This window comes from Mus musculus, chromosome 1, assembly GCF_000001635.26.
Source record: "Mus musculus strain C57BL/6J chromosome 1, GRCm38.p6 C57BL/6J".
Taxonomy (NCBI): Eukaryota; Metazoa; Chordata; class Mammalia; order Rodentia; family Muridae; genus Mus; species Mus musculus.
The window spans coordinates 4786522-4847469 of record NC_000067.6 but is presented as its reverse complement, the minus strand read 5'-3'; the positions used below and the strand labels follow the sequence as shown (position 1 = coordinate 4847469).

The window sequence follows — 60948 nt, the reverse complement described above, 5'->3', positions numbered from 1 at the left end:
GGATTGAGGCTTTCAAGGCAAGATTGGGCTAGCTATAAGGAAGACTTTGCCTCAAAAAAAAACAAAACAAAACAAAAAAAAAACAAAACTTGGAAAAACATCAGGCCATGGAAACACCCATCTATAATATCAGCACTTGGGAGACAAAGGCAGGCAAGCCTGTGAGTTGTGGGCCAGCATGATTAGTTACTTCTCTGTTGCTGTGATACATCACCATGCCCAAGGCAACTTAGAAGAGGTAACTTAGGCAAGTTCCAGGCCAGCAGGGGCATGCAGTAAGATCCTGTCTTAATCAGGGTTTCTATTCCTGCACAAGCATCATGACCAGGAAGCAAGTTGGGGAGGAAAGGGTTTATTAAGCTTACACTTCCACACTGCTGTTTATCACCAAGGAAGTCAGGACTGGAACTCAAGCAGGTCAGGGAGCAGGAGCTAATGCAGAGGCCATGGAGGGATGTTCTTTACTGGCTTGCTTCCCCTGGCTTGCTCAGCCTGCTCTCTTATAGAACCAAGATTACCAGCCCAGATATGGTCCCACCCACAAGGGGCCTTTCCCCCTTGATCACTAATTGAGAAAATGCCTTACAGCTGGATCTCATGGAGGCATTTCCTCAACTGAAGCTCCTTTCTCTGTGATAACCCCAGGTGTATCAAGTTGACACAAAACTAGCCAGTACAGATCCTATCTATAAAAAAGAAAAGAAAAAAGAAACAGTACTATATAAAGCAATCGATAAAGCCAAAATTAAATTTTATTTCACATTGATAGAAACTGTGAAAAACATGACATTTTCCCACATTACAGCACACAGTCAATGGAATATTTCTTATACCAAATAAATCTTTACAGATAGAATAACTGAAGTAAATTTATGTTCTTTAAAGTAAAGCAAAATAGTAAATGATTGTTTGAAATTGTTTTAAATCCAGACATTTGGCTTCATTCTATCTAGGACATACCAAAATGATCTTCATATCAATTAGCACCTGTTTATAAAGGTGCTTCTTGGTTGGTTGGAAAACAGCAAGAAAAGCAACCGTTCAGAAATAACCATAATTTTTGCAACATATTCAACTGTGTGGTAACAGTTATAAATATGGGATATATATATAATGTTCTAACCAGTCCTTATATTAAATAATTTTCACCAGTATTTTGAACATGCTGATGATTTAAAATCAAATTATTATTTTAATATTTGTACAGGAGACTGATTATCAAAAGCTCCTTTACTTAAGATGAAAATTTCAAAATAATATGTTACCCAGATAAAAATAAAACATAAGTCTGATTGCTCATCTTGAACAGTATTTGGTTTTAAGCATAACATGTACAGAAAATGTAAACTTAAAATCGGCTATAAGATATTTAAGAAATTATATTTTGAAGCCAGTCACAAGTATTTCTAAATATGCCAAGATATTACTTCCCCTTTAAGTGTTTTACAGAAAAATAAAACCACAGATTTATTACCAGGACTGGAGAGTCTATAACTCTACAGTCTAAAGTTGGACTAAGGTGCAGTTATTTGAAATATATAAACTTAAGTAATGTTTGATTTCTTTTCATATTACCTAGGTTGGAAATACTGTATGTCTGTGTTTCGGTTTGTTTGTTTGTTTGTTTCCGAGACAGGGTTTCTCTGTGTAGCCCTGGCTGTCCTGGAACTCACTCTGTGGACCAGGCTATTGACAGAGATCCGCCTGCCTCTGCCTCCCGAGTGCTGGGATTAAAGGCATGCACCACCACGCCCGGCTATGTCTGTATCTCAAAATGTCAAAATAAAATATATGACAGAGAGGCAATATTAGTTTTCTACGGAAAATCAAAAAAGAACCTTGTTTTTTCTTGAGAAAAATTACATAGAAGGGAAAAAAAGCCTGGTCTCCCAATAGAAGGGCCATTAATTGAAGAATGCAGTATTACTTTTTGACACTCAAAAGCATTATCCCCATTATTAGGGATAATGTAATACCATCTGATTCTTAGCTATTATAGTATCATCTATGTGAATACAAACAGAAAAATACAGACACTGCATGGAGACTGAACAATTGTGGAGTAAAACTATAGTCTAACTCACAGAACTAAGAAGTCACTTACATCTTACCTGAACACATCTTCACAGAACATACTAGTAATTTTCAAATGATGTAATAAAACTGTTTGTTATCTTATTTTGCTGAATTTGAGACAAAGAATCTAGTTGCTTCACTTACCTACTGTAATACTTAGTATATTCTGAATTGTATAATACAAATATATGCATAGACACTTAAAAGGATCATATATTTCCCATGAGGGTAACATCATTTAGTCTGTATCATTGGTATGTATTTGCAAAACATTTTAACACTGCACACATTAGAAGTTCTATGGTCAGTCATGGGAAGAGGTTTATACTCTACTACTGTGATGCTGGTGAACTTCTACTCAAGGCCTCTTAGTGATGTCAATCAATTGGAGGTAGGAGCTTATCAATGAAGTGCTTGACATCCATCATTTCCTGTTTGGAAAAAATGATTTAATAAACAGCTACAGAAGTCAGAAAGTACATTTCCGAGAATGCCACTAATAAAATCCATGCAGGTGAGGATGTTTTACTACTACATAAAGGTAATGTAAGAAGGATGAGGCGCCAACAGAAAGTTCATAACATTTCTTTTCTTTTCTTTATTTTATTTTATTTTTTTGGTTTTTAGAGACAGGGTTTCTCTGTGTAGCTCTGGCTGTCCTGGAACTCACTCTGTAGACCAGACTGGCCTCGAACTCAAAAATCCACCTGCCTCTACCTCCCAAGTGCTGGGATTAAAGGCGTGCGCTACCACTGTCCGGTGTAACATTTCTTAGGATTATTATTGTACACCAAAACAAAAGCTCCCATATGATCTAGTTCCATGCACGTGCAAAGTCTGTGTTTTCAAATGCATAAATAAAACACTGGGGAATCAGGAAGTTCAGAATGATACTAACCTATACAGAGAACTTTTCAGTAATATCTACTTACTGACAACTGAATATCAGCAAAAAAGCTTTGCTTTCCCACTTCCTTATTAAAATGAAATGATAGATGCAGAGCTAATCTTTTTTGTATGTGTACCTTTCATCAAGAATTACATACAGCTATATATTTGAAAGAAAGTATGTGAGGCAGATCTTGAAAAAGATGACAGTAGCTTTCTCCTGGAAGCCTCCCACGTCTTAATCCATTTTCCTCCTTTCCTAGGTCTCTGAAACTTACAACCTTGTATTTGCATCACTGCGACGAGCCACTATATGAAAGTGATCTACTTGACAACACTCTAAAGCCCTACCTAACAGTTTTGTGTAATCCTCCAACCTCATCCTACCACTCTGGCTCATTCAGCTAAAGTCCTCAAAAGCCAGCATAAGCCTCATTTACAAGCATGGTACTCGAGATGCTCAGGACCTTCAGTCGCTCCTCAGACTCCCTACTCTTCTGTATTCAACAGTTCCTTTCACGGTGGGGGTGGGGTGGGAAGGGAATGGAGGGCTCTGTAGGAACCAAGGCACACTGAGCTTTTGGGGTATATCATATTACTATCCACTTCCTTTGTGCCTGAAGCAAGTGATTTAACCTCACTTAGTGGTTGTACAACAGTGGACTATACCCCAGAGATTAGCCATCAATCAAATTTTATTCTAGGCCATTACAAGTACCCTAAATCCATCCAGGTGTTTCTCATCTAAGTAACGATTAAGCTCCCAAGAACTCTGCTCCCGCTCTTGACATTTGATAATACTTCTATCTTGACTCAAAATGTTTTCCTCTTTTAAGGTAACAGCCCAGCTGTGGTCCCAGATGACACAGGAGCTAAGATATCCCTTGATCAAATATCCTTATCACTTCTTACTCACAGATGTCTTTTTCCCCATTTCGTTAAAAACAACAAAACAAACAAACAAAACTTTCAACTGCTCTCCCTATTTAAAAGTTGTTATCTTCTCTGAGACAGGGGCTTTGCTAAGGTGGTCCAGAATTAAGATCAGTCTAAGTTGGTCTTAAAAATCAAGGTCTTAGCCGGGCGTGGGGGCTCACGCCTTTAATCCCAGCACTTGGGAGGCAGAGGCAGGCGGATTTCTGAGTTCTACATATTGATTTCCAGGACATCCAGGACTACACAGAGAAACCCTGTCTCGAAAAAAACAAAACAAACAAACAAACAAAAAAATCAAGGTCTTTCTGTCCCAGCCTCCTAAGCGCTGGGATTGCAGCAGTGTGTAACCTTATCTCAACAAACTTTTTAAGTTAAGTGCTTTGAAATTCTTTTTTTTTTTTAAATTTTATCTTACTTATTACTTATTCACTTTACATCCTGCTCATTGCTCCCTTCCTGGTCACTCCTTCCCACAATTCTTCCCCCTCAATAAAACTTTTAAAAAGAGGTCTGGGACTGGTGAGATGGCTCGGTGGGTGAGAGCACCTGACTGCTCTTCCGAAGGTCCGGAGTTCAAATCCCAGCAACCACATGGTGGCTCTCAACCATCCCTAATGAGGTCTGACTCCCTCTTCTGGGGAGGGCGGGTACAGAGTATTTAATATAATCAATAAATAAATCTTTAAAAAAAAAGAGGTCTGTATATACCGTGTCTATGTCCTCATTTCCTTTCATTCCCTTTACCCTTCAACCTCACCTTTTCGTTACAGTTAACTCTTCTTTATACCTACTTTATAGCAGCATATTTCCTGGTCAACTGAGCTATAAATACTTAGCCCCCTTGATGCTTCCTGTCCTATCCATAAAATTTACCTGAATATACTACTAGATTCTGCCTCACCTGGTTCCTAACCTAGACCACATCTCACTTCAACAGAAGACAGCTTCCTGCTACCTGGAGAACACGTCCCTCCTCAGCACACCGGGCACGTTTCTAAAAGCGAGCCCTTACTCCCTTTATCCTGAAATCTCTCCTACTCCTGCCCCCTGAGGCTGGCCAGGATCATTTTGAACTTCTGACCTGCTTCCACCTTTCAAGTGTTGAAATTACAGCTGTGCCATCATGTTGTGCATACATCTGAAATGGTTTGAATATGGCCCAGGGAGTGGCACAGGAGGTGTGGCCTTGTTGGAGTATGTGTGGGCTTGTTAGACGAAGTATATCCTTGTGGGTGTGTGCTTTACAACCCTCATCCTAGCTGCCTGGAAGCTAATCTTCCATTTGCCTTCTGAACATGATGTAGAACTCTTGGCTTCTCCTGCACCATGCCTTCCTGGACATCGCCATGTTCCTGCCTTGATGATACCGGAACGAACCTCTGAACCTGTAAGCCAGCCCCAATTCAATGTTGTCCTTATAAGAGTTGCCTTGGTCCTGGTGTCTGTTCACAGCAGTAAAACCATAACTAAGACAACATAACAGGAAGTGCAAAGGACGAAACCCTTTGTCCCTATCAGGCAACCACGCTACCAAGTGAGCTACACCCTAGCTTAATATACAGATTTGTCTAAGATTCCAGCCAAACTGGACATTTTGTTTTTTCTGACAGCCATTCAGTCCCTTTACCTGTATACGTATTATCTACAACCTACCTACATAGTCTAGCTATCTCACATCATGATCTCAGTGCCTTCTAAGATAAATTTTATTTCTTTCTTTCTTTTCATGTTTGTTTAGGATAGTCTAAGAAAAAAAATCCTACAAGTACAATAATATACACCCTGATCTGTTCTGTCAGCAGTTATTTGGTTATTTACATTTTCTTTTATTAAACTTTAATCATTATAACTTAAATTTTACTGAACAAGAAGGTATATTCATAAATTGTCTTCTGGAGGGCTAGGTGTGGTGGCTCACACCTCTTTTTTTTTTAAAGATTTGTTTATTTATTATATGTAAGTACACTACAGCTGTCTTCAGACACTCCAGAAGAGGGAGTCAGATTTTGTTACGGATGGTTGTGATCTACCATGTGGTTGCTGGGATTTGAACTCAGGACCTTTGGAAGAGCAGTCAGTGCTCTTAACCGCTGGGTGGCTCACACCTTTAATCCCAGCACTTTGGAAGTAGAGGCAGGTGGGCCTAGGCTGTCTAAAAAGTGAATTCCAGGACAGCAGAGGCTATATCGAAAAACTTCTCTCAAAAACACCAAAAAAATAAAATAAATAACCACTGGATTATGTACAATGCTCATTTGTAAAAGGCGATCAGATTTTTAAAATTTAATTGAATAAAATATTAAAATTTTGGTTAATTTTATTCTATTGTGAATTCATTACTTCTTTAAATCATCAACATCCAAATTTTTTATCTTGGAAATATAACATGGAAGAAATTAAAACAGTGACTCTACTCACTGCTTCCAGAGACACCTACCTGCTGACATGAGCTGTGCATCATGCCTTCATAGATTTTGAAGGTTACATTGGCTGGATTTATCAATGCTTTTAGTCTTTCAACAGTAAGAGAACCAAACATTAGGGGAACTAAAGGGTCACAATCTCCATGGCACTGGAGAACGGAAATATCTCGATTAGCACTGTTGATCGGCCCCTGCAAGACAAACACAAAGGCAATGTTATGTATCAGATACATAAAGCACTGTGCCAGACTCTATGTGTGCATATGCTATTACTCATAATTCAGTCAAATGTCTTGGCAAAGTACAGTCCCACCTCAATCATTTTGTTCCCTCAATGTCTTTAAACTTCTATGGCATACATGATTATGTTGCATGTATTATATTACATGTTTCCAATGAATCAGTTTCTTTTTTTTTTTAAAGATTTATTTATTTATTATATGTAAGTACGCTGTAGCTGTCCTCAGATACTCCAGAAGAGGGCATCAGATTTCATTACAGATGGTTGTGATCCACCATGTGGTTGCTGGGATTTGAACTCAGGACCTTCGGAAGAGCAGTCAGCGCTCTTGACCACTGAGCCATCTCGCCAGCCCCCATGAATTAGTTTCTTTAAGCCAATAACATTTTTATTCATCTTTTATGTTCAGTATTTTGGCATGAGTGGTAATCAATAACTATTAGCACACAGGTAAGGCTCTCCTGGACTTTATTTAATTGAGTTAACAATCTATTATGTATAGCACACTGAAAAGTTACTACATAGCAAAAAGACTAAACTAGCTTAGAAATGAATGTAGGGTGTGGCGCTTACTTACTGGTACACCTGTAATCCCAGCACTTGGGAGGCGGGGCTAGGGATCATAGATGGAAGGTCAGCCTGGTCTACACTCTGTCTCAAGAGCAAACTATGACAACTTGAAAACAGTAGTGATGTACCTGACTAACAATGTTCAAGGCTCTGGGGCTAATCCCCAGCAGTGACAAATAAAAGTAAAACACTGCTGTCAAATGACTACATTAAATATTTAAAATATAAATTAAAATGTGTGTGTGAATATGCATCTTAAAATGTATCAAATAATTAAATATAAGACAGGATAATAAGCATATTGTACTCTAAATCACAGAAAAGACATACAGATCAAGTGTAGTAATATATCACAAAGGTCAAAGAAATATCTTAAAAATAAGATGCCTGATGTAACCATGAATTCTTGGTAGGCTTACCAACTACAGAAAGTTACCAATGTAGTGTGGGATGTCTACCCGAGGGGAGGCTGTGTGTGGAGTACAAACAAGGAATATGAGAAGTCTTTATTTCTCACTCAATTTTCTATAATCCTAAAACTTCTAAAAAGTAAAAACCGGGCTGGAGAGATGGCTCAGTTGTTAAGAGCACTGACGGCTCTTCTGAAGGTCCTGAGTTCAAATCCCAGCAACCACATGGTGGCTCACAACCACCCGTAATGAGATCTGACCCCCTCTTCTGGTATGTCTGAAGACAGCTACAGTGTACTTACATATAATAATAAATAAATCAAAAAATAATAAAAACCAAAAAGCTCACTAATTACAATAAAAAAGATGACATGCTCCTAAACATCTGCTAACTCCTAGCTCTATAATCTTGGTAAGATTCACACCATGCAGGCTACCTGTGAAAACGAAGCCCGAAGTGGAAGCCAGCAACTGAGTGCAGTGACACCAGCCAGTTTCTGCTGTGTGGTGAGAGCAGTGTATAAAGACAAGGCGCCTCCCTGGAACAAAAGCAGAGAGTTAACCGGAGCACTTCTGCCAAGAGCATGGTAGAATGCTTTTTTTTTTTTTTCTTGTTTTGTTTTTTTCGAGACAGGGTTTCTCTGTGTAGCCCTGGCTGTCCTGGAGCTCAGAAATTCACCTGCCTCTGCTTCCTAAGTGCTGGGATTAAAGGCGTGCGCCACCACGCCCGGCTATGTTAGAGAATTCTTATTAGCAATGTCCATAAGAAAAGATACTGAATCAAACCAGGTAAAGGATGAAAATATATATTCAGAATGTATGGGCCTCTACCTTCAAGAAAACATATCAATACAGATTTTCACATACAGAATGGCTAAAGAATAGTCTGAAATTATAGTTTTCATTTTCCTTTCTTCATAAAAAGTCTTAGACATAAACTCAAAATTAGATTTTAAATTATTTTTCCAAAACAGGATTTAAAATGAATACAGATGGTATGTACTAGACACCTTAGAAATTCGCAACACACTGTGTTGGGAACTATAATTCTGTCATCTGTCTAGGTGCCATCACCCTGACCAGGCCCCCACTTGCTGTACCACATGGGGATATGGGAGACTTGGTGATCTCAGCATGATGTTCTTTCTCTCGGGACGGTGGGAATGGGACTCAGTTACCTTTGGGCCACTTCTATATGGCTGGAAATGCAACATGTAAACTCCAAAGCTGTAAAAGCTTACATGCTAATGGTTGGCAAGAAGGCAAATAAACACATAAACAGAGAAAAAGGAAGACGGGAAGTCCTGACTGCTTTCCAAACAGTACCTCCTTCCTGATTTGTAGTTTTATTGTCTGTTTCCTTGATAGAAGGATGCCACAGACTTATAACCGACTTCTTGCTGAAGGTTTTCAGAACTGATTTCCTTAGGTGTATAGTGTTGAAGTCAGTTGTTTTCGACCTTACTTTCTGAGGCATGGTCTCTTCTCTCTGACTGAACTACTCAAGGCTTGGGGCCAGGTAACTCGGAGGAACTGGCTGCCTCCACTTCCCTGTGCTAGGGCTATGGGGGTTTGCCTTCACACTCAGATTTTTACACAGGTTCCGAGGATACAAACGCTGCCCTTCGTAGTTGTACAGAAAGCACTTTACTGTCTGAGCCATCTCCCCATCCCTAGGAATTAATTACTGTAAGCTGTAATCAGTATCAAATAACATAATAATTATGAGTACATTATACTTTAAATAAAGCATTAATTTTGGGCCTTATTCATGTGTGGGGATGTATATTGTATTAGCTAGACAAAGACCATACATATATCGATAACACCTTTTTATTTTTTAAAACAATTTATTTTCATGTTCTGTGCATTGGTTTTTTGCCTACGTGTGTTTGTGAGAGGGTGTCAGCTTCCCTGGAGCTGGAGTTACAGTCAATTGTGAGCTGCCATGTAGGTACTGGGAATCGAACTTGGATTCTCTGGAAGAGCAAGTGCTCTTAACTGCTGGCTATCTCCTCAGCCCCATCAATAACACCTTTCTAATACATTAACCATATTACTATATATTATTACATTCTATTGAGTTTTATTGTTACAACTGATTCCAGAATTTGGACATTTCTCATAGCAATTCACTGAGGAGATTAGAAACTAGAGCATTCTGAGAGCAGGCTACATGAAAATGGTGAGTAAAAATCTAAGTTCAAGGTGTGGATACAGAACTTCTTGTTCAGCTTGGGCTAGGACCTAGAGCAAGCACTAGAAACACACCAGAAAGGATATAAGGTCAATAGAGAGAAGCTGGCCACGGAGAAACGATGAAGCTGGAGAGAGAAAGCAGGCTGTTATAGCTCAGCTCTACCTTAGAAACCTCGGCACTTACACCTGTCCTCTTACAGTCCTCTTTCACTAACAGAAGCCTAACTGCAGTGTACTGTGCTTGCTTTAAGAAAGTACATTATAGCCAGGACGACAGAGTAAAACCCAGTCTCAAAACCAAAACACAAAACAAAACAACAATAACAACAAAAACCCTCAAAATACATTCTAGGTTCCAATCAATTATTTAATGAATCAATTTTGAAGGCACTCTAAAAGATAAAGGTAACTGTGATAAGAAACTAAGAAAGGCAATAATAAAGGAATGAATGAATGAATGAATGAAGAAATAAGTGTATGGGGCAGAAATTATTTCCAGTCCAATCCAACTTAGTTCAGTTAATGAGCATAATTCCAATTAGCCAAGATTCTGTAACAGTTCCAAAGAAGGGACTCTTCCAAAGAAATGGAACTGAAGTTACATACCTGTTGATAAATATGCTGATGGTGTGGACATGCCAATCTGACTTACCTGAGAAAATCCTCCCAAAATAATCCTGTTAGAAGGAATGCCATTCTTCACTTCTTGATCTATCAAGGCTTTTACTGAAAGCAAGAAAAGTATCATACATACTTTCTAAGTAGACTGAGATAACTATAAGGTGGAAATAAATAACAGAAGCAAAGTATATTAAAGATGGAAATGAATGAAACATTTTTATTTTAAAATACAAAGTGACAGGCTGGAGAGATAGCTCAGCAGTTAAAAGCACTGGCTGCTCTTCCAGATCCAGAGGTCCTGAGTTCAATTCCCAGCAACCACATGGTGGGTTTACAACCATCTTTAATGGGGTCTGATGCCCTCTTCTGGTGTGTCTGAAGGCAGCAACAGTGACAGTGTACTCACATATATTAAATAAATAAACCTTTAAAAGAAAAATACAAAGTGGCATATAGTTTCATGGTTTGCCTGACTCCTCAGACTCTACAGGAGCTACATATCTTAAAACTTTAATAACTTCTTGTCATATACTTTTTCCTCCCAGAGAGAGATATGTCTTGTTATTTATGGTTAATTCTCGTGCACATTTATATTACTTCCTTCAGTAAACTAAATGGAAATTAGGTAAAACTTGTTATTTTAAAATAGTATACATTTAAGGGTTATGTAACATGACTTTATAGTATCTAAAACCATTAGTCATGTTTATAAAAACCACATTACTTTTTCCTATAAGTCAAATTATTAGAATTCTGTTGAAATAGAAATAGTAAATATTTAATGAATATTTGAAATTCTATGTGTACCCTGTATGTGTCTGGTGCCCATGCAGTCCAGTAGAGGGTTTCAGATTTTTTAGAATAGCAGTTGTAGAGAGCTATCCCCAAAGTTAAAGTTATTTTTAGGCTATAAAGAAATTTAAGCTGGGTGTGGTGGCACACGCCTTTAATCCCAGCACTTGGGAGGTAGAGGCAGGTGGATTTCTGAGTTTGAGGCTAGCCTGGTCTACAGAGTGAGTTCCAGGACAGCCAGGGCTACACAGAGAAACCCTGTCTCTAAAAACCAAAAACAAAAGAAAGAAAAGAAAAGAAATGTAAGCTTAATGTAATGGCTCATGTCTTTAATCCCAGCCCTGGGAGGCAGGGGTAGGCGGATCTCCGTGAGCTTGAGGCCAGTCTGGTCTACAGAGTAAGTTCCAGAGGAGCCATGTTACAGAGAGACCCAGTCTCAAAACAAAACAAAAGCAAAAAGTTACTTCTTAAAGTTTATATGAAAAAGAAAAGGCAGTTCAGCAGTATGAGCAGCATGAGACAACGGGTTTCCATCAGGAAGTGAGAGAACAGAGACAGATGGGGGGGCAGAGACAGCCCAGCTGTCAGGTGAACTAGAGACAGATGGGGGGGCAGAGACAGCCCAGCTGTCAGGTGAACTAGAGACAGATGGGGGGGCAGAGACAGCCCAGCTGTCAGGTGAACTAGAGACAGATGGGGGGGCAGAGACAGCCCAGCTGTCAGGTGAACTAGAGACAGATGGGGGGGGGGGGGCAGAGACAGCCCAGCTGTCAGGTGAACTAGAGACAGATGGGGGGGGGCAGAGACAGCCCAGCTGTCAGGTGAACTAGAGACAGATGGGGGGGCAGAGACAGCCCAGCTGTCAGGTGAACTAGAGACAGATGGGGGGGCAGAGACAGCCCAGCTGTCAGGTGAACTAGAGACAGATGGGGGGGCAGAGACAGCCCAGCTGTCAGGTGAACGAGAGACAGATGGGGGGCAGAGACAGCCCAGCTGTCAGGTGAACTAGAGACAGATGGGGGGGGCAGAGACAGCCCAGCTGTCAGGTGAACTAGAGACAGATGGGGGGGCAGAGACAGCCCAGCTGTCAGGTGAACTAGAGACAGATGGGGGGGGGCAGAGACAGCCCAGCTGTCAGGTGAACTAGAGACAGATGGGGGGGCAGAGACAGCCCAGCTGTCAGGTGAACCAGAGACAGATGGGGGGCAGAGACAGCCCAGCTGTCAGGTGAACTAGAGACAGATGGGGGGGGCAGAGACAGCCCAGCTGTCAGGTGAACTAGAGACAGATGGGGGGGCAGAGACAGCCCAGCTGTCAGGTGAACTAGAGACAGATGGGGGGGGCAGAGACAGCCCAGCTGTCAGGTGAACTAGAGACAGATGGGGGGCAGAGACAGCCCAGCTGTCAGGTGAACTAGAGACAGATGGGGGGGGGGGGGCAGAGACAGCCCAGCTGTCAGGTGAACTAGAGACAGATGGGGGGGCAGAGACAGCCCAGCTGTCAGGTGAACTAGAGACAGATGGGGGGGCAGAGACAGCCCAGCTGTCAGGTGCAGGAGGCAGCAGTGGGCTTGAGCAGTGGTAACTCCGGCTAGCCAGGAACCTGAGACTACTTATCTGACGGTATAGTCTCGATGAGATAAGATTTGGTTTTTTTTTGGTTTTTTGAGACAGGGTTTTTCTGTGTAGCTCTGGCTGTCCTGGAACTCACTCTGTAGACCAGGCTGGCCTCAAACTCAGAAATCCACCTGCCTCTGCCTCCCAAGTGGTGGGATCATAGGCGTGCGCCACCATGCCTGGTGAAATAAGATTTTTTTTTTAAACAAACTACACAATAAAAGCACCCACTTGAAGAGCAGTGGCTTCCAAATTCAGTCACCATCTACTTAAGAGCATAGCATGATGTCCTTTCAGAAGGCAACTTGTGACTGTTCCTTACTCAATAGTGAAGTCTCTCTGCCCTCCTCTTCCTAGCTGAGGCTTTAACCTTCATTCTCCTTTAATATTTGACAGGAAAAGCATAACCAACTCTATTGTTCTAAGACTCAGTTAAGCAGGGCTTACCTAACCAGGACAGCCTCTGTTGTTATAAGAGAATCACTTACCTAACCAGGACACTTCTTTCATCTTCCACAGGCTCCACCACTAAACCTCTAGCACAAAAGCTTGGCTCGCTCTAGGACTCTAGCTTTAAGATTCATTCTGACAATCTAACACTTCAGTGGCCATGCTTTCACAGCCGCATTAAGAGGTTTTGAATCTAGCACTTCAGTGGCCATGCTTTCACAGCCGCATTAAGGGGTTTTGAATCTAACACTTCAGTGGCCATGCTTTCACAGCCGCATTAAGGGGTTTTGAATGTTATGTTCTCTATTTCATATTTTAAAGATTTTTTTTAAAAAGGAATAAAAGGATTTTTCTGGGTTTTGATTTAATCTAGTTTGGAAAACTTCAAATAAATATAAAAGTAGAAAAAGCAGCTCATATACATAGCTCCAAGATTCTGTGGTTACCAATTCTCAGCTAGGTTGGTTTCTAATGTGGCCCACAAACAGAAGCCAGCATATATTCTAAGTCATTTCAGGTCACGGCACTGTATGAAAAACCAAGGATGCTCTAACTCCCACATGCATCTAAATAAAAGAAAAGGCTGCTGCTGGGCAGTTCTTTCTTTTTTTTTTTTTTTTTTTTTTGGTTTTTCGAGACAGCTTTTCTCTTTATAGCTCTGGCTGTCCTGGAACTCACTTTGTAGACCAGGCTGGCCTCGAACTCAGAAATCCACCTGCCTCTGCCTCCCAAGTGCTGGGATTAAAGGCGTGCGCCACCACGCCCAGCTGCTGGGCAGTTCTTAAGAACTACATCTCTCACCCACAAAACAATGCTTATAAAGGAGACGAGTACAAACGTCACAGAGTGTTAAATGAGCCAGGTTATAGGAAATGGCTAGCTACGTGACTAATCAGCGCTATCACTCCTTCACTAATAACCATTAGTGTCACTTTATTGTTATCTTTATATTATTACATTCTTTCATTTTGTTTTGTTTTTCGAGACAGGGTTTCTCTTTCTGTTTCTCCTGGCTGTCCTGGAACTCACTCTGTAGACCAGGCTGGCCTCGAACTCAGAAATCCACTCCCTCTGCCTCCCAAGTGCTGGGATTAAAGGCGTGCGCCACCACTGCCCAGCATATTATTACATTCTTATGTCATCATTACTTCAAGTCTCTTTAATGACTACATACAACTATTAAACAAAGTACTATTTTCTCCATGTTTTTGAGACAGAGTTTGCTGTGCAATCTAGGCTATCTCTTATAATCCTCTTGTCTCAGTGTCCCACTAATTGGGATTATAGATGGGCACCAACATGCTCAGCTTTGTTTAAGTTGATCAAAACAAAGTCTCTACACAACAGAGCTCAAACAAAAGAATATGAAGACTTAGTGGTGGTGGCACATAAAGAAAGTATATGAAGCCTGTGATGGTGGTGCATGCCTTTAATCCCGGTACTCAGGAGGCAGAGTCAGGTGGACTTCTGAGTGCCAAGGGCAGCAAAATGAGTTTCATGACAGCCAGGGCTACATAGAAAAACCAGAGAGGGAGAAGGAGAGGGAGAGGGAGGGGCAGGGAGAGGGGAGGGAGGGAGAGAGACAGTAGATGTGGTGGCAAAGGAGAGAGTAATGAGAACAGAGACCGTGGGCGGGGATAGGACTCAATGGTAGAATGCTTGTATAGTATTTGTGAGCTCCTAGGTTAGTCCCCAGTATGGCGAAGGGAAGAAGGGAAAGGCAGGAAGTAAAGGAAAGAGACAGAGGGATTAGCTTCTGAAAACACTTAACTAGGTCACACTTAAGCATTTAATCAAAATTTAATTACTGAACCTACTAAAATAGTTATGAATATTTTTGCCTTTATAAATGCTTTTGGTACTCACCGGTTTCTGCTGCCTGTTTAATTCCAGATTCATCTTCCTGGGAATCTGGTGAAAGTCCAACGATATCAAACCTAGAATACAAGCACAGTGTGAAATTCCCAAATAATCATTACAATTATTATTTTAGAAAACACATGCACACAAAAAAGAAGGCCAAAGAAAAGAACGATTTGATTCTAAAAGGCCAAACCTGGCACATATGTTTACTGACATCAAGGTAGTTTATAGAGAAATCACAAACAGTAGAACTTTCTGGAGAAATGAGGCTCAGTTTAAAATGTACTGGCTACAATTAACTGAAACATGTGTAGCTGACATCCTCTATGTTCCTTTTACACTAAGACACTGGCTCTCATGTTAAAAAGTCAGTGTTCCACACTTGCAACATCATAACAACCTAGAAAGTGCTTAATCCAATCTTACACTCAAGTAAGGACTTCAGCTAACAAGGCTAAGAAGTCTGTAGTAAATGTTAGCCATTTCCTTCTATGTAGGTCAATGCAACAGGACACTTATGTGAATCACATCACTCTTGCATGTACTATTAAGAGCTACTTGTAATGACCTCTATCCATATTCTCCCAAACTTTTCATTATAGCACCACCTCAAATCAGAAGTCAGGGAAGCCATCCTTTGGCCCTTTGTGCTTTTCTGCTGACATGACAGTCTCCAGCAACCATGATACAACCTTTAGTTCACAGATGGAAATCTTTTCAGATAGAGTAGCTGAAAGAATCCAAAGTCAAGGGGAGTAGGGACTCATAAGGCTGTCAAGGAATTAAAGAAACAAACCAGCCTAGCTGAAGAGTGCAGAGTGAGTAGGAAAAGCAGAGTGGAGAAGAAGACATGGGCTGGTGAAGTCTCACAATTCACAGTGCCAAACCAGCCCAACTACTACGCTTACTTGTCAGAGCTGAATTAAATATGTCAGAATTGGAACAGTCCCACTTGACAACACTAAAGAAATGACTGCATAATGAAATCTGAGAGAAGGAAAAGTACTCCTGGGGAAGCAGCAAAGGGCAAACAACCCAGTCAAGGCTGTAAACGTGCGCAAAGGACAGAACAGCAGGAGCTGGACCGAATATCAAAGTGCCAAGATCAAAACAGTAGTGTTTGACAAATCCAGAGTCTCGGCAGTGGAAAGAAACCCACAAGTAGCACAGAGGGACCCTCACTAACTGTACTTTCTGGCTGTGAAGGGCATGAGAGGCACCTTGAGAGAATGACAAGGCAATGAATGGCCTTAACATCCAACCAGCCAGCCAGGAAGACAAGAGTTGGCAGAATAAAGAGGCTGCGGCGTAATCAGTGTGCATCTCATGAATCAAATGTTCGATAAATGAACCCAACAAACACCAAATAGTGGGGTAGATTTCTCTTCATTACTCCCAGAAAATGGCTTTTCTACCGTTCTCTTAACTCACAAATATAAAGTATGAATATTGGAATAAAGGTTACGCTTAAATGCTCTCTTGTAGTTTAAGCATATCTTAAAAAAGGATGCACAGGGGCCAGAGAGATAGCTCAGCAGTTAAGAGCACAGATTACTTTTCTAGAGGTCTTGAGTTCAATTCCCAGCCACCACATGGTGGCTCACAACCATCTGTAATGGGATCTAGTGTCCTCTTCTAGTGTGTCTGAAGACAGCTACAGTGTACTCATATACATAAAATAAACAGGCAAATCTTTAAAAAAAAAAGGCACTGTTGGCTATATAGTGCATAGAAGAATTTTTTTTTTTAAAAAAAGCTTCTTTAGACCAGTGATTCCATTGTAACTGTTACATGCTATGCCTGTGTGTATCTTCTTTGCCTCTATTTGGTCCTGTCCCTGAATGACTGAGTCCATGAGGGGAGAGGCCAGACTGTGTCAAGTTCTAACTCATGTACATCATGCTACCCAGAGAAGGACACAAAGGCCTAGTCTAGCCTCTTAAGGGATACAGCAGCCCCTGAAGAGCAGCACAGGATCATGACCTGCAACTTATGGAGAAAAAATAAAAAATAAAAAGCCTCCTGCAAAGGCTACAAGGTCATTAATGAGGAAGTAAACTCTTACTTACCAAGAAGGCATAGCCATATTCATATTTAATGTGACTGGCATCACAGGGCTAGGTGGAAAAGAAACAAAGAGCACATGAGAGTAACAGCCACGTTTCACACTACGACTTTAACATGGACTGCAGTTCACACATCCACCTTCCCAGCTCTGTTCTCTTTGTCCAGCCACTGCTTTCTGAAAGCAGAGCAGCTGTGGCCAAGGACTAAACTTGGCTCATAACAAATACTTTCTGTCTCAACGGCCTTACTTTATACCTGTAATTTCTAAGAACTGAGACCATTAGAAATACACAAACAATTGAGACTCTGCTAAGAACATTTTATTGCCTAGCTACTGTTCCATTAACTCCCATATGCCTGAATCACATTTTGCTTATTCCTTAGTTATATGCCTGCTTGATTAAGAGACCTATAGATAAATATAAGTTCTACCCAAGTGTCCATTATGTTCAACTCAAGTCTGTAATGAAAAACAGGCTGAGTAATCAAAAAAGCCTGGTACAAGAGGAAAGGAGAAAGGAATGTGAATATACTCTTAATTACCAGAGCCACTATCATCCTGATTCATACAACAAACCCATTCAACATTCTATGAAAACATAAACTTCCCCAGGTTAGGAAACAGTCTTAGAGTAATTCAATTTAGGGGCAAATATAGTGAAGAATTCTGTCTCTTGTTTGGGCTGGCCACGCCACGCTAGCCAAAGCACTCAGCTGCAGCCTACAGAGGTAATTAGACCCTCTGCTGCAGGACAAGGAACCCTCAGGTTCACTCCTCTTTGATACTCTTCTCAGTCGTCCTGCTGCCATTTCTGAGGCGTAAGCACTAGCCCGCTGGCACTGCTCCAGCGCCTCTAACGTCCCCCATGGCTTCACTTAGTAACCTTTCACCTCAAGTTAGCAAAGCCAATTGATTTTCTGAGTTTGCTTAAAACTTGCTAGCTTCTTACTGAACCAGCAAACATTTTTCTGAACCAGGTTCTACAACCGTATCTACAACAGCATATCACACTGCCTCTAATAAAAGCTGAGTGTCTTCAATTTAATAAAGATTGGAGCTTCATAGGCACTTACATATCTAAAAGAATTGTTCTGGCTTTAAGTTCTCTTGAGCTCTAGAAGAATTTTTTTTTTGGTTTTTCAAGACAGTGTTTCTTTGTGTAGCTCTGGCTGTCCTGGAACTCACTCTGTAGACCAGGCTGGCCTCGAACTCAGAAATCCACCTGCCTCTGCCTCCCGAGTGCTGGGATTAAAGGTGTGTGCCACCACGCCCAGGGAATTTTTTTTTAAAGATTTATTTATTATTATACATAAGTATACTAACTTTCTTCAGATTCGCCAGAAGAGGGCATCAGATCTCATTATGGGTGGTTATGAGCCACCATGTGGTTGCTGGGATTTGAACTCAGGACCTTTGGAAGAGCAGTCAGTGATCTTACCCACTGAGCCATCTCACAAGCCCTAGAAGAATATCTTAAATTTCAAAATAGCAATCTTCCCTCCACCCCAGTTTAACCAAGAGAAGATTTTAGTTTTAAGGAATGCTATTAGTCTTCTTTTATTTAAAAGGGAAACAATTATATTCAAGTATTTTTCTGGAAAAGCAAAGCTATCACAATTTTGTTATAGGTTCTGAAGAAAAAAAAGCTAAATATTAGAAATACTCACGCATGTGGACAGATGTATTTGATGTGGGGACTTTTGATACCTGCAAAGGCTTCTGCCCATCCATGCCTGGTAGAAAAGTATGAAAAGCATGCTATTAACTACTGTTTTACACTCTAGTAAACTGGTATAGAACAGTACTTAAAACTTCTATAAGAACAGATGTTAGCTCCACCTAGTACCCGAGCATAAGGAGAGTGTGCTAGTGAGCGCATTGCAGACCTGGAAGCAAGGGTCATTTTCTAATGTCTGCCTAAAGAGAGAAAGATGCTCTCGCCTGAGTTCTGTCAACAGTCACTGCTGTTAGATCATACGGCTTGATACATAAAAGACCTTTAAAATCATCAGGAAAATTCTAGAGCTGGTAAACTTTTAGCAATGTAACAGAATACAAAATTAACACTAAAATCTATAGCCTGCCTATATACAAATGACATTGAGGAAAAAGAGAAACAATACTTTTCACAACAGTCTCAGATTATATACATACAGACTTACATACATAGTACATACATACACATATATACACATATAAATGTTCTAATATATATTTTTAAAAGTATATATTCAAAATATAGTTATTCTAAAACAAATACAGATATAAATGTCTTAGAGCCAAACAAATGGAAGATCTGTATAATAAAAACTTTAAGGTAATAAAGAAATGGAAGACAATAGAAGATAAAATAATCCCCCAAGCTCATGAGTCGGTAGGATTAAAACAATGAAATAGACATCCTATCAAAAGCAACCTCCAAATTAAATGCAATTCCCATCAAAATCCCAACACAATTATTCACAGGAGTTGAAAATAACTCAAAACTTATATGGAAATAAACATGACCTGTGATAGCTAAAACACTGCTGGAAGTATCATCATCCCTGCCTTCTCTAGAGCTTTAGTAATAACCACATGGCATTGACATAAAAACAGACACACTGATAAATAGAAGATAATGGAAAAATCAGATAAAAGCCCGAACTCCTTCAGCAACCTGATTCTGACAGGCCAACAATACACATCTCTACAAATGACTGGATAGCTACATACAGAAGAATGAAACTCAAGCCTCATGTCTCACTCTACACAAAATTTAACTCCAGGTGGATCAAGGATATTAACCTAAGACTTGATATCTTGAATTAATGAAAGAGAAAATATGAAACTCATTAGCTCACAGTCATCTATTGGATGGAACACAGGGCCTCCAGTGGAGGAGCTAGAAAAAGTACCCAAGGAGCTGAAGTGGCTTGCAACCCTATAAGAGGATCAACAATATGAACTAAACAGTACCCCAGAGCTGTGTCTCTAGCTGCATATGTAGCAGAAGATGGCCTAATCAGTCATCAGTGGGAGGAGAGGCCCTTGGTCCAGTACAGGGGAATGCCAGGGCCAGGAAGCAGGAGTGAGTAGGTTGGGGAGCAGGGCGGAGGGGAGGGTATAGGAGACTTTTGGGATAGCATTTGAAATGTAAATGAAGAAAATATCTAATAATAAAAAGAAGTTTCAAAGAAAAAAAGAGAAACTCATTAGCACAGGATAGGACTTTCAAACTAACAATAAATGAGACCTCATGAAAATAAAAAGTACAACAAAGGACACCATCATTTAAACAAAGAGACAACCAACAGAATAGGGGAAAAAAAACTTTATCAATCATACATCTGAAAGAGGGGGTAGTAATGAGAATATAAAAGAAGCGAAAACGAAATTCCACAATACTGGAACATCAAGGAAATAATAACCTCATTTAAATGGGATATAAGACTGTATAACAAAAGATAAAATATTAATGATTGAGAATCATTTAAAGAAATGTTTGACATTCTTAGCAATCAGGAAAAGATAGATTTTCAGATTTCATCTTAGCCTAACTCAGAATGTCCAAGATTAATAAGAAAGCAAAGGACAGTATATGTTGGTGAGGATGTAGGGAAGGAAACACTTTCTGTGAGTGGGAGTGCCTCAAGAAGCTGAATCTATGTCGGGCGTGGTGGCGCACGCCTTTAATCCCAGCACTCGGGAGGCAGAGGCAGGTGGATTTCTGAGTTCCAGGCCAGCCTGGTCTACAGAGTGAGTACCAGGACAGCCAGGGCTACACAGAGAAACCCTGCCTCGGAAAACCAAAAAAAAAAAAAAAGAAGCTGAATCTATGTCAAGATCCAGCTATACCATTCTTGGCACATACCCAAAGGACTTTACATCCTTCTCCAAAGACATCTGCTTGTCCATATTCACTCTATTCTAATAGCCAGAAACAGGAAGCAACCTGGATGGCCATCAACAAATGAATTTAAAGGAAAACGTGGTACATTTATACAATGGTACACTACACAATTCAGCTGATAAAAACATGTTATCGTAGGACTTTCCGGTAAATGGATAGATCTGGAAACAATCAACCTGCAGGAGGTAACTGAGACCCAGAAAGGCACATATCGCCAGTTTTCTTTTACATGGGGATGTTTGCTTTTATGTTTCAGATATGTGTACGTCATTTAGAATACCAAGCGGTCGGGGTGGAGGTCTTCCAAGGAAGGGGATATAAAATACAGAGTTATAAAGGGGTAAAAGGAAATTAGAGCAGGAGTATTAAGTGAGGCAGGGTAGAGGGACTATGTAGTGGGACAACTAACACGAACAGCTTTTGAAAGCCAGATGAAGACCTGCTGCTATTGGAATGCTTCCTAAAACAGTACATATATAAAAGGAATTTAAAGTGATTCACCATATAATGGAGGGGAACGAATACCACAACTAGTCATTATATGCTACCAAAGGAAACCTCCAGTAACAGAAATGGGTCACATCTTCTTAATTTGAGTTGTTGGCCAAAGGGGTCAGTCCGATAGGCTGCCCCGCCCCACTCTCAAACATTAAAGGTCATTGGCAGTGCTATTGGATAGTCTCTACAACCGGGTAAGACCCTATTGTTGAAGACACAGCATACTTATAGCATCAAACATGGCGAAATCGAGCTGGTGCCCAGTTGGAAGTTTCCCTCCTAGTGGTTAATGGTCATAGTGATAGAAGGCTCTATACACCATACTAGAGAAAAAAGGTAAATCATCAATCTCACCCAGCTATGAACTCTCCTATCAATAATAGCAACCTGACTACTCACTGGTATAATAATGTCATGAATGTTAGGGGTAACCAACCACTTTTTTAAAATTTGGATTTAAGGTCTACTCCAAAAAATAGAACCCATAACTGATACTGTAAATGAGGCTTTGGGTAAAAACTCGTTAGTCTAGTAAATTAATACCTTAATAAAACAACTCCTGGAACAACAATATGAACTAACCAGTTACCCCCAGAGCTCGTGTCTCTAGCTGCATATGTAGCAGAAGATGGCCTAGTTGGCCATCATTGGGAAGAGAGGCCCCTTGGTCTCGCAAACTTTATATGCCCCAGTACAGGGGAACGCCAGGGAGTGGGTGGGTAGGGGAGCAGGGCAGGGGGAGGGTATAGGAGAATTTCAGAATAGTATTTGAAATGTAAATGAAGATAATATCTAATAAAAAATTGAGGAAAAAAAAGAAATTAGGAATCTTATTTTTACCTTATATTAATATGCTACTAACTTTAGAGAAGAATTATATGTTTTGTTTACAATAAATTCAAATATCACTACAACACATTTGTCTCCGGATTAGGTCAATTTTAGTTCTTTTAATTGTCTATTGACTGTATATCTTTATGGAGTACTGTGTAGTATTTGATGTTTATTTACAATGTGGAATGATTAAGTGGGACCAATTAATAAATCCATACCGCCATATGGTTTAAAAAAATACTCCTAATGGCATACTGTTTGCTTTGTTATAGTTCTGTTGCTGTGAAGATACCATGAACAAGGTAACACATTAAAAGGCATTTAACTGGGGGGTTTGCTTGTATTTTCAGAGACATGTCGGGGAGTGTGGCAGCAGGCATGGCACTGAGAGCTGAGAGACATGGTAGCTGAGAGGTTACATCTGACCACAAGCAGGAGGCACACAGACTGGAACTAGACCTGGCATAGGCTTTTGAAACCTCAAAGCCCACCCTCAGTGATATACTTCATAATCCTTCCTAAACAGTTGAAACCAAAACATTCCAATATATGGGGGGGAGGGGGGAGTGACAATCTCATTCAAAGGACTACATTCTACTCTCTGATCCACATAGGCTTGAAAACATATCATAATGCAAAATGCATTCAGTCCAACTTCACATCTCCATAATCCTTTAGTTTCTACAGTGTTTAAAAATCCAAAGTCCCAATTCCAATTTCTTTTGAAACTCAAGATACTTTCTTAATTCTAACAGCCTGTAACATAAAAAAGCAAATTATATACTTTTTTTAAAAATTTATTATTCAGACACACCAAAAGAGGGCATCTGATCTCATTACAGATGGTTGTGAGCCACCATGAGGCTGCTGAGAATTGAACGCAGGACCTCTGGAAGAGCAGTCAGTGCTCTTAAACGCTGAGCCATCTCTCCAGCCCCCAATTATATACTTCTTAATTGGGGACTCGAGGTTCCAGAGAGTTAAAGTCTATGACAATTATGGCAGGGAATCAGGCAGCAGGCAGGTAGGCATGGCACTAGGGCAGAAACTGAGAGCTTACATCTAATCCACACATACACAGACAGACAGACAGACAGACAGACACGGAGGAGAGACAGACAAGACCAGACAAATGGACAAACGGGACCTAACATGGGCATTTAAAAAGTCAAAACCTCCTAATCTTTCCTAAATATTCCAAATGGAACAAACATTAAAATATATGACTCTGTGAGAGGCATTCTCATTCAAACCTCCACATTGCTATGTTCCTAATTCAGTGTATTGCTCAATCACCATCAGAAAACCACCTTCAAGCCGGGCATGGTGGCGCACACCTTTAATCCCAGCACTCAGGAGGCAGAGGCAGGCGGATTTCTGAGTTCGAGGCCAGCCTGGTCTACAAAGTGAGTTCCAGGACAGCCAGGGCTATACAGAGAAACCCTGTCTCGAAAAACCAAAAAAAAAAAAGAAAAAGAAAACCACCTTCTTCCTCTAGAAGGTAATTACTACAAATAACCACAACTTGACACTATGCAAAGTGAAATACTTTTGAGTGCTTAGCCTGGATTGGAATATCTTTTATCAAACCCCTCCCACCTCAAAGCTCAGGGATTTATAGAGAAGAGGAGATGGACGACTGTAAGAGCCAGAGGTAATGAATGACTTTAAGGAAACAGCATTTCAAGACACAACAGGACAGATGCACATAGAGCCCAGAGACTGATAGTTCAAGTCAGACACAATTCTAGCACAGAGGAGAGCAAGGAGGCACCAAGTCCCACTCCTAGCCAAGAAGCTATTCACAACTGATAGCTGCTGGGGGAAAAACCAGTTCTCCTTAACCAATGACACTGAGTATGTGAACCACACTCTAGCAGATCCCGTGTTCAGGAATAGTTGGCCAACACAAATTGGACCCTGTATTTTTTTTATTTTACTTAAGACCATGAAGTTGGATGGGTTAGAGAAGAGGACATCTGGGAGGAGTTGGGGGAAAGGGAAGAGACATATGATAAAAATAAACTGTATGAAGGTGTCAAAGAATAAACATTTTAAACATATAAGCAGATGTTTAAAATAGAAGACAAAAATCCCCCCCCCCCCAAATCTCACAGTCCTTCTACCCAGAAACAACCCATTTCTGTTGTTAATCTTACTAGGTTTCTAAGGCTGGCCTCATTCTTACTATAACTGTCTGCTTTAGCTTTCCAAGTGTTGGAATTATAGGCATGTACAATATACCCACACACCTATAACATGGAGTTGTTCTAGTAATGCGCTTCCACGATCCTCCCAGGTGGAGAGGACAGGAATCAGTTTTCTTCCGATTACTCACTACAACTGGTTATTGTTATTTGTTTATATGCCTCTAAGGAAGAACATAGTCTGCCATGTTTGGTTTGTCTGCCACGTGTTGCTTGTCTTTGTGATTGCATATTTTACTCATGTGACTCTTCTTAGCCTTCAGAGTATAACTTATCTGATGCTCTGAATAAAGTTGACTGTTGCATGAGATTCTAGTTCATTCCACTTATTGGCTCCATTCTCCCAGGTCCCACTGCCTGATGAATGATTAAAAAGTAAATGTGTGTGTGTGCATGTGTTAAGATTTACTTGGAAAACTATTGAACATGTTTAAACAAAGAGCTAGAGAAATGGAATCAAATGCCCATGCTTATAGACTCGACCTTGTGTTTAAGTGGCAGGACTCCCTAACTCAATCCACAGGAAACAGCACCTTAACCAGAGTCCCAGATGATCGTGCAGAAATTGATCCCAATTCTTAAATTCACAGGGGAACAAGAGAACCAGAAAAAAACAAACAAACACGCAAAAGGACAAAGTAGGAGGACTAACATAAAGTTACAACAAATATAATAGTAAGAACGAATGTAAGACCAGGGAAAGGATAGACCTATAAATCAACTAGGAATCCAGAAATAAACAACCACCCTGCTATCAATTAATAATTACCATAAGCCTCTTCAAAAAAGTCTTTTAAACAACTGTAGTTGGGTCAAATTAAACTATTAAATTATTAAATATAGCAAACAAATCTAGAACTTAGCAAATGGCTATAAAAAATAAACTAAAAATCAACAAAATTTAAAACTTGTGCTTCAAGGAGACTATGAAGAAAGTATAACAATCTAAAGAAGAATAAAGTGTGTGCAAGTCATATATTTAATAGTACCTGTGGTGGTTTGAATATGTTTGGCCCCCATCGATTCACTTGGTCTACAGGGAATAGCACTACTAGAGATATGGCCTTGTTGGAGGAAGTGTATCACTGTAGGCAGGCTGTGAGATTGCCTGTCCTTAAGCTCCACTGAGTGTGGAATCAAATTTCCTCCTGGTTGCCTTTAGATCAAGATGAAGATTCTCAGCTTCTCTAGCACCATGTCTGCCTGCAAACTGCCATGCTTCCAGCCAGGATGATAATGGACTACACTTCTGAAACTAAGCCAGCCCCAATTAAATGTTTTCCTTTCTAAAAATTGTGTTGGTTTTGGTGTTTCTTCACAGCAATGCAACCCTTAGAAGACAGTAGCCACTCATAATATATGCATAACACCTATAACAAACAAATTGACCACCCAATTTACAAATGGGCAGAGGACATTCTACAAAGAAAAACATCCAAATTGTCACTAAACATAAGAACTCATCATCATTAGTCATTAAAAAAAAATACAAATCAAAATCAACTTCAGGCCTGATAGTACACACAGTTATCATTCCAGGAGACTGAGGCAGTTGGAGATTGAGTTCAAGGGTAGCCTGTGCTGCCTGCCCAGTTAGACGCTGTCTCAAAACCCCCACATATGCAAACACACAGTGAGATTCCACTAGGATGGCTATAAAACTGTGGTTGCTATTTGTATGCTGAGGCAGGGTCTCACTTCGTAACTGGATAGCTTAGTATTCTGTAAGTAGCTCAACTTGGCCTCAAACTCATGGCCATCTGCCTTCCTCAGCTTTCTGAGTACTGTTTTACACAGGCATGTGTCACAATGCACACAGTAAGACACTTTCTACAGTGTTGATATATGCCTGCACTTCTAGATCACCAGACCAAACCAGAAATTATCAAGCAATCAAGGCAATCCTTGCCTCTGAGCAGTACACAGAGAGGCCTTTTAAGCCATGTGACCAAAAAAGCATTTAAAATACATAATGTAGGGATGGAGAGACAGTACTTGCTTGCTTTTACAGAAGTCTTGGTTTTGTTCCTAGTACTGACATGGTGGCTCAAAACTGTCCTTAACTTTAGTTCAAAAGAACTGGACACGCTCTTCTGTTCTCTACAGGCACTAGGTATGCACATATACTTTGATAAAACACTCATACACATAAAATAAATCTAAAACAAAATAAAATACAAAACCTTCTGGGTACTCTCAAGCACTCAGCTTAAGTCAGAGGTTACTGAGTTACAGCCAACCAGGGCTACAGGTTGTTTTAAAAACAAAAATCAAAAAAATAAACATTGTAATTAAATACATAAAACTTAAACCACACACACACACACACACCTGTAAAAGCCAACATCCCAGCCACATTAGAAATAGTTCATTCCTTGCTCACTGCCAATGCTGTTTCCATTTCTTTCTAAACTCATTAATGTATTCTGTTTTGGGATTTGTGCTAATGACCTCGGGGATAACTAAATAAGCCATAAAACCATGAGAAGATTTCAGCTAATTAGAGCTCTGGGAACGGACAGTCACCAAAAACCACATTTGTAAAACAATTGTCCACCAATTATTAAGAGTCCAAGTGGAACACAGGTTCAATTATCTTGCTCAGAGTATTACTGCAAGCCTGGCTGGTCACACACACGTGATGAGAAGGCCAGCAATCGGATGGCTAGGACAAGAGGATTGCTGACCTTAAGGTCTACCTCCACAGTGAATTAAAGTCATTTTAGAGAGCTAGCAGACAGTCTCGTAAGGGGAAAATCATCATATATAATAAAGCTTGTTAATGTGATTAACTAAAATGCTAGCCAGCCTCACCTCCCTGTAATCATATTTGATTGAGAAGTAGTGACTTAAATGTATGGCAACTAGAAAAATAAGATTCAGACCAAAAACATGTTAGGTTTACAATGCTTTTTAATATATAAAATCTTTTTTTCATATCAAATGGTCTATGGTGAAGGCTTTTATACTTCTTAAGGCTTTCTGTGGCTTGTATATTTATTTATATTCAATGATGAATAAAAAAAATGGAGTACTGAGACCAGGACTATAGCATGATTAGCAGGTTGCTTTTGTAGTCTGCATGACACCCTGTGAACTCCAGCACCACACAAAGCAGGCGGAATGGAGACGGAGGAAGAGTGGGAGGAAAGAATAACAAGTGTCAATGAGAACGAAGAGAAATCAGAACCATCTCACTGCTGAATGCAAACCTGGGTGTGTGGAGACAGTTCTGGTAATTAAAATGCTTGCCTTCAAGCCAGGTGTGGTGGCACACGCCTTTAATCCCAGCATTCAGGAGGCGGAGGCGGATTTGTGAATTCAAGGCCAGCTTGTGCTACAGAGTGAGTTCCAGGACAGCCAGGGCTACACAGAGAAACCCTGTCTGGAAAAACCAAAATTAAAAAACAAAACAAACAAACAAACAAACAAACAAAAAAAAAACACCTTGCCTTCTAAGCATGAAAACCCGAGTTAAATCCCCAGAATACACATTAAAAATAAAAAGAGTTGAGTATTCCAGTACACTCAAGGTAAAGAAAGGTAGGATCCGGGGTCTCACTATCTAGCCAATTTTAGCCTACTTGGTAAGCTCCAGGCAGGCCAATGAGAAACCCTGATTCAGAAAAACAAAGTTCGGTGGGTTCCAAGGAATGATGCAAGAGGTTGTACTCTGGTCTCCATGCACATATGTGTAATCCCTTCCCCCTAAAAAATGTAAAATGGCACAATCCCTGTGACAATACCTTGGGAGTTCTTCAAAGGGTAGAATACTGACTCATCACTTCTATCCCAGCCAACAACACAGAGAACTAAACACCTATGTCCATGCAAAAGCCTGTACATGCGTGTTCAGAGTAACACCATTCATAGAGGCCCAAAGGTAGAAATAACCCAAATAGTCATTAGTTCTAGAATTGCATAGCCATGCAATGGACTATTTGGTAATAAAAGAGTACAGTACTCAGGATTGCAAGGATGGTTCAGGGCATAACACACTTGTTCTGCAGTATGAAGACCTGAATTTGAATCCCAGCACCCATGTAGAAAGCACACAATGGCTGCACACGACTATAGTCCTAACCTTGGAAGATGGAGACAGATTCCAAGAGCTTACCACTCCGCCTAGGGAAGACTGTGAGCTTCTAGTACAGTGAGAGAACCTTTCTTAAGTCAGTAGGATGGAGTGCAATAGAGGAGGACACAGTGTCCTGTTCTGGTCCCACATGGGCATGAGTATCTTAACACTGGAGTGTATGCATGCCACCCACAAAGGCAAATGCAATATTTTTCTATGTCAAACACAAATGATCCTGAAAAACATGCCAAATGAAAGAAGCCCGACGCCAAAGACCATACGAGTGGGTTCTATTTATATGAAACATTCAGAATAATCAAATCCAAAGAAAATGAACGACTAAGAAATGCTTGAGAGAGGAGTGAAGAGACTGTCTTTTGTGGGATGCTGAAAATACTCTGCAACTAAGGAGATGATGATTTTTGCAACCTACTTTGCAAACAAACTAAAAATCACCTGTCTTAGTCGGGGTTTCTATTCCTGCACACACATCATGACCAAGAAGCAAGTTGGGGAGGAAAGGGTTTATTCAGCTTATACTTCCACACTGCTCTTCATCACCAAGGAAGTCAGGACTGGAACTCAAGCAGGTCAGGAAGCAGGAGCTGATGCAGAAGCCATGGAGGGATGCTCTTTACTGGCTTGCCTCCCCTGGCTTGCTCAGCCTGCTCTCTTATAGAACCAAGATTACCAGCCCAGAGATGGCACCACCCACAAGGGGCCTTTCCCCCTTGATCACTAATTGAGAAAATGCCTTACAGTTGGATCTCTTGGAGGCATTTACTCAACTGAAGCTCCTTTCTCTGTAATAACTCCAGCTGTGTCAAGTTGACACAAAACTAGCCAGTACAATTGACCCCTTGTCAACTAGTATGCCTCAACCCTTACATTCTTATTCATCCCCAAGATCTAAATAACTTTAAAAGTCCCACAGTCTTTACATATTCTTAAAATTTCAATCTCTTTAAAATATCTATCTCTTTTAAAACCCAAAGTCTTTTTACAATTAAAAGTCTCTGAACTGTGGGTTCCACTAAAATAGTTTCTACCTTCAAGAGGGAAAAATATCAGGGCACAGTCACAATCAAAAGCAAAAATTAAACTCCAACTGTCCAATGTCTGGGATCCAACTCACGATCTTCTGGGCTCCTCCAAAGACTTGGGTCACTTCTCCAGCCCTGTCCTTTGTAGCACACAGCTTGTCTTCTAGGCTCTAGCTGCCTGTACTCCACTGCTGCTGCTGTTCTTGGTGGTCATCTCATGGTACTGGCATCTCCAAAATGCTGCCGTCTTCCACTGTAACTTGGCTTTAACAATAGCCTCCCATAGGCTCTCTTCATGGTGCTAAGCTTCAAATCCTTTGCATGACCCCTTCATGGGGTCATGGGTCCCGGGTCATCAATTGCAACTGAAGCTGCACCTTCACCAATGGCCTTCTATGGCCTCTCACAGTGCTGACCCTCAGCTGCTCTGCGTGGCCCCTTCATGCCTTCAAAACCAGTACCACCTGGGTGACTCTTACACATTACCAAGTCCCACTGTAGCACGAGGTACAACCTTGGTTATCTCAGGAACACAGCCGCTGTGCTCTCAAAAAACACTTCCCAGAAGATGTCACCTCAATGATGCTGGTCTCTTCTTAATCACCGCTAATTTCTTAGCTCCAGCTAAGCAGCATCAATAGTCCCAGTAATGCAAAGGTTTCACCATAGTAGTTCTGGTATCTTGTTAATCACAGCTGATTCTTCAGCCCCAGCTAACCAGAACCACAGAATCTTCACAATGAGACTAGCAGTGGCCCTGAAAAAAGTCTTTAATTTTCCCTCTGAAATTTCACAAGCCAGGCCTCCATCTTCTGCACTGTTCTCAACATTATCTTCCAAGCTCCTACACAACATTCGACAGAGCTCTTAACACAGAATGTATCTTCTGGCCCAAAGTTCCAAAGTCCTTCCACAGTCCTCCCCAAAACCTGGTCAGGTTGTCACAGGAATACCCCACTATGCTGGTACCAATTTGTCTTAGTCAGGGTTTCTATTCACCCAATCCCATATTTTAAAGATGAGAATTTTATATTATATGGCTTATATCTCAATTAACAACAAGCAGCCGGGCAGTGGAGACGCATGCCTTTAATCCCAGCACTTGGGAGGCAGAGGCAGGTGTATTTCTGAGTTCAAGGCCAGCCTGGTCTACAGAGTGAGTTCCAGGACAGCTAGAGCTACAGAGAGAAACCCTGTCTCAAAAAAAAAAAAAAATACAAAAAACAAAACAAAACAAAACAAAAACAAACAAAAACCCCAAAACAAAAAACAAATGCAAAAACAAAAAACAAAAACAAAACAACAATAAACAGTAAGCCACAATTAAATTTAGGTCATTATTTCCCAATCTCTGTCCCAGTCACAAAATAATAAAAATTCTGAACATAAGAATAGCAAAAGGAGCTGGGCTGTAGTGGTACATGCCTTTAATCTCAGCACTCCTTTTCTTTGTCTTTTCTGAGTTTTTCAAGAAAGTTTCTCTGTGTAGCTCTGGCTATCCTGCACCTGGTTCTATAGACCTGGCTAGTCTTAAACTCCCTAAGGTCCACCTGCTTCTGCCTCCTGAGTGCCTTTAATCCTAGCACTTCAGAGGCAGAGGCAGGGGATATCTGAGTTTCAGGGCCAGCCTTGTCTACATCTATTTGTATCATTATTTTTCATAGATATAAAAGCCTTAGAGGAGCCGGGCGTGGTGGCGCACGCCTTTAATCCCAGCACTTGGGAGGCAGAGCCAGGCGGATTTCTGAGTTCGAGGCCAGCCTGGTCTACAAAGTGAGTTCCAGGACAGCCAGGGCTATACAGAGAAACCCTGTCTTGAAAAACCAAAAAAAAAAAAAAAAGCCTTAGAGGCTTTAAGAACAAACCAATATTAACCACAAACCAATATTCAAAACCTGATTAGAGTTGTTCTATGACCTCCATGCACAGACAAGCATCCCCAAATGAATAAATGTTGGGGGAGGATGGAGGAGGGAGAGAGAAAGAAAATGCCTAATAAACCTATATAATGCAAGTTTCTAGGGCATTGCTTGATTTGGAATTTGCTTTTGTTTGGAATGGTCTGGCCAGTCTGGAGATATGACTCAATGGTTAAGAGTATTTCTGCTCTTTCAGAAGACCACATTAGATACCCAGCACCAACATTGTAATCTCGGTTCTAGGGGATCCAATAGGCACATACATGGTACACACACACACACACACACACACACACACGCATGAGGGAAAAAAATTTCTACACATAAACTAAAGATAATATAAAACTTAAGAAAGGGTTCTGCCAGAGCTGTTCTGGTCTGGCTGTTTTCAGCTTTGTATAGCCTAGGCTGGAATGGAACTTCCAAACCTCCTGCTTCAGCCTCTACGTGCTAGAGTGAACTATGACATCATCACCTAGGGGAAAGAATAAATCCTACACATTCACTCCCATCTGCTTATCTTTTAGAAGAGACTACAAAGTAAAGCATACTTTGATTGTATTCCCTATTCGGTCATAACAACAGTGATTCTGCCCAGATCAACGCACGAAATATCCCTAATCCCATCTAAGCTCTCAACACATCCAAAGTCTCGCCCGCTGGCCAAAGGCAAAAGGACTTAACATGGGTTGGACTCTTGAGAGTGGACATAAAGCTAGACCTGTGGAATGGCCAGAGACTACTCTGCAACTATACCAAAAGAAGCAAAACTGAGAAACCAAGAGGCCAGAGGAAAGTGGTATAGATAACCTTAGGGGACGGTTAGTGCTAAACCCATAAATTAAAAATGTGCTGAGGAAAATATTATCTTCTAATGCCAAATACCTTCTTACAAAATACTTTTAAATATTTAAAACATTAAATAAGGTAAGCACTTAACTTTTTTTTTTTTTTTTTTTTTTTTTTGTGAGACAGGGTTTTTCTGTGTAGCCCCAGCTGTCCTGGATCTCACTCTGTAGACCAGGCTGGCACAAACTCAGAAATTCACCTGTCTCTGCCTCCCAAGTGCTGGGATTAAAGGTGTGCACTAACACGCCCGGCAGCATTTAACATTTTAAATTTAAATTCAATTTACTCATAATCACTAGGCATCCATCATCTTTTTTTTTTTCGAGACAGGGTTTCTCTGTGTAGCCCTGGCTGTCCTGGAACTCACTCTGTAGACCAGGCTGGCCTCGAACTCAGAAATCTGCCTGCCTCTGCCTCCCAAGTGCTGTGTGTGCGCCACCACGCCTGGCTGCTAGGCATCATCTTAACCAACTGGTAAAATATAGTATCACTGGTACAGGAACAAGGATAGAAATCATATGTACCTGAGACAAACAGCACCAGTTAATCATCTGATAAACTGAGGCCAGCCTGAAACTGTCAAAGGCAAACAACCACCAGAGGGGCAGTCGACAAATTACTCGGTATTCTTTTTTTTTTTTTTTTTAAAAAAAGACTTATTTATTTATTTTATGTATGTGAGTACACTGTAGCTGTCTTCAGACACCAAAAGAGGGCATCAGATCCCATTACAGATGGTTGCGAGCCACCATGTGGTTGCTAGGTTTTGAACTCAGGACTTCTGGCAGAGCAGTCGGTGCTCTTAACCACTGAGCCATCTCTCCAAGCTCACAAGAGACAAGATAAAGCCTGGGGAGACGTATCAGTGTGAGCTATAGTCCTGGACTTCACAGACGAACTGACAGAAGCAGGAATGGAGCTGAGAGCTGAGATGGTGACATCAGACAGAATTGACGGCTATGTTATTAGTGAGTGGGAATGCTGACCAGCAAGATACCTCAGACCACCTCAGGCCACCAAGCCTGATGAGCTGAGCTTGACCCTGGGCTCACACGGTAGAGGGAAAGAACCAAGTCTCAAAGCAAAAGGATGCTGCTCAATTTTTAAAAAACACACTTAAGTATAAAGGACTAATGAGGCAGCACGGCAGCAGCCTCTTTCTCTTGATTAGACATGGTTTCGCAGTTTCTCTGTATAGTCTCTGAACTCACTTCGTAAACCAGGCTGGCCCCAATCAGAGATCCACTGTCTCTACCTTCCAATCCTGGGATTCAAGTTGTGTGTTATTTTATCAGGCCTGGCTAGCTTTTCCCTTTTTCTCTAATTTTTTTGTTCTTTGTGATAAATCTCACATAGGCTAGGCTGACCTCAAATTCTTCAAACTCATTATGTCATATGTTCTAAATTAGTCTAACTGCTAACTATTTAACTAACTGCTAAAAATACTTGGTGAGAGTCTTGAAGAACCACCTCGTGGTCTTAAAGTCTTCTCACGTGCCATCACACAGATCCCCAGCTCTTCTGTTGTACTTTAATGGAGTCCCGTGGATAACCCAAGCTGCTACCAATGCAGAATGCAGTACAATCCTGCAATCGTGCATCTCCACCCAAGGCCATGACTTGCTTTCTAATTAAAAAGAAAAAATAAATGCAGTAAGGAAACGTGAAAAAGACCACCTTGGCAAGTGACCTGCGAAGAATAATGGGACAGGGCCAGACACAGTGGCCCACACCTTTAATTTCATCACTTGGGAAGTAGAGGCAAGCGGATCTCTGTGAGTCCAAGGCCACACTGGTCTACAAAGTGAGATCCAGGACAGCCAGGGCAAGACTCTATGTCAAAAAAAAAAAGACAAAAAAACAAACAACAACAACAAAAATCAACAAAACAAAACGACTTACAGGACAACGGCACTCTTCAAAAACAGAAACATTCTGTCACATAGACTCAGATGTGGCAACTAAAAACAGGCGTGACAATGAATTGCACTACATTGGTGAGGGGAACTGGCAAAATCTGTGGTCATGCTGCATTTGATAATATTACATGCCCTGAATCGGTTAATCGTTCCATGGTTATAGAAGATGTACTTATACAGAAAAAGCACTCAGCTTATACGTTGTAAGAGTCATATGGCATATGAGACATATAACTGTCACTATCATATTTGCAACTCACCCTCACAGGTATGGCAAGCATATGTATGTCAGTAAAGGAAGAGATTACGAAATATAGACAAAGTAATTCAGGAATCTGCATTATTCTTGAAAATTTAACAACTCTAGAAATATTTCAAGTTTTTAAATGCTATAAAAATAGAAAATATCTGGGTTGTGAAATTTCAACAAATTTTACTCCCTTTTAAACATATTCTGAATTTTAACATTTTCAAATCACAAAAGCTATTTTTACATTAGAAGGAAAACTGATTTCGTGCAATACAGAACATCATATCCTCCATTTCACTTTAATTTAATGCACATCATAAATATAAACATGCAAGATGACTTGGGTTAAAGATTTTAAACCAGGCGGTGGTGCCGGATGGTGGTGGCACACGCCTTTAATGGCTCTACAAAGTGACTTCCAGGACAGCCAGGGCTATACAGAGAAACCCTGTCTCAAAGAAGAAGAAAAAAAAGATTTTTTTTTTTTTTTTTTTTTTTTTTGGTTTTTCAAGACAGGGTTTCTCTGTATAGCCCTGGCTGTCCTGGAACTCACTTTGTAGACCAGGCTGGCCTCGAACTCAGAAATCCGCCTGCCTCCGCCTCCCAAGTGCTGGGATTAAAGGCATGCGCCACCACTGCCCGGCTGAAAAAAAAGATTTTAAACACTAAATTGCTACCTGTTAGACCATTAGCTCTGAGTTCCACTATATATTCATGAAATTAACCATGTCACCACTTCTTTACTCGTAGTTTGTGTGGTATTTTCATATCTGGGTACTTCTGAGTTTTTATATAAGCAACTGGAACATGAAAACAACAACTTATCTCTTATCCCAGGAGCCTCTACCATTTCGAAACTGATTTTTTCTTCTTCATGTTTTCACTCTTTAGTTTGAAGAATCTGGCCACACTAAATCTGCAGAGGACCTACTTGTACTAAAGTTTTGTTCTTGTTTTGCCTTGTTTGGTCTACAAAACCAAGCGGTGAACAAAATAAATAAACAAGACAAAACAAAACAAAAAGCACCTTCCCAGGGAAGTTCTGCCATTTAAAATCCTTTTAGTTGGCGGGCATGGGGGAACAAGGCTTCAATTCCAGCTCTCTATGAGGCAAATCTCTTGATGTTGAAGGAAGGTTCTCCTTCTCTACCCTAGGAGTTCCTGGGGAGCAAAGGACTCTCTCTCTCTCTCTCTCTCTCTCTCTCTCTCTCTCTCTCTCACACACACACACACACACACACACATACACACACACACACACACAAAGCAAAAAAACATAAAGATCCATTTAGTAAAGCAAGTGTAGTAGGTAGGTGTTTTTCTTTTGTTTTCTTTTTTGTTTTTAAAGGCAGAGTCTCACTATGTAGTTTAGGCTGGCCTCAAACTCACAGAGATGGTCCTGCCTTTGTCTCCGAAACGCTAGGATTAAAGGCCTGCATTACCATGCCTGGCCCACAAGTCCATCATTTTTGCTGGATGTATTGATAGAGTCCTACAACATTTTCAGTAACTTCATATTAGACTTAGTACAAATAGAACACAAAAAGTAAATACTTTTAAGAACTAGAGATGGGTCCAGGAGATAGTTTGGGTAGTAAGATGCTTATCTTCCTTGCAAGCATGAGGACTTCAGTTCAATTCCCAGAAACATAAGAAGGAGGAGGAGGAGGAGGAGGAGGAGGAGGAGGAGGAGGAGGAGGAGGAGGAGAAGGAGAAGGAGAAGGAGAAGGAGAAGGAGAAGGAGAAGGAGAAGGAGAAGGAGAAGGAGAAGGAGAAGGAGAAGGAGAAGGAGAAGGAGAAGGAGAAGGAGAAGGAGAAGGAGAAGGAGAAGGAGAAGGAGAAGGAGAAGGAGAAGGAGAAGGAGAAGGAGAAGGAGAAAACACCAACACAGGGGCTGGACTGATGGCTCAGTGGTTAGGAGCACTTGTGGTTCTTGTTCTTTCACAGAACCTGGGTTGGAAGCACACACACATTGGCTGACAAATGTCCACAACTCGAATCAGATGCCCTCTTTGGCTTATGAAAGCAACATAAATACATGTGAGTATTTGAAGCAGGTGCTCAAGTGAGCATGCATGCATGTGTGTGCACGTATATGCACGCACAAGTGCGTGTGTGTGCACACACACAAGCACCTACATAATGTAGACTAAGCACTAATGCATAATATAAATCAATACAGCTTTAAAACCAAAGCCAAAATCCTGGCTAATGTTCGACCAACCCTGCCTCAAAAACAAAAACAAATTTTAAAGGTTAACAGTGTACAACACTCGGAGTTATTCTCCAGCCTCCACATGTACCTGTACATGTGCACTCACACACAAAAGAACTCTTGCTCCCATAGACTGAACGTCATGGTGGCAAACACCTGGAAACACAGCTTTGGGAATGCAGAGGTCAGAGGATCACAAGTTAGGATCAAGCCGGTTTACAGTGAGCTCAGGCAAGCACAGACAATCTCAAACAAACAAAGCTGTGCATGTCAAGGCAAGGGAGGGAGAAAGAAAGGGAAAAAGAAATTACCCACTAAAAGGAAAACTTAGTTGAACATCAGGTTAGAACTAGAAGGTTAATTTGAAGGTTATCAAAGGTGGAGGCTGCAAGATATCTGTTAATTCTGTGCCACCGTTGGATACATCAATGAAATCATAATAATAAAAATAAAGTAAGATAATAACTGGGGTGGTGAGATGGCTCAGTGGTTTAAGGAACTTTCAGCTTGGAACTGAACCTGCAGGCTGGTTAAGTGCAGCCTAATACCTGAACCATTAAACCATCTCCCCAGTTTCATTGTAAAAGTTTGACAGTCTTATATAACACAAGTTTCAGCCAGATAATCACTCAATTAAACCTGAATTCAATGAATTCAATCCCCGGGGACCCATGTGATGGGAGGAGAAAACGAACTCCTCTAAAGTGTCCACACACACACACACACACACACACACACACACACACACAAAACAAATGTAGTTAAAAACAAAACAAAACAAAACCTAGCCATCACCTAATACCATATTACCTGGCATAATCTCCAAAGTTAGGAAAGTGAGTGAGATATGGTTAGTACCTGAAAGGGACAATTAGTCTAGTCCAATGTCTCCATTCATTCATTCATTCATAAGCAAGATCTCACTGTTGCCCCATCAGTCTCAAACTCTAGGGGGTCAAGAAAACTGCCTGTCTCAACCTCCTGAGTATTTAGCAACGGGCGTTAATAACTCACTGAAAAAAATCACTTAATGTCTTGGCTATTTTATAAAAATTTACTTTTTTAAAATCAAGTTCTGCCAGGCGTGATGGCGCACGCCTTTAATCCCAGCACTCGGGAGGCAGAGGCAGGCGGATTTCTGAGTTCGAGGCCAGCCTGGTCTACAAAGTGAGTTCCAGGACAGCCAGGGCTACACAGAGAAACCCTGTCTCGAAAAACCAAAAAAAAAAAAAAAACAAACAAACAAACAAACAAAAAAAAAAATAAAATCAAGTTCTAAAAATTTAACCTTTATATTTATTTTATGTGTACAAATGCTTTGCCTGCATGTATGCCTATACACCACATATATGCGACTCCTGTGGAGCCCAGAAAAGGGGTCAGATCTGTTGAGACTGGAGTTACAGCGAGCTGGAAGCCACTAAGTGGGTGCTTGGAACTGAACCCGCAGGCTGGTTAAGTGCAGCCTATGCCCTGAACCATTAAACCATCTCCCCAGTTTCATTGTAAAAGTTTGACAATCTTATACAACACAAGTTTCAGCCAGATAATCACTCAATTAAACAGAAGGCAACCCAAGGATTAATAACAGAAAATCCTAAGCTAAAGTTAGTGCTGCATAGTCCGGTCAGGGACTGGTGAAGTGTCCACACGGCACACACTGACCTCAAGTTTCTTCTCCAGAACCACAAAAGCAAAATGGGTTTGATAAGCCACCAAATTAATCTTTGAGCTGTGGCCCCACCTTCTTTGATTTTTCTCTTTTAAGGGATCATCTGCACTCTGATCTGGGACTTATGCTTCATGTTATTGCTATTTCTCTCAACAGAATCAACCGGTCTTTCTCAACCTGCTCCAAAACTGCACACTGCCTTTGCAAACATTCCACTCCTCTGGTATCCAATTCACATCCAAAGAGCAGTTAACAATTTTAACATGTTCCAGAGACAATCTCAAAGACGAGAAACTCAAGATAAGGGGGAAATTGTGGGTGTTTGTAAGCAGAAAAGCTGATCTCCTTGAGAAAATACTTGTTCCTACAATGTCAGCCTTCTTCAGCATACAACCCTTTGACCAGTAAGTAGCTGCACGACCCCATCTCCTTAGGTACTAACAATGGCACCTACCCTGTATCTCCCAATCCGTGAAGGAAAATAACCTAAAAGAGAATAAGACAAAATAAGCACACACTGGACTGTTACAGATTTTGTTAAGTTATAAAACCCAATGAAGGACCTAAAAACTTACAACAGAACACTATTCCACAAGCTATTTAATTTCTATACCCCTTCGTTTTAGCACTCAGAGGTCTCACACAGTCGGATAAAAGACAGCTGTCTCTAAAGTCAAGTCACGAAAGTCGAATTTTTTTCATCACAAAAGTTTCCGGGAGCAAAAGTTAATCTGAGCTCCTGCGGCAGGACAGACACTCCCGCTGCAGGTCGGCTGTTTCAGCACTGGACCTCGGAATTTGCTTCAGGGGTGGGGGTGAGAGTGCTAGGCAGGCAGGCGGCGCCCCGCCGGCTCCGATTCCCCGCCCGACCCCGGAGAGCCCGCGGGGCGGCGCGGACGCATCCACGCGCGGCGGCCTGGGTCTCGCTGGTGCCCCAGGCCCGGGCGCCGCCACTCACCGCGGCGGTGGCCTTCCGGGCGGCCGGCACAACGGCGGGCATCGGAGCGGACATGTTGTTGCCGCACATCCACCGGCTGGCGGACAGTGCGTCGGAAGCGGAAGGGAACTCGGGCTCCCGGCAGCCGAAAGTCCCAGCCCGCCCCTCCGGGCGCGCGCTCAGGCGCGTGCGCGCCCCCGCGCCGCCCTGCACTGTTCCTCGCGTTCGGCCCCGAGCTCGCGCCCCGATTCGGCCGCGCGTGCGCGTCATAGTGAGCCTTCCCGCACCGCGCTGGAGCAGTGCGGGCCGCTGCTAACCTCTCGCTGTCCATCCACGCCCGCAGTGCCTGGACCAGCGGCAGGTAGCAGGGACCGCTGCTGGGACCGCGGCTAGGCGGGGCGAGCTCTTGCTGTGGTCCCCTGCGCGCTTGACGCGTGACTCCCGATTTCACTTCCCCAGGCAGGTCAACGTTATTAACTAAAGGACAGGTATTCATTGAAATATAGCCGTTTTGAACACGGGGCAAAATCGCCACCCTTCTGCACAGCGCTGAATTTATTGCATATATAGTATGTATAACTGGGGAACGGTTCATGGCAAACATTTAAGGTCAAAATGTCATGACCTTCAGAAGTCTGCAATTCAGTGAGGAAACCAAATATACAGTTTTGACTGGAAAGGAGTTTGTGAACTAAGACTTAAAGACTAAAAGACTTAATTAAATTACACAGGAAAATCTAGGTCCTGAGAGATTTTGGAGTCTTATTCAAAACGGTTTTAAATCAGTCTTGCCCTTAAATATTGAAAAGTTTAAACATTCTCAAAAATGTTAAATTGATAACCCTCCCCCAAAATGGTAGTAATGTGATTCACAAGGCTTATGCCTCTATATATTTTTTGCTTTTTCGATACATGGTTTCTCTGTGTAGCCTTGGTTGTCCTGGAACTCACATTGCAGACCAGGCAGGCCTCAAACTCCTAACTCTACCTCCTGAGTGTGTTTGCCACCACACCCAGCAATGCCACTATATTTAAGTCAAACTGTTAGGTCTTTTCTTTGTGACTTTAAAAGAAAACACAACTGTCTTTAGCTCTCATTATGAACATAAAATGATCCAAGTCACTGTTAAGTAAGTTTCTCTATGATGAAATATGTAGAATTCCAGGAGCTACCATTATCTCACTAGAGAGGACAAGAATACATCAAGTTGGGGTGCCTGTCATCTGTGTCTTTTCCTATCTCAAAATCTCCAGTTCCTGCAATTTTTCTGGAGTTTTACATCCTCCAATGAGCTTGTTTCTTCTGTTCTGAATGGTTTCTTTCTTCCCTGGGTAAGGGAATGAAGTAAATATAAAATTTAGAAAAAAAATAGTTAATTATTCAGATCATGTGATTGTACAAAAGAAAAAGTAAGCCCAGTGGTGGTGGCGCACGCTTTTAATTCCAGCAGAGGCAGGTGGATTTCTGAGTTCCAGGCCAGCCTGGTCTACAGAGTGAGTTCCAGGACAGCCAGAGCTACACAGAGAAACCCTGCCTCGAAAAACCAAAAAGCCAAAAAAAAAAAAAAAAAGAAAAGAAAAAGAAAAGAAAAGAAAGAAAGAAAGAAAGAAAGAAAGAAAGAAGAGTAAAGTGACCAACAAGAAAATTCATCAGTATAGCCCATACTAGGTCAGTATACCCATAGAAAACTGTTGAGAGTCCAAGAGTCTTCCACAAACTACACAAACACCAATCTCAGTCAGTCAGGGGTGGATTATTGAATGTACACCCTAAGACTGATCGATCAGGGCTGTAGCTCAGATTTTAGAGGCTGACGCTATGACTACGAATATCTTTCTCTGTCAGCTTATAAGAAACACACACACACACAAGCTCATACACAGGTGCAAGAAGTGCTGCCCAGTGGTCAGCGCCAACTCAAGCCATTTTAGACAGAACAGTTCATATTGACCTTTGATTTGATAGGTCCTACATAAAGTTTTGTGGAATTTCTTAAGATAACAAACCTCATGCAGAACATATGCGAGTATGTGATCAGCATGACCTTGCTCTAAGTCCAGTTATTTTTCAGTGTCAATGACTAGCTGGCATGTTATAGCAACAATATGAAATAGCTGGCAGGCATGGAACAAAATGGCTATAGCTATGCTAGGGGAGGGGTAGGCCTCAACAAAGAGTATATTTCTAGATATAAGCAAAAGCTGGTTAATTGTGTAACAATACAAAACATTACAATACAGATTTAAAACTATAAGATTTGTAAAACACTATTGAATATGATTGACAAAATGCTGGTCAAGTTGCAGCAAAGTCTATACCTGTGAAATTATGATAATCAAGATCATAAACTCCATCCTCCCACCCTTTCCATTATTACTGTGGGGTTTGTTTTTATTTTGCATAGACTAATACATAAAACTTACCTTCCTAATAATTTAAGAATCTTGGTGTTCTGGTCAAATTAGTTGACTTCACATGCACTGGTTTATTTTTGGTCTAGTGTTTATTTTCCCCTCCATTTCTGTTAAAAAAAAATCCTTAGGACTTTTGATGATGAGTATCTTGACCCTGTAGGTCTTTTTGGGTAATATAAGCACTTTAATAATATTAATTTTTCAATCCATAACAATAGGATATCTTGGGCTAGAGAGATGGCTCAGTGGTTAAGAGTACTGACTATTCTTCCAGAGGTCCTGAGTTCAATTCCCAGCAACCACATGGTGGCTCACAACCACCTGTAATGAGACCTGATGCCCTCTTCTAATGTGTCTGAAGAGAGTGGCAGTATACTCAAATAAATATAAATAAATAAATCTTTTTTAAAAAGGGATATATTTCTACGTATGCATTCCCGTCTGCTTTCATTAACATTATCAGCACACAGAATTTAATCTTGGGCTAGATTGACTTGTACTTTTGACTTGTATTTTGTTTTTACGGTTTTTGACATGTATTGATTGTATGTGTGCATGCTTGTGCCATGGCACAAATGCGGATGTCAGAAGACAGCTCATGGGACTTGATTCTCTCCTTTCACTGTGAGTTCCAAGGCCTGAACTCGGGTTGTAGGCTTGGCAGCAGGAGCCTGTACCCACTGATCCACCCTGTTTTTGTTTTTGTTTTTCATGCTATCACAAATGTTGTTTTAATTTCCCTTTCTGATAGTTGTGAGTGTATATCAATGCGACTAGTTTTTGTATGTTAACTTTATATTTTGCAGATTTACTGAATTTGTTACTTTGTTCAAACAGTTATTTAGATGGAGACTCTATGGTCTTCTAACAGTAACATTTGCAAACAGAGGTAATTTTACTTTTCATAAGCAAAATGTTAAAGTATTAGACCTATATCAAGAAAGGTATTGTTACCTAGGTGAAGAAAAGACAACTGAATAGGAAGATCCAATATTATATAAATTATCAATTTTCTCAGAATTAATCTACCATGTAATTCCCACTAAAATAACTATACATTTTATGTAATAACAATTACATTTAAATTTTCTGTAAGATGACTTTTAAACTTTGTAACTCTGAAAGTCACAAAGATGGTAAAATAATCATGTAGAGGTATTCAGATATTTTACAAGAAATAGAGAATCCAGAGACTACAGGTCAGAGTGGCCACGTAAGAAGCAACTGTAAGATGTTGTCTAAACATTTCCATGGCAGCTGCTTCCTGTCAGGCAAGGGTGTTTCAAAAGCTATATAGTGGTCTCCCTTCAGTGCTGCAGAGTGCCTCTGAACCTCCAACACTCATTTTCAAAGGACTGGCACTGCTGAGATGTTTTGTGATCTTAGAGAACATATTCAGGGATCAAAGATACTAGCTATGTGTTAAGTATTAGTGATTATATTGCCAGATAAATGGGCTGAGGTTGTTGAAGTAGAAGAAAGAGAGTTTGTTTGGTTTGGTTTGGTTTGGTTTGGTTTTATTTTAGGTTTAAAGAGCTTATCCCTGTACTTAGAACCAGATACTGTTGTTTTGTGTTTGAGAATGCTTTAGGAAGTATTATAAAGAAAGCAGAATCCATGTGGACATTCCAGTTAGCAAGGAAGAGTTTGGATGTTCTTGATATTGCTATCAACGGAGAGGTTTCACTTAGTTCCATAGGGCATTGTGTATGAAGGTCCCGGAAAGATTCCTCAAATCTGTGTGAGAGCAAAAGTAGACTGTTATCAAGACCTAGTAATGACTGGTCTTTGTGATGTCTAATCTTAGTTGTCAACTTGACTACATCTGGAATCTAAAACTAGACATAGCTATAAGGGATTTTCTTGGCTGGATAATTTGATCAAGTGGGATGACTCGCCCTAAATCAGGGCCACATCTTCTGGTGGTAAAAAAAAAAAGTAGAATATAGTGGCACATGACTTTAATCTCAGGATTTGAGAGGCAAAGGCAGGTGAACCTCTATGAGTTTGAGGCCAGTTTGGTCTACATAGTAAGTTCCAACTATTTGGAGCTCTACAGTGAGACCCCATATTGTAAGACAAGATAAACAAACAAAAAGATGGAAGAAGGAGGCTTTTGCTTTTTGCCTGTTTGTCTTCACTCTCACTGACAAGTTCATCTGCTCTGCCAATGAGCATTTCTTCACTGGCGTTGGGATGTGCTTCTTTGGGGTTCCAACATAGACTGAAGTATAACAATTCTCTAGGATTACAGTGCCAGACTCAGACTGCTGAGACATCCAGTGGCTTAAACAGCTACTAGATCCTTGACCTTTCCATCAAGAGGCTGCCATTGTTGGACTACACTGACCACAGCCTATAAATCAGTATAATACTGCCTCTGCCACTCCCAATATGTACACCTTCTGTTATTTCTCTTTCTGTTGTATGCCTGCCTGCAGCCTACTTGAACGGGGTACACCTGGGAGGTAGGCTGGGGCTGAAAGAGTCTTAGATGAGCCGGGCGTGGTGGTGCACGCCTTTAATCCCAGCACTTGGGAGGCAGAGGCAGGCGGATTTCTGAGTTCGAGGCCAGCCTGGTCTACAAAGTGAGTTCCAGGACAGCCAGGGCTACACAGAGAAACCCTGTCTCGAAAAACCAAAAAAAAAAAAAAAAAAAGAGAGAGAGAGAGACTTAGATGGTGAGAGATTAATGTAGACCAAGACATGATTCTGTTCAAGGCCCGCCAGTTTACTAAGAGAGTGTGCTTATAAAAGGGGAAGGCCCATCCCCCGCCAGTCCGTTCTTGGTGTCTGGAGCCAGCCTGTAGGCGACTGCAGAATAGGATGCTCCTCAGGGGCTTCTCAGCGGGTAGCAGTGTCTTGGAGAGAGCAGTGGCAGGTGGCAGAACAATAGAGCCATCTAGGTCGGAAGGCTCCACCCTAGGTAATCTCCTTAGTGGCAGCAAGGTCAAAGTCTGGATCAGCCTGCTTCAGGGCTGAGGGAGGCTACATCTTTCTTTTTCTTTTATGGTTTTTCAGACAGAGTTTCTCTGTTATAGTTCTGCCTGTCTAGGAATAATGCTTTTGTTCACTGTTAAAATTTATCCTTGCATTATTCAAATGTTGCTTTCTCTGCCGATGTATCTTGTTGTAATATGGACATGGCATTTTAACACTTATTCTAAGTATCTCCTGTTTCAAATTTGTGTAAACATTGCTTCCCATTTATTCCCTGACTTGTCAATAAAAGCTGATCAATCAATGGAAAATAGATAGGTCTGGACTTTCACCAACCAGGAGAAAAGGGGGGAAGGAAGAGGAGAGGGAGGGGGGAAGAAGAGGGATTCATCTGGAGGAAGGTGTTCAGGAAAGACATCATGGAAAAACACCCGAAGCCCAGAGAGAAAGACAAATACTAAAAATGCAAGTACCATGGGAATTGTGGCTGGGAGGTAGCCAGAATAGCTTAGAAGATTAGAGTAAATTAATAATTGCTGTTATTGTGTTGTAAAGCTTATCAAATAAATCTATATCTCTGTCTCATTTATTTGGGAGCTAGCTGGAGACAAAGAAAAACTGCCATTTTTTTTTTTTTAATGTGTTTACACTCTCAAGCTTTCCCTCTGGGAACTTCAAAAGCCAGGCCTCCATTATTTGCATTTATCCTAACATTCTTACCCTTCCAGCTCCCCAGAAAAGCTCACTGAACTTTGACCACTCAATGGCTTTCCTAGCACAAAGTTCCACAGTCCTAAAAGTAACATGGTCAGATCTGTTGCAGAAATACCCTACAATCCTGGAACCAATTTCTGCCTTTGTCCGGGCTACTATTGCTGTTATTTAACACCATGACAAAGTAACATGGGGCGGGAAAAGTTTATTTAGCTTATCTTTCCACATCACAGTATGTCATCACTCAAAGGGCATCAGGACAGGGACTTAAGCAGGCCATAAACATGGAGATAGGAGCTGGTGCAGCAGCCATGGAGATGTGCTACTCCTGGCTTGCTCAGCCTGCTTTCTTATAAAACCTAGGACCACCAGCCATACCTGCATTGGCATGAACCCTTCCCCCCCAATCACTACTTAAGAAAATGCTCTACATAAGTGACTACAGCTGCATCTTAGAGGCATTTTCTCAATTGAGGTTCCCTCCTCTCTCATGACTCTGGCTTGTGTCAGGTTGATATAAAACTACCCAGCATAAGGTTTTATCTCAAAACAGGCTGCAACAAACCTTTTTTCTGATACAGAATTTCAATATGCTTGGAGAGAAAGAAGGAAAAAACCAGGTGGGAGAACAGATGAAAGTCCTATTAGGCCATAGACCAGCCCCTTTCCTTTCCTAGAAATCAGGTTCTGTCTCCAAGCAGTTCTTCCTCCTCTCTCCCCTTTTCCTACCCTCTTCTTGGATGGGGAATTTGTAACAACGCATATTGTGTTGTTTTGTTGTGTTATGCCTAACTCCTCTTGGCACAGAGGACAGGCTAAGCTAAATTACATATTTACGAACTTGGCCCATGACTCCTCTGAAACGCTGTAAGTATCAGAACCCTTTTATTCTGTGTATTTGGAAGTGCTCTCCCCTCTCTTCAAGACCTCATTGTGGCAGCCTATGACCACGGTGATGTATCTTCTAATCTAAAGGATTGCTTGCCACCTTAAGGGCTCCCCCTCTTAATCCAGCTCTTTTGACTGTAGTCCGTGTCCTCCTGCAAACTTGCTGTACCTTTCTCTTTTACATTTACTAAGGAGGAGGCTGAGAATATTTTTTTTTAATCTGTAGTTCTAAAATGTCACTGATTTATGGGCTTATGAGACAGAGTTTCTCTGGGTAGCCCTGGCTGCCCTGGAACTTGCTCTGTAGATCAGACTGTCATCAAACAGAGATATCCACCTGCCTCTGACTCTCCAGTACTGGAATTAAAGGCATGTGCTACCATGCCCAGCTTTTTAACATCTGAAAGAAAGATGAAATTTCAAGACCTGTAAGTCATATAAAGTACTCAGAAATTGCTGGTTGTTTGTGAGCCTAGAGGCTGCCTGGGGCTGAGAAAAGAGAAAAACAAACCTGGGTATGCCTCATAGTTAAAACATTCCTGGGAACATCTTGACCATAAGATAAAGGGGACTGTGAAGACATAGCAGGGCTACATTATCTAAGTCAACACCATCTGGCCGGAACCTCCCCTCTGTCTATTGCCCCTTGGCGCCGGGTAAAAGTCATACATCAACTGATTGCTATGTGAACAAAGATAAGCCCCCAGCCTACAGGAACAAAGTCCTGATGCACTGTGTTCTTTCTGTTAATGTTTGAATAAGCCAATAGTGTGTCGCTATGCTGAATTCCACACCCCTAAGCCCCTTACCCCATAAAAGCCCCTGGCTTTCGAGCCTCGAGGCCGACATCCGTTATCTCCTGTGTGGGATGCATGTCGGTCCGGAGCTCCGTAATTAAACGTCCTCATGTAATTACAGCGAGTGGGTCCTCGTGTTTCTTTGGGTGCTCTCACACTCCTGAGACTATAGTGGGGGTCCCCGAAAGGGGGTTTTACACATCTCTTTAGCATGGATATAGTTTCCAAAACTCATTAATTTTTGTAAATTATTAATTTATCATGGTTTCTTAATATGTTTTTGTATTTCAGTTAATGAAGGCTGGGCATTCATGATCTTTAATTCTATTGCCTAGAACTTCCAGTTTAGCATACACACAAACAGCAACAACAAGTTAGGATCAAACATTCCTCATTGAAGGAAGTATAAAGCCAATTATATTTAATTAAAATTTATCATTTCTCTAATGTGTATAAATACAGCTAACAGATATGAAGCATAAAACCAGCTGGAATACAAAATTGGCAGGTTTTTTTTTCCTTCCTTGAGCTAATATTGGAGGATTCCCAGGAAAAATGTTTGAAAACTAGCAAAGTAAAAGAGAAAATTCTAACGCAAATGAAACAAAAATAAACCCAGTGCTTTGAAACTAAATAAACCGAACACAAGTAAAATGGATGCTTGTCTTAGTTTGGGTTTTATTGCTATAAAGAGACAACATGATCAAGGTAGCTCTTATAAAGACAAACATTTAATTGGGGTTGGCTTACAGTTTCAGAGGTTCAACCCATTATCATGGCAGGGATCATGGCATTGTGCAGGAAAACTTGATTCTGTAAGAGCCAAGATTTCTACATCTTTATCCAAAGGCAACAAGAAGGAGGGGCTAGATCACACTGGGCAGATTTGAGATATATATATGAGACCTCGAATCCCTGTCTCTACAATAACACACTTCCTCTAACAAGGCTACATCTCTTAATAGTGCCACTTCCCATAGGTCAAGCATATTCAAATCACCACAGTTCTTAACCATAGGTTCCAAAGCCAAGAAAAAAATCTAAACAAATAGGATCCTAACAACTGGCCCAGAATGACCAATGAACCATCCAATAAACCACAAGAAGTTTTAGCCCTAGGAAGAATTCACCAATATCCACGTGAAGAGGAAACACCAGACCATTGAGCATAAGGAGCCTATGCTGATACCTGGCACCAATTCATGTGACTTCTTCAATGAAAGTGGATCGTCCACAGGGCCCATGTTCACCCACCAAAAACCGGTCCCACAAAAAGTTCAGCTTCGTGTGCAAAGCAATATGAGGTAGTATATTCATGCTTCAATTATGCTAAAAATAAAAATTAAGCAAAAGTGTTTCTTTTTTTTTTTTTTTTGAGACACAGGGTTTCTCTGTGTAGCCCTAGCTGTCCTGGAACTCTCTCTGTAGACCAGGCTCGCCTCAAACTCAGAAATTCGCCTGCCTCTGCCTCCCAAGTGTTTCAATTTCTAAAGACTGGAGCTTTTAAAGTTTGTAAATGTTTGTGTTGTGATGTTTATGTTCATGTGTGATTTGGGGATTAACTAGAAAAGAAAGATGTGGTTTTAACAGTGTGTTGCTTGTGTGTCAAGCTGATGAGTCAGTTGTGCTGGCTAGATTTATGTCAGTTTGACACAAGTCAGAGTCATCAGGGAGGAGGGATGGTCTTCCATTGAGGAAATGCCTCTGTAAGACCAGACTGTAGGCAAACTTCTACAGCCATCACTGTCAAGCAGTGATTGATGAGGGAGAGTCCAGCCTATTGTGGGTAGTGCCACCCATGGACCAGTAGTCCTAGATTCCATAAGAAAACAGGCTGAGCAAGACATGTGAAGCAAGCCAGTGAGTAGCACTCCCAGTCATTGCTTCCTACACTTCCACCCTCTATTCCTCCCACATGACCTGCCCACCCCACTCTAGTCCCTAACCATCACAAATCCATCCTTAAATTTTGCCTTCCCAGGAGATCCATGTGTCCCCCTTAGACCCTTTACTTAATCTCTCAAAAGTCTAACTTGGTTATCATTTACTTAATGGCTAACATCCACTTATAAGTGAATACATATCACATTTATCTTTCTGGTTGCGGATTACCTACCTCACTCAGGATTTTTTTTTTTTAGTTCCATTCATTTGCCCACAAATTTCATATCATTTTAAAAAATATGATATGAATAGTAATAGTCCATTGTGCAAATGTACCACATTTTCTTTATCCATTCTTCAGTTGAGGGCCATCTGAGTTGTTTGCCGTTTCTGGCTATTGTTAATAAAGCCGCGATGAACTAATCAAACAGTTGTCCTTGTGATAGGATAGAACATCCTTCAGGTATATCCCCAAGAGTGGTATAGCTGGATCTTGAGGTAGATTAATCCCAAAATATCTGAGGAACTACCATATTGATTTCTCTAGTTACTGTACAAGTTTGCACTACCACAAGAATGGAGGAGTGTTCCCCCTTGCTCTGCAACCTTGCCAGTATGAGCTGCCATGGGAGATCTTTCCATCTTCTGATATCTTCTACAATTTCATACCTCAAAGACCTGAAGTTTTCATCATACAGGTGTTTCACTTACTTGGTTAGAGTTACCCATTGTATTTTTTATTATTTGAAGCTATTGTGAAAGGTGTTGTTTCTCTGATTTCTTTCTCAGGCTGTTTATCATTTGTATATAGGAGAGTTACTTTTTATTTTCTTTTGAGTTAATCTTTTATCCAGCCCTTTTGCTGAAAGTCTTTATCAACTGTAGGAGTTCCCTGGTGGAATTTTTCAGCTCACTTATGTATACCATCATATCACTTGCAAATGATACTTTAATTTCCTTTGCAATCCATTTCCCCTTGCTCTCCTTCAGTTGTCCTATAGCTTTAGTTAAAACTTCAAGAACTACATCAAAGAGATATGGAGAGAGTGGAAACCTTGTCTTGTTCCAGATTTTAGTGAAATTGTTTTGCATTTCACTCCATTTAACTTAATGTGGCTAAAGACTTACTGTAACTTACCTATATTGTGTTGGGCTATGTCTCTTGTATCCCTAATCTCTTCAGGACTTTTAACATGGAGAGGTGTTGGGTTTTTGTCAAAGTCCTTTTCTGTATCTAATGAGATGAGCAAGTGTCTTTTTTGTTTCAGTTTGTTTATATTGTAGATTACATGTACTGATCTTCATATAGTGAACCATCCATGCATCTCTGAGATGAATCCTGTTCGGTCATGATGGATGCTTTTTTTGATATGTTCTTAGATTTTGTTTGCAGGCATTTTACTGAGTATTTTTGCATCAATGTTCATAAGAAATATTGGTCTATAATTCTTTTTCTTTGTTGAATCTGTGATTTGGGAATCAGGGTAACTGTGGTCTAATACAATGAATTGGCAATTTATTTGTGATTCTATGTTGTGGAATAATTTGAGGAGTATTGGCATTAACTATTTGAAAATCTGGTAGAATTCTGCCCTAAAACTGTCCGTCCATGGGTATTTTTTTTTGGGAGACTTTTAATAACTGCTTGTATTTCATTAGGGGTTATAGTTCTATTTATATTATTTATCTTGATTTAACTTTGGTAAGTGGTATCTATTGAGAAGATTATCTATTTCTTTTAGATTGCCCAAGTTCATGGAGTACATATCTTTAAACTATATCTTTATGGTTCTCTGGATTTCCCATTTTATTTCTGATTTTTCTTAATTTAGACGTCATCTTTCCATCTTCTAGCTAGTTTTGATATGGATTTTGATAATCTTATTGATTTTTCTCAAAGGGCTAACTCTTGGTGTGATTATTTGTATTGTTATCTTTGTTTCCTTTTTATTGATTCAGCCCTCAGTTTGATACTTCTTACCATCTACTCCTCTTGGATATAGGCTTTTGGTTCTAGAGTTTTCAGGTATGCTGTTAATTTGCTAGTATGAAATCTCTCCAGTTTTGTTATGTAGGGACTTAATGAACTACTGAATTGGATATTTTGGTTTCTTTAGAAAGTCAATTGTGCTGGATGGTGTTTTGCTGGGGCAGACATGTGAAAGAGCGTTTTCCTAAAGCAGACACTTCAGGTGAAAGAATGTTTTGCTAGACCAAGTACATGAAAGGATGCACATTAACAACACACATGCATTGGTTTGCCCCACATTGCATTGCTGAGCTCCATTTGTTTTGACTCCATAGAAAGAAATGCACCAAAAACAAACAAACAAACAAACAAACAAATTTCCATGGACTCAAGCCTAATTGCAAAATGATGTCAGACTCACATGGAGTTTTGCTAAGACAGACTCATGTGGTAAGGCAAGGCCATGAGAAGATATGTGATATTTGGAGGGAGTGTAAATAGGACTCAACCAACAGTGACAGGGCTTGCATAGCTAGCTTTGCAACATTTTGATGGTCTTCAGTCTTTGCTTGATCTTCACTTCATTGAGAGAGGCATGGTAGAGAACTTCCCCTGGAGTCCCTGCTGGTTGGTTCTGGTTGCTCCTGATGACCTGTGCAGATTTGGAGGAGGCCTGACTGTTTATGCTAGGTTGTGCCACTGCTGCTGATTTGCGTTTGCTATCCCAACACTACTGAACTGGACTGCTGGTATATTTGTGAAGTATTTGGGAGTGGACTGAGCTGCTGCTGTTGATTCCAATGATTTCCTGACGACACAGATTAGATTTGCTCCAAAGGACAATTTCTAAAGAGGTCCACTTCCCCCATATCTTAATAACCTTTCTTTTCTACTACCTCTGGTAGGTGATAGGATAGAAGGAAGGTTAAAGCATTTAAGAACCCTTATTAAAAGCAAGTTTTTGAAAAAAAAATCTAAACTTAAAAACTATCCTCAGCCGGGCGGTGGTGGCGCATGCCTTTAGTCCCAGCACTTGGGAGGCAGAGGCAGGCGGATTTCTGAGTTCGAGGCCAGCCTGGTCTACAAAGTGAGTTCCAGGTCAGCCAGGGCTATACAGAGAAACCCTGTCTCGAAAAACAAAAACAAAACAAAACAAAACAAAAAAAAACAAAAACAAAAAAAACTATCCTCTTAGCACAACTTTCATTGTGTCCCATAAATTTGAGATGCTGTGTAAAAAATAATAAATAAGTAAAAGAAAATCATCTATCTATCTATCTATCTATCTATCTATCTATCTATCTATCTATCTTTATTTATTTCTGTCTTGACCCATTTTTCATTCAGTTGTGAGTTGTTCAGTTTCCATGAGTTTCTAAGCTTTCAGTTGCTGCTGTTGTTGATAAATAGCTTTAATCCATGGTGATCTGATAGGATACAGTGGGGTTAGTTCATCTTTCTTTTATCTGTTGAGACTTGCTTTGTGACCAGATATGTGGTCAATTTTTGAAAATTTCCATGAGATACTGAGAAAGTATATTCTTTTGTATTTGGTTCAATGTTCTGTAAATTTCTGTTAGGTACATTTGGTTTATAACATCTGTTAGCTCCAGAATTTCTGTTTAGTTTTCTCTCGATGATCGGTCTAATGGTGAGAGTGGGGTATTTAAGTCTTCCAACTATCACTGTTTGAGGGTCAATATCTGGTTTAAGTTGTAGTAGTGTTTCTTTTACAAAAGTGGGTGCCTTTGTGTTTGGGGCATAGATGTTAAGAATTGAGATGTCATCTTGGTGGATTTTTTCCTTTGTTAAGTATGAAGTGTTCTTCCCCATCCCTTTTGATTCATTTTGTTTGAAGTTTGTATTACTAGATATTGACATGGCTACACTATCTTGCTTCTTAGATCCATTTGCTTGGCATATGTTTTTTCAATCCTTTACCTGAGGTAATGTCTATCCTTGATACTGAGGTATGTTTCTTGGATGCAGCAGAAGGATCCTGGTTTTGCATCCATTCTGTTAGTGTATGTCTTTTTAGTGGGGAGCCCAGTTTCTTATTCTCTTATTTTGTTTTTGTTGTTCCTGTCTGTCTGTCTGTCTGTCTCTGTCTCAATTTGCACAACGAAACCTGATAAGTTACCCTGCACTGTAGCTGGGAGTCAAGCAGAGCTGCAGAAGCCCTGATAGGGGCTGAGTGTGGCTGTTTTTTCCTAGAAAAAAATCTTTGCAATTGTGGTTATTGGGTTCAGAAAGTGATAAGGCACTCCTTTCTTGAAATTATTGCTAGAAAAAGTAAAAATTTTGTTAGGTCCAAATATATAAGCTGTGTGTAGCCACTTCATTTTTGTTTCTGACTGGTTTTTAAAGGTATAAATATGTTCTGCATGTCTTGGCTTTAGAGTATTGGTTTGTAACTTATTGGGTATGATTAAAAATTTGTAACATTGGTAACAGAAAGTTAGCTTAAAACTGGTAACTCAGGTTTGGAGTCATTCTAAACAACATGTGGCATGAGCCAACCCAGGAAAACAGGTCTTTAAAGATACTTCTAAGTTGAGATAATATTTTATGTAATTTTTATCCTAGAAACTAGACTATAAAGGATAGAATTTAAAACAATGTCTCTTTAATGAGGTATTAAAAGTTGCACTGCCATGCATTCATACGCAGGAACTGGAGCCAAAAAGCCTTTGTAGCATGGGGGTGATTCACTTGGTGGTTTTGGAGAGACTAGATTGTTGGAGGTTGAGTTTTGCTTCCCAAAATATGGTTATGCTCTAATATTGCAAAAGAAACTTAAAAATTATAAACTGCCAGTGTTCCATTGGCTGCAGTTTGCAGTCCGATCACAGGCTCAGGATACTGGCCTCCTGCCCCTTTTAAAGGAGATTTCAGTGGGAGTTTCAATTGTCCCCTGTCTGGTATGAGTTATCTAACAGGGTCCCAATGAACTACTAAAAGCAGCTGGTAGAAATTTTGAAGACTTTGGCAGGAATTCCTTTTATTATACAATTGTCTTAAGAGAATGCTAATGTAGCCTGCCATAAAAAGCAAAGACAGACTTATCTGGATACATTCATTTTTGTACAGAAATTGGACCCTCATACAATCTGGGTCTGGCTATGGCTGCTGCCTTGTGGAGGACTACCATAAACATTTATATTTGAGTTAATGCAAAGCTCAGAGCAGCTTCAGTGGAGGCTTGTTGGCATTCCTTCTGTCTAGTCATACTGACTAGCTCCTAGAAAGGTGTTTGCTGGACCTGAATTACTCAACTTGTTTTAGTTCCCTTATATCCACTACCTTTAGTGTAAGAGAGGACCACGTGGCTTTGGTTCCTCTGATGTGTACTGGTTTCAATCTATTACTTAGCCGGGCAGTAGTGCGCACGCCTTTAATCCCAGCACTTGGGAGGCAGAGGCAGGCAGATTTCTGAGTTCAAGGCCAGCCTGGTCTACAAAGTGAGTTCCAGGACAACCAGGGCTACACAGAGAAACCCTGTCTCAGAAAAACAAAAAACTTTTACTAATAAGAGATCTAACCTTAAATTACTAGTTGGAAAAAAAAAAGGTTTTGAAGAATTAATAGTACTGGGGCTGATTTAACAATTATTAGTGAACAAGATTGGCCTTCAACTTGGACTCTATCTGATACTGTCACTCACCTTCAAGGGATTGGTTTTTCTATTAATCCAAAACACAGTTCAAACTTAAGATATATAAAGAACGGTTAATGACACTAGGAACTTGTGGAGGCATTGCAGCCAGGCTTGCTACTCCAGCTGCCATTCCAGGAAATGCATATAGAATTATTATGAATTTGGAAGATTGGTTTTATATGATTCCTTTGTGTCTTGATGGTTGTAATAAGTTTACATTTAGTGAGCTTACTTGTAATTTTGAAGAGCCCGTGAAGTGATATTATCAGAAAGCTTTGCCTTAAGGAATGGCTAATAGCCTTACATTATGTTGCTTCAATACAAGAGGTTAGGACTTTGAATCTTTCAGTGTATATTATTCTTTATAAGGATGATATTTTATTAGCCGATCCCTCTGAAGGCCGTTATTTACAAGCCTTTGCTCTTATACAACGAGTTATAAACTTTTGGCGTAGTTGTTGCTCCAGAAAAGATTCAAATGCAATATCTTTTTGAAAATTTGGGGCCTCAGTTATATCCTAAACAAATTGTGACACAGAAAATTCAAGAAAGAAAATATGATTTACTTACTTCAAATTATTTTCAAAGGTTGTTAGGAGGTATGAATTGGCTAAGAGTTCATCTTAAGCTCACCACAGGAGAACTTAAGCCTCTGTTTGATGTTCTCAAGGGGGGATTCAAATTAACTGGTGAGAGACAAAAAGCTTTGCAGAAACTAGAGGAAGCATTAGCCAACTACAGATACATTATATAGATTATAGATCAACTGTTGGCTGTTTGTGTTATTGCTACTCATGTGCCCACAGCAGTTCTTTGGCAAAAGAGACCATTAATGTGGATTCATCTTTCTCCAAGTAAAGTTTGAATACCCTATTATGAAGCTGTTGCTGTGTTAATACAGAATTGTAGGATAGAGTCATGAAAGTATTTTGGAAAGAATGTCTCAAGAACCTGATGAAATGTTTATTCCTTATTCCAAACAACAATTAAATTGGTTATTGCAAAACACTGATATTTGACCTATTGCATGGCAAACTTTTTAGGAAAATTTGGTAATCATTATCCAAAAGGCAAGTTGTTACAATTTGCCTCTATGCATGCCTTTGTATTTCCTGTAAATCTATGCATGCAGCCAATAAAGTATGCATTTACTGTATTTATAAACAGCTCATCTAATGGAAGGCAGCATTTGTAATTGGATCACATGTTTAGTCTCTTGAGTTCCCCCAGCTTCAGCACAGATCATTGAATTATGTGCTGTAGCCACTGGTTTTGAAATGTTGAATAATCAAGCTTTTAATTTGTATACTGATAGCTAATATATAGCTCATGGTTTACAATTGCTTGAAATTGTTCCCTTTTCTGGATAATTCTAATTCTCAAATTTTGCAATTATTTATGCAAATAAAACTGAATTTAAGAGAATGTACTATTCCTTAACTTTATAGGACATTTAAGAGCTCATACTAGATTGCCTGGATAGACATCTTAGGGCAATAACACAGCAGATTTGTATACCAGGCAGATTATAAGCCTTACACAGGAACAATTGGCCATACAATCTCATTCTTTATGTCATCAAAACAGTAATAGCTTGAGACAACAATTTGGTATTTCTAGAAAATGTGCAAGTCAAATTGTAGACTTGTCCTTAGTGTCCTCAATTTCTATCTGTACCACATAATGGTGTTAATCCTTGAGGACTTATACCTAATCAATTATTGCAAATGGATGGTACTTATATTTCTGATTTTGGAAAATTAAAATATGTATATGTGACTTGACAAATCTTCAGGCTTTTTAGTTGCAAGCCCTGCCTCTGCCTCCCAAGTGCTGGGATTAAAGGCATGTACCACCATGCCCAGGTTAGCAGTTCAGGTTTTAAATTAAGGGTTTTGATCTATTTTGAATTGAGTTTTGTGCAGAGTTAGAGATACAGATCTACTTTTGCCAGTATTATTTGTTGAATAGGCTTTTCCCCATTGTATCTTTATATCTTTGTCAAACTTTAGATGGCAATGGCTATTTAGTTTTAGTCCTTACCATCTCATTGATTTGCATTTCTGTTTTTCACCAGGATAGTGCTGTCTTTGTCATTTTGTCTCTGTAGTACAATTTGAGGTCACTTTTATTATTATTATTATTATTTAAATACCACTAGTAGCACTCTTGCTGCTTAGGATTGTTTTGCTATCTGTAATCTTATGTGTTTCCATATGAATTTTAGGGCTTTTTCTTCTTCTTCTTCTTCTTCTTCTTCTTCTTCTTCTTCTTCTTCTTCTTCTTCTTCTTCTTCTTCTTCTTCTTCTTCTTCTTCTTCTTCTTCTTCTTGTGTGTGAAAAGTATCATTTGCAATTGTACATGTTCAACTATCTCTGTTGTAGAATGTAGAGTCCTTAGGCTGTCTGCCCAGAAGTAGTATTGCACTGAATCTATAGCTTACTTTTGGTAATATTGCCATTTCACAACATTAATTCTACTAGACCAGAAGAATAGAGATTCTGTTATCTAGTGCCATCTTTAGTTTCTTCCTCTAATGTCTTAACGTCTTTGCTGAAGAGGTCTTTCAACCTCTTTGGTTAGGCTCATTCCTAGGTAATTTTTTCAAAAATTTTTAAAAATTTTCTTATGCATTTGAGTGTTTTGTCTGCATGTATGTCTGTATACCACCCATGTACCTGGTACACAAAGGCCAAGAAAAGGGTTCCATTCCTCTGGAACTGGAGTTAGATACAGTTATGCACCACATGGCTGTTGGGAATTGAACTAGGGTCTTTTGGAAGAGCAGCTAAGTGTTTTTAACCATTGAGGTATCTTTCGAGCTATTGAAAATCCCACTTCACCCTCCACTTCACACCCCTCCAGCTCCAGGTAAATTTTTTGATGGTATTGTATAACGGGGGTATTTTTTAAAATTTTCCTTTCAGAAAATTCATTATCGCTGTATATAAAAACTACTGGTTTTTTGTATATTGCTTTTGTATTCTGTAACTTTACTGAAAGCATTTACCAGATCTAAAAGTTTTCTGGTTGAACTATTATGAATATTTAAGTATAGAATTAGATTTTCAAACAATGGTATCTTGACTTCTTCCTTTCCTATTTGTATCTCTTTTATATCCTTCTATCTTCTTACTCTTCTAGCTAAGTGTTTCATTCATTCAAACACTGTGTTGAATGAAAGTGGAAATATAATAAGCACCGTTGAATAACTGCAGATATTAGAGGAAATTTTATCATTTTTCATTTAATATGATGTTGGCTATTTGATTTGTTTCATGCATTCCTCTCTCCAAATATATAAAATCTAACTTGATGCAAGGTAGGTTCATCTGGGAAGTGGGGACTTAAGACTGTGACTTGGTGTTTTTGTTTTCTTTTTTTTTTTTTTAAAGATTTATTTATTATATGTAAGTACACTGTAGCTGTCTTCATACACTCCAGAAGAAGGAGTCAGACCTCATTACGGATGGTTGTGAGCCACCATGTGGTTGCTGGGATTTGAACTCCGAACCTTTGGAAGAGCAGTCAGAGCTCTTAACCGCGGAGCCATCTCTCCAGCCCCTTGTTTTCTTTTATTGTTGAAATAAATGTTTTATTACTACAGGTGCTCCTTAACTACTTAAAAAAGAAATTAGACTAATTCCTAAACCATGTGTGTATAAAATAAATACTAATGGAGAGCTTATAGAAATTTTTTATCATCATCACAAAGCTAAAAGATTGCTGCTTTATTCACCACACCCCTTTACTTTACCTTTTTAATGACATAGATTAAACTCTTCTACTAGTGAAAGAACCTAGTGGGGAAACCCCCACTCAATTCCCGATTCGGCGTGCACCCAAAAATCACAAAAGATGACCATCTTGATGTAAAAACACGAGGTAGTTTAATGGCGGAGCTCCGGGTCTAACCGTATCTCATGCAGGAGACAGTGGTTTTGAACCCTGAGGCTTGGAAGATAGGGGGTTTTATAGAAAAGGGGCGGGGCTGGGGAGGAATTGGCACAGTTTCACATGATTGGTCCATTTAAACATTAGCAGACTGTCAGAAGGGCGGGAGATAGGGAGGCGCCGGGCCAGTCCGGCATGTCATTCTCTTTATCTTTATGGCTAAGCAGCCTCAGGAATGTCTCAATGACGGGCTTACCCGGGCATGTTCTGGCCTGTTCTGCTATGTTCTCAGTCTGAGGTTTCAAAGCTCACAAACAACTCTTTGGGCTATTTGACATAAATTACATGAATCACAGGTCTCAAGTTTTATTTCCTTTCACTACATCCACTCCAGTAGTGACAAGCGCACAGACCCTGAAAACCTGGGCGCTGTCCTGAGGCGAAAAGTTCATGGAAACTTAGTCTCCTGGAATAATGACATCCTGTAAAGAGAATGCTCCAGTGTCCTTGCTTTAGTTGGTAAACAGATCTGTGTGCTTTCCCTTAATATTGCTTTATTACAAGTGCTCCTAAGGATTGATATTTTGACATATAGGTAACTTAGATTCTAGGCAGTCCTTGATCTGACCTTGGGAATGGATAGCTAAGTCACTGCCCTACACAGGAATTTACCATTATCTAGGAAAAAGGAACCAGAGTAGATACTTAGAACTATAGATAGCTGAGTTACACCCATACACAAGTATTTACAATGGCCTAGGGGGAAGGTGGACTATACAATAGACTAGAGTAGGAACTATGGCAAGGCCACAAAGCCCTTGCCCCTGGCTTCTAAAATTAAGTGGACCTTAGATGGAGCTGTTTTTGATCCCAGTTGTTTGTTTTTTTTTTTTTTTTTTTTTTCGAGACAGGGTTTCTCTGTGTAGTCCTGGCTGTCCTGGAACTCACTTTGTAGACCAGGCTGACCTCGAACTCAGAAATCTGCCTGCCTCTGCCTTTGATCCCAGTTGTTAACATTGAATTTTATCCCAGTTGGTTCCTGCCAGTCCTTCTGTGTTTGCATTCCTGTTTTTTGTAAGAATCCAGTAGCCTCTTTGTACCTTGCAGGTGTGTCACACAACTTCCCTATTTTCTTCTGTATAAAAAGTTTGATGCTCAATTTGACAAATTACATTCAGATCCACACTCCCTTGTGTAGAGTCTGTCAATTCCTGCCAACTCCTTGTCCACCTGCAACCAGAGACCTGTTCCACACAGACAGTGACCAAAGAGAGTCTGTGGCACTCTTCAATTCATTCTCATAGTTTTCTATGCTTACTATGTTGCATATGGGACAAACAGCATACAATTGGCTACAGACCATTTCCACTATGACTGATTAATATTAGTGACATCACATAAACCATACAATAAAGAAAATGTATCCTTACAAGAAATGCAACACAGTATTTTGGCTTTCCTCAATTTCATTGGCTTGCATAGATAAAAAGGGGACATGTGGGGAGCACTTCCAGAGTTAATGTTGGCTGAGTTCTTGCTTGTAATTAATCATGAATGAGTCTGCTAACATGCTTTTGCTTTTAGTTAAGACATGCATTATATCCTGCCAAGTTCCTCTGCTTTTACATATGTCCTTGAGAGACTGTCCAAGCCTGAAGGAAATGGCCTTAGTCAAACATGGATAGTGTGTACCATACACTTATCACATAAATGTTCATGTTCATTGTTTAACTTCCTGGAATTGGTCATGCTTTCTGTTGCTAGCCTTTAAAAGACACTGAGAAAGTAAACTTGCTGCTAGTGGTGGTATTGACCTGTAGCCCTCCCATATCTGTCTCTTCCATCTTCTTTTTGCCTTTCCTATAATCATCCTCATACCCCAAGTCGTGGTTTCCATGTTGAATGACCAGCAGGCTCTGGCCCCAGGCCCAAATCCATGGTTTTGAGTAGCTCACCCCGATATCTACCTTATGTGTAACCTGTTGGAACATGTGAAAGGGCTAGCTAGTCCTGCTGATCCAGAGCTGCAGGATCTCAGTGACCTAGGACAATAGCAGGATAACCGAATAGAGTCCCTGTGAGGATCCAATATTGGTGTAGCAGAAGCCAGAGACCTAGAACCAGACCAATGACTCATTGCAATGTACATTTGCAAGTAATAATGTATGGACAAAAGGGTATACTGTAGGACACACTGTGACACACGACAGCTTCACGATGAGGTTTCCTAAACTTTATTTTTATTTTGGGGGGGGGGGGGTTTGCAAGGGCAAAAAGGACGGAGGGATTGTGGATCTGGAGTGTATGATGTGAAATTCACAAT

The 60948-nt window shown here is 40.4% G+C and overlaps 1 protein-coding gene across 2 annotated transcripts; it reads right to left on the bottom strand.

Moving 5' to 3' along the window:
* Positions 1–734: 734 nt before the first annotated feature.
* On the bottom strand, positions 735–39647 carry Lypla1 (lysophospholipase 1). Of its 2 annotated transcripts, NM_008866.3 has the most exons (9): positions 39488–39647; positions 38984–39015; positions 18821–18886; positions 17155–17202; positions 15089–15159; positions 10396–10469; positions 7982–8083; positions 6338–6514; positions 735–2507 (listed from the first exon to the last, which is right to left on the bottom strand). In NM_008866.3, exons 1-9 carry the CDS (start codon positions 39554–39556, stop codon positions 2454–2456), a joined length of 693 nt encoding a protein of 230 aa, NP_032892.1. In that variant the 5' UTR covers positions 39557–39647; the 3' UTR covers positions 735–2453. The 2 variants fall into 2 exon arrangements, with proteins under 2 accessions (NP_032892.1, NP_001342641.1); NM_001355712.1 differs by lacking the exon at positions 7982–8083.
* Between the last annotated feature and the right edge of the window lie 21301 nt (positions 39648–60948).

What these genes read in the sequence shown, in the direction of transcription:
- Lypla1 (NM_008866.3), bottom strand. Translation starts at nt 39,556, where the DNA reads ATGTGCGGCAACAACATGTCCGCTCCGATGCCCGCCGTTGTGCCGGCC. An exon ending in AAATACATCTGTCCACATGC is followed by an intron (nt 17,203 to 18,820) that starts GTGAGTATTTCT and finishes TTTTCCACCTAG; the next exon opens with CCCTGTGATGCCAGTCACAT. An exon ending in TAAACAGGCAGCAGAAACCG is followed by an intron (nt 10,470 to 15,088) that starts GTGAGTACCAAA and finishes TCTTGCTTTCAG; the next exon opens with TAAAAGCCTTGATAGATCAA.